Genomic DNA, 71,927 nt, shown 5'->3' on the forward strand with positions numbered 1-71,927 from the left:
CACCACACCGACTGGCTTACACTTATTTAATAAGGAATAGATATTATCTCCGGAAGCAAGAAGTCCCAAGGACTGCCTAATTTAGAGGCTCCGTGGTGTCCTCAAGCACACAGCCCTCCTGCCTTCCTGCCTCTCTTCCATCAGGCTCTGGGTTACAGTGGGGAAGGAAAACGAGTCTTTGCCTTCATGGCACTTACATTCTTGTGTGAAAGATAATAAATAGACACATAAACATACACTGTATATATATCGTGTATATTATATGCATGGCATATGTACAATGACATAGAGGTTGAGAATCCCTAACCTTAAAATCTAAATTGCTTCAAATTCTGAAACTTTCTGAGCACCAACATGACGCCACAAACAGTAAATTTCACATACAGCCTCACTTGATGGGTCGCAGTGAAAACGCAGGTGCAGAACACGGTTTATCCTGGGTCCCCAAAGGAAAAATGAAATTACATTGCATATGAGGTACACATAAATCATAAATAAATTTTGTCTTTAGACTTGTGTCCCATCCTTCAGGTACCTCATTATCTATTGTGAAAATTCCAAAATCCGAAAAAAATCGGAAACACCTCTGGTCTCAAGTATTTCAGATAGGGGCTCCTTGGCCTGTTTGAGATGTACTCATATATATGTGCTTATTATATATTATATAGACACAGTGTATGTATATATTACACACAATGTGTGTTTATACAATTTAAAAATATAACGTAATATCAATTAAAAGCTATGAATAACAAAGAAGAGAATAGAATGACAGAGGGAGAGAAGTCAGAGAAATCCATCTGAGGAGCTGATATTTGAGCAGAGACGTTAACAAAGTAGAGGGGTGAGCCAGGTGAGGGCCGAGGGAAAGCGTTCTTGGCAGAGGGAACTGCATATGCCAAGGCCCTGGGGTAGGGTGGTGCTTTCAGTGAAGCGTGTGAGTTGCGCATGCTCAGAGGGTCGGATTCTTCTTCAAATGAGTCCTCCTCATGGTGGCCAAGTGACCATAGCAATTCCAGGCACCCTAGGCAGACTTTATGCACCACAGGCCAGTGAATATGAGGGGTGCCTTTTCCCTGTATGTCATGCCTTTTGTCAATCAATGAAGAAACTCTTCCTGAGAGCCCCAGCAAGCTTCTCCTCAATCTTCTTGGCCAGAATTATGTCACAAACCCATGTCTAAATCAGTCCCAGACAGGGGAATGGGACCTACGGTGGTTGGCTTAGTAAGGGAGATGCCCTCGGAGCTGGCAATGTAACCATGCTTTGAGTTGTAGTGGGGAGGAGGTGGATATCCCCCCAATAAAATGGGTCCCTGCCAGGAAGGAGGAGGGGAGAAGGCTGCCAGGTAGGCAGCCACTGTCTCTGCTAGAGCAGGAGCTGAGTTCTGGCTGATGTGGCTAGGTCCCTGATTACTGTATCAAGCGGGTCTGCGGGACTGCTCCCCCCTTCTTCCTGGAGCACCTCTCTTCTTCGCCTTCGCCCCCATCTCCCAATCTACCTCCACATGTGGCTTTCAGAATAATTCCATGCAGGGGAGAAGGAGCAGCTGAACTAAAACAATGAACAAAAAAGCCCATCTTTTGACAATATTCCCAGTTGGAGAAGTAAAAAATTAAATGACATGTTGGTATTTTGAAAATGAAGATTTCACAAGTCTATTTAAAAGAAAATTTCCCTTAAAGCAGTTGGAGAAACATCTTGCCCCTGGCTTAGATTTTCTAAGGCCTAGGCTTCAGAAGCCCACACAGCCATTGCCCTGTTCATCTTGCCCCGTCATCGACACAACCAGGAGGTGAATGGGAAGGAGTCTAGAAGTCTGGGAGGCTGAGACTCTACAAGAGCTCTGCAGTCTGAGTCTGAGCAGAAGGGAGCCTGGAGGTTTGGAGGCAGTAGAGTGTTAATCGTTGGAGATTCTTCTGCAAGGGAGGAAGAGGTGGCAGCTGCTACAAAGGAAAGAACTTGGGCCATCCCAGAGTCCGGATCCCTTATTTGGCTGAGAGGGGAGACATATCCCCTCTTAGTTGCAAGTGGCAGAAACCTAATGAAAACTGGCTTAAGCAAAAAGGAAAATGTATTGGCTCTTGTAATGAGAATTCCAAGTGTCAATGCCTTCAGGCATGGCTGGATTCAGGGGTTCTGTGTCTTTGTCTCTCTCTACCTCTGACTCTGCTTTTCTCTGTGTGGCTTTCTTTCAGGCAGGCTTTCTTTTTCAACAGTGGGAAGATACCCACTGGAAGCCTAAGGCATACATGGTGCTGCCATCTTGGGATCTTAAGGAGGAGGTGCTCTATCTCTTCCAGCATCCATATAATAAATGCCATGAAGGGACACCGACTTCCCCTGCTTGGGCTACATGTCCAATTCATAGTCTATTAACTGTGGATGGGGGTGGGGTATGATTTGTAGGCATGGACCATATGCCTACCTCTGTCATCAGGGGACAAGCAGGGCACTGAGATTGTTCCCTAGGAGCTGTGGGATGGAGTGGTGGATGCCCTAGTAGACATGGATCCGGGAGACAAACCCCACCTGCCCACCTTAGGAAGTGACTGCTTCAGTATCACCCTAGTGCTAACAGGCAAAGTCTTATTCAGCCCAGTATCCTTACCCATGGGCCAGTGTGTTTTCCATCATGCCACGGGCCTGCAGAAGACACCGGGAGCCTCTCGTTGGGGCTGAGGTATCTATGATGATTATGACGGGTTAGGATAGGGTGGGCGTGGCCAAGGTCTTAGCCATGAACTCCGGCAGCTGTGATGTAATGGGCAGATCTGGGCTCAGTGTCACTGAAGGGATTCTGACCCTGCCTTTTACTTGGCAATCGGGGCAACTTAGTTAACTCTGTAGACTCTCAGTTTCCTCATCTATAAAAGGGGTGATATGGTCTGGCTCTGTGTCCCCACCCAAATCTCATCTTGAATTGTAATCTGAATTGTAATTGCCACATGTTGGGGGAGGGACCTGGTGGGAGGTGATTACATTATGGGGGTGGTCTCCCCAGGCTCTTCTTGTGAAACTGAGTTCTCTTGAGATCTGATGGTTTTGTAAGGGGCTTCCCCCTTTGCTCCGCACTCATTCTCTCTCCTGCTGCCCTGTGAAGAGGTGCCTTCTGCCATGACTTTAAGTTTCCTGAGGCCTCCCCAGCCATGCAGAACTGTGAGTCAGTGAAACCTCTTTTCTTTATAAATTACTCAGTCTTGGCTATTTCAAATAACAGCATGAGAACAGATCAATACAAGGGGGATGATAAATACCCATGTCCCTGGACTGAGTGAATTATTGATAATCTTCACATGGAGAGACAAAGAGGGAAGGGAGATGAGGTCCAGGAGCTTTGATCATCGAGGGCTGCCCCAGGGACAGAGGGCAGAGATGGTCCCTGGCCTCTGGAGTGGTATTGGCAGGAGATGGTCTGTGTGGGGCCTCTCAGACTTGACTGTTACCTATGGGGGTCAGGGTAGGGTTGTGAGATTTAGCAAATAAAAATACAGGATGCCCCGTTAAATTTGAATTTCAGATAATCGATAATTTTTTAGTACTGGATAACTATGTCTTGCACAATATGTGGGACATGCTGATAGTAAAAACCTGTTATTCAGCTGTAATTCAAACTTCCTGTACTTCATCTGGCCACACCAGGTCAGGGGAAGGAGAGTATGGGGATCCACCTGGTTCAGGCTGATAAGCCTGATCAGAAAGGTGCAGCCTACCAGTCTCCTGGCCCCCTTCACAGCTCCCAAGCTTCTCAGAGCTTGGCCTGCTCTTCTAAAAATATTTTTAAGGACTAGCCCCATCTGGTGTCCCAGGAGACTTTTTCAGGGCTGTTATGGGCCAAAGGACACACTGGAAAGTTGTTTCTTTGGTCAGAGGTTTCTTTGAGGAAACCTCTTCAGCCTGTTTCTCTTTAACAGCAGGAGACCTCAAGAAGAAAAGTGATGGGCACCAAAGGGGAGAAGAGCCATGGCCTCAGCACCCTGGGCCCCGAAGACCACAGAATTTGGTGTCCCTGCACTTCCTGGACCTACCAGGCCTGGGATAGGCTGGGTGACCAGAACAGGAATTATATTTGTGTTGGAGAGGAAAGGTCTTGGGGAAGGTTAAATGATAGCTCAAAGAGTAATCTCCATCCTTGCTGAGCCCCTGACTTCTAAAATCAACTCGAGTCCAGGCCTCAGCCTCCCTCATCTCTGAGATGCACTTACCTCTTTCAATTCTGCAGAGAGGAACAGGAAGAGGATCCCCAGAGTTAAGGGCTCTTGGTGCATTGGAAGAAAGAATGAGCTGTCTGAATCACAGGTTCTGCCTCCTGTGATGGACCCTGGCCAGCCCAAAGCTCTTCTCTCTGTAGACCTAAGGCTTTAACAGATGTGTAGAAGGCAGGCTAGTAGTCTCCCTCAGCTCAGATTAGTGCTTCCTTCCAGCCCAGCTCAGCTCAGGGTGTGGCAAGAACATAAGACTGAAGTGAGAGCCCCAGCTCTGCCCCTTCCTGGCTGCAGCTCCACCTCTCTGAGCCTCAGTTTCCCCATCTGGAAATGGGGCTAATCCAACTTGACCTTCCCCCCTCACAGGAAGACATGGTAGCTGAAAGTGCCTTACCCACGATAAGAACCAAACAACGAGAGGTGTTAAGATGCTCCTTGGAGGAGGGCATCCTGTCCCCTCCCAGAACATCCTGTCCCTTCTCCGCCTCCCCGCCTCAGGAACACACACTTGTGGGATATATTAGTGATGGTGTAGATTTTGTTACTAGTGACTCCAGCAGAAGAGTTGGGATGTAAAAAATCAGGACTTCAGTGGGAGCTCTGTGGGGCACCAGGCCCTTTCCATCTTGTTGCTCCATCCTCCTTGGGAGCTGGCCTTCCATGGTGTAGAGGGGCTCACCACCATGTCCACATTTCAGCCAGTGGGAAGAGGGAAGTGGAGGGGTTGTGTGTGTGCTCCTTTTCATTAAAGGTGTGGCCTGAGTGATGTACCTAGATCACCTCCACTCGCCTCCCATCGGTCAAATCATAGTCACATAGCCAAAGCCAGATGCAAATGAGGCTGGGAAATGTAGTCTTTCTTTTTTGGTGGCTCCTTGCTTAGCTAAAAACCAAGAGTTCTAATATGATTATAGAAAGGGAGAATGGATTTTAAGAGACTCTAGCAGTCCCTGCCACAGCTGTCAGCAGTTTTCTCACTTGGCACTTTAGTTTGCTGAATTGATGTTTACTGAGCATGGACTAAAAGCCAAACCTTATGCAAGAATCTGGGGAGGCAAAGAGGAAACAGTCCTTGATCCATCCTGGTGTAATGAAAAGGGTAGATGGGGAGCTGAGAGACTGACAGTCAGTCCCTTGAGGGCTGAGATCCGGAAATACTTAGCACCTTGTTCTGTGGTCTCTGAGTAGCTACCTGTGTCCTAAGTCACTGCTTCCTGAATGGAAAGCCACTGGCTGGGCCACTTCAGATGAGCTTGTTTGGAAGGAATAAAAGGGTCATGCTGAGGGAGATATTCCTGGAGCACTTCACGACCTGGCTGACCACAGACCAGATGGGCAACCGGAGTGACCCACTGAATGCACAGACTACTCAGGACTCTTCAGTTGCAAGTGACATAAATTAAACTAAAATCAAGGGAGGATGAAATAAAGGAGGAAAGTAAAGAAATTTATGTTTGAGGAGTTTGCATAGCAAAAAGTAGTAAACTCACTTCAGGCATGTTGGATCCAGAGGCTCAAACTTATCATCAGGAATCTCTCTCTCCGTCTCTTGGCTCTGCATTTTTCTGCTTTGCCTCCTTGCCAAATGGTGTAACAGTGGCCACCAGCAGCACCAGGGTGTCCTTCCTATCAGCTTAGCAAACCCAGCCGGAAGAGCATGCCTTTTTCTCAGGCAGTCAAGCAAAAGTTTCAGGCCAGACTTTCATTGGCCCAAACTGGGTCATTTTCCCTTTCCTGAACCATTGCGTCCCGACCTCTTTGAGGCTCAGTTTCCTCATGTGGAAGCTGACAATAGACAGCAACAGCATAGTGGAATGCCTGGCTCTGAGGCGGGCATGTGGCAGGCACCTGATACCTGCCAGCTCTTATCTTTTCGGATGCCATCGTTCCAAGTGATGTCCTCATAATGGAGAAGTGGCAAAATTTTTGTTCTTGGATTATATGTAGGAGGGCCCTGTCTTCGGGTGGGTAAAATATTTGATCAGTCCTGACCCACCAGACAATTCTTTAGACAATTAAGATTCTTGGATGAAGAATACAGCTGCTCTTGTCTGGGCTCTATGTGGGCCCAAGTTCCTTGACAGGCAAATAGTGGTGCTTGAAGGGTGGGGGAGCCTGGAGGTACAAGACACCTACCATTGAGGTGATTTATTAGGGACGGGGTGAGCAGATCTCTCAGAAGACTTGAGCCTGGGTGTGCCCTGCCCCAATGCTCAGTCACATGTCTCAGTCATGCCAAGAAGTACATGGACCAGAACGGTTCAGGAGATGTAATTTAGGCTGCTCTCTTTGGGATCTTCAACCCTCCTTGGCTCCCACTACTGGACTGACTTATATAGGAGAGCTATGGAGGTGGTTTTCTTTTTCCATGGTTACCAATATGCCTGAAATGCCTCCTCGTGGCTCTGTGCCCTCAGTTTTAGAGTTTCATCCTTTTCGATATATAAAAAGCTTTGGAATGGGTTCAGCTGTAAGTGGTTAATAACTGCTAATACCTCTCTGGGAGTGAAGCAGCTGAGACTAAGATTTACAAGGGAAACAAGAGGGAGAAAAGGGGGTCTTGGGTATGGAAAAGGGTGGGTTTAGGCTCTACTGGTAGAGACAGTTGTTGGGACAGGGAGGCCGTGGCTGCCTCCTCCATCTTAGCTCTGCCCCCAGAGAGCCAGTCATACTGCCTGGCTTCCTGTTGCCTGGGACCCTGCAGATGGAGGCGGAGAGTGTGATGGAAGCGGTCAGGCCTTGGAAACCAGATCCTGGGAGAATCTTGACTTTGCCACTTAAACACGGTGAGTGGCTCCAAGCAAGGGAATTCACCTCTCAGCACACTCAGTGTCCTCACCCGTTAAGTGGAGATCTTTCTGCCTACCTGATGGGGTTCATACCAGAATTTATGGATTGTATTTTAAGACCCCACACTTCGGCTGACCAACCTAAATTTCTCCAAAACAGTTCAGTCACTCTAGATCTTTCTGTTTCATGGCTGCCCCATCCCAGGGATTTCCCATCATTCCTGGGCTGCAGCTCTGACTATAGAGACAGAGCCAGGGAGCCCACCAGACCCCTAAAGAGGGACTGATGGGGTTAGGTCCTGGCCTGGGTCTCACCATCAGGTCCCCTAAATCGGGAGGTATCTTGTATGTCCAGAATCAAGCACCACTATTTGGCTGTCAAGGAACTTGGGCCCACATGGAGCCCAGACAATAGCCGCTTTGTTCTTTATTAAAGGACCCTAATTGCCTGAAGAAGATGAAAAAAATCCAGCTCTTCCCTTACGAAGCTCATAATTTAATCGGTGAAATGTCAGGGAAAATCAATGCCAGGCTGTTTCCTTGTGGCCTCATTTGCCGTCCATTAAACATCTTTTATGTTTTGTTTATAGTTGCTTGTTTTTTTCCTCCTCTTATTCCTCCCCTCCCCCACTCTTTGTAATAAAAGAGCATTTTAAAACTTATGATGTTAAAAAGGGACATGGGCTGAGAAATTGAGTTACGAGAAACCTATGAGTTCTCCCTGGCAGGGCTGGGAAATCCAGCCACCGCAAGGAGGAGATGTTCCCACCGCAGACTTGGTGCGCCCGGGGTCAGCACATTTGAGCAGTTTGCTGACGTGGAGGGTTTTCCTGGGGGTAAGAAGGTCCTTGTTTGTTGGGTGATGGTTAGAGAGGCCTTGGAGGCGCCCAAGGGGAGAGAAAAACAAGCGGGCCTTGGGACTCTCCTTTTGCCTCCAAGGAGAGAAACTGTGGGCTCTGTTGTCTAGCAGAACCCAGCGAATCAAGAGAGGGGCTTCCCCAGATGTGTCTTGCTTATGATCCTCTGAAGGCGTGACTCAATATGCAAAGCAGAATCTTAGGAAGTGAGCTCTCCGGTCCCATCATCTGGGTCCTGCTTGTTCCTGGCTGTGCTCTGGCTACCAATGTGACCACATGGGGGATGGCCCAACCTCAGGAACAACCCAGGCTCAAGATGAAGCTGTCCCCAGCCTGTGGGTCTACAGCCTTGGCCAAGCAGATGGGCAGAAGTAAATTTTTCTAGAGCCTTCCAGATGCTGTGCCTGTGGCCCCCTTCCCTGGGATTCTCCTGAATCAGCCTGGAGATCAGGGTCTGGACCAGCTCCTGCCAGGCCATCAGGAGAGAAAAAGTGTTCTTTCCAGAGGGGTCGGAGGGGTTCCATCACAGTATAGGTTTCTCCAGGATCAGATCCAGAGATGAGGAGTCTAGTGCAAGTCGCTTACCTAGGAGTCAATCTCAACACAACAGGGGAGTCGGGAAATGAGACAGGGATGGGTAAATTACTGAGTAGTTACCATTGTGGGCAACTGGGGCCTAACTCTTCTGGGAAACTCTGGGAGACAGTGTAGAGCAAACCCCAGGGGGAAGCACAGGCTCTGGGATCAATGCTTGCCCTCCTCCTACCCACCTCCCTCTACTCTGGGCCAGGCCTGTCAAGCACAGAGACTACCAAGATGGAGAGGTTGCAGCCCTGGTCCTCAAGAACTTGCCTGCACATGGAAAAATAGAAGCTGAGAGGCAGCTGGTAAGAAAGGGGAAGGGAAGTTACACACTGGAGGCTGGCATGGCCACTGGGAGTGCACAGGGCTAGAGGCCAGCCTAGCCTCCTTACAGCCACAGGCGTCCAGAGAACAACTCTCCAAGCCTGAGATTCCACCTCTTGTCAAATGGAGATAGTCATTGCTACTTGAAACCCCTACTGTGACTGTAAAGGTGGCTTGGCATAGAGGTTAACTCCTTTTTATAGACTGAATTTTGCTCTATCTCCCCAATTCATATGTTGAAGTCTTAGCCTCCAATATTTGGTGATGACGCCTTCAGGTTAAATAAAGTTATGTGGGTGGGGCCCTAATCCAGCAGAATTGGTGTCCTTATAAGAAGAAGAGACACCAGTGAGCTCTCACTTTCTTTCTTCTTGCATGTACCAAAGAAAGGCCATATAAGGGCATAGTAAGAAGGCGGCTGTCTACAAGCCAGGAGGAGAGGCCTCACTGAGAATCAGCCCTGAAGAAACCACAACCTTGGACTTCTGGCCTCCAGAACTGTGAGAATAAATGCCTGTTGTTTAAGCCACCGAGTCTGTGGTATTTTTTTCTGGCTGCCCGAGCAGACAAAGACACTTCTAAACCCTGAAACCAGACTTTGTGGGTTCGAATCCTACTTCTTTCTGTTCACACACAAGCCGTGGGATCTTGGGGAAGTTTTTACTTATTCTCAATTCCTCATCTGTAAAATGGGGAGAATAATGACACTGGCCTCTATCAGCAAGCTATTGCTGATATAGCAACCCACTTGCAACTCGGTGCCTGAGAAAGATAAGCAGTTAGTTTTATGCATGAGTCTACACTTCAGCCTGTGGTTCGGTCTCAGCTGCATGTGAGTGTAGTCAGCTGTGGGTTGGGTAGGAGCTCAGCTGATCTGGGCAGGGACCTCTCACAAATTTAGTGGCCAGCTGGCAATGAGCTGGTTTGCAGGGCCTCAGCTGGGGCTGCAGGCACAGACATATAAGGAGCTGTTCATTCCCTCAGCGCAATATACATGCAGAGCAAGGCCTCTCTTCCTCCAGCAGGCTGGCCTGGGCTCCTTTGCAGGGCAGCCGAGGTTCAAGGCAGCAAGCGGGAGCTACAAAGCCACTGGAGGTCTAGGCTTCAAACTGACACTACATCACTTCTGCTACATTCTATTGATCAAATCTAGAGTCATAGGCCAGCCCAGACTCAAGGGGAGGTGAAAGAGACCCCACTTCTGCATGGGAGTCGGTGCAAAGTCATATTGCAAAGGAAGTAGACTTCAGAGAGGCCATGAATTGAGGCCCTAATGCCATCACTCTCCTCATGGGGCATTTGGCAGATGAAATGGGATCCTAAAGTGCTGAGGCAACCTGTGAATTTGTGTGCTGCTTATTCGTCACTGTGCCTGACATGGAGTGAGTACTCACTAAGGTGGACTCCTTTTCCTCCCAGCAGGCTGCTAGGATCCTGCTGTCCCTTTTCTGCCAGTGGTTGAAACGCTGTCCCTGGGGTCTTTACCGATGATGAGTCAGGAAGTCCTCAGGCTACGATAGACTCATGAGTCATGAGTTGGAATCCGATCGTTTCAAAGCCATAGCTCCCGCTTGCTCAGACTTTCCCGTGACAGGGCCAACACAGGGGTGAACATCACACAGACACAGACGCACACAAGCCCAGGTGGGGCTTCCTCATACCCAGACGCAAACAGGAACGAGTGGCAGTTCCTCATACACAGACACACACAGACAGCAAGGTGTCCCTGCAAACCCAGACGCACACAGACACAGCCACGTATTCTTACACACTCAGACACACACAGACAGAGAGGTGTCTGTTGAGAACTGAATGCGAGCCGGGGAATCTTGTCCAGTGAGAGGGTCCCAAACCTGGAAGAGAGCGTGTGCCGGAAAAAAAGGTGATAGAAAAGAGCGAGGTCTGGAGGGCTACATGCGCTATGACCATGCAGCAACTTTATTTTTGCAATATGTTTCATTATATACTTTTCTGAAGTTAAAGTTGTTTACGCCAGATCAACGTACTTAAGTTACAGTAAACAAGTTACGCCCACTAAGTTACACCCAGTAAGTTAAGCCCAGTAAGTAGGTTACTTCCAGCAAGTAGGTTACGCCCAATAGGTCAAGGTAAGTAAGTTACAGTCACGCCCTGTAAGCTACGGTAAGTAAGTTAGAGTTATGCCCTGTAAGCTATGGTAAGTAAGTTAGAGTTATGCCCTGTAAGCTATGGTAAGTAAGTTACAGTTACACCCAGTAAGTTATGGTAAGTAAGTTACCAAGTGTAAATACTTAAGTTAATATTTTACAATGAAGGCAACAAGGGTCCAAAATGAACACAATCAAGCAATAAACCATAAGGAGCCAAAAGTGGACACATTGCCTCCCAAGTCCTCATATCCATAAAGTAATGTCTGTTAATTATTTAGAATAACATAGTCCCTCTATCAGTTCCTGCTTTCCCTCAGCTTGACTCCCCCAACCAGGGATCTGTGTCTGGGCTCTAGCTCACCGTATGGTGAGGCCCATTTCCTAGGGGCCTCACATGGGAGTGATCCCCACAGGTATCCCTTAGTTCTCCCTTTTGTTTTTAGATGCAACTCAAAAAGCTTGAGCCGCAATTGTTGAAGGGAGGAGAACACAAGGCGAAAGAGTACCGGGAGAAGGAAATTGTCTTGAGTCCAAATTCCTTGTAAATGACACTGCCATTCAGTGTCATTATATGTAGTAGTAGTCACCAAGAATAGTAACAGTTTGTTCCAAAGCATTAAGTTTTTCGTCAATTTTCTTATCGTTATCCATTTGAGTTCCCATCATCATACCAAGGTCCAGAAATGTTAAGGAACCCCAAAACCTTCAGGCGTTTGATCATCTCTTCTGTGGTGATCTTGTCAGTGATCTCTTTTACACCCGAAGGGTAAGCGATCTTTCCATCAGCACTCACGACACCACAGAGGGCAGTGGCAGGCTTGAGCTGCATGGTGAAGTCCATCCTGGGGGACAACTTTTCATTCACAGTCCTCTACCGGCCTCTCCACCTCATGCGGGCGGAAGGTGCATCAAGTGCCTGGGCCTCTGTCAGGTGGTTGCACCGCTGTCAAATTTGTCAGGTTGCACACAAAGCGGCTCCGCGGGTCCCACCGCCGCCAAGTTCTCGAGGGCCGCTGCCGCCGACTTCTCTCTGGCCAGGCTGGGGCCACTGTTGCCTTCGCTGACTTACTTCCTGCCGAGCTGGGGCGGCCGTCTCTGCTGACTTCTCTCTGGCCAGCCCGGGGAGCGGTGCTGGGGCTGGCAGTGCCGAGGAGCAGCCTCCATGGGAGGAGATGTGGGGCGAGTGAGCACTGGGCCCGCCTGTTCGCACCTCGCGCCAGCCTGGGTAGCTTACTTGGACCTGGAAGCCCCTCACAGTGGCGTGCGCTCGGCAGTCTGTGTCCCCGGAGCCGGCACCTCGCTCACACACACCAGTCACGCGAGTGGCGCAAGAGCACACGAGAGCAGTGTATGCCCCTCGCTCCCTCAGTTTTAAGTTTAATCTCAGAATCCACAACCCACGGACAAAGCTCGCACACTATGTGCACAAATTCCTCAACAGTTTTAAGTTTAGTGTCACGACCATGTGACTTAATATAAAGCTCGTGCACTATGTGCACAAACTCCTCAACAGTTTTAAGTTTAATGTCACGACCATGTGACTTAATACAAAGCTCGCGCACTATGTGCACAAATTCCTCAACAGTTTTAAGTTTAATGTCATGACGATGTGACTTAATCATATGTTGCAAAAGCTGTACAATTTATGCTCTTTAGACTCTATTTGCCTCATGTTTTACTCCAGATGAAAAGGTTATTCACTCACTTACACTGCAGCTTCACCTCTATAGTTTGTAGGCGTCACGATTGTCCCGCGTGTCCAGGCCCCATGTTGGGTGCCAGCTGTTGAGAACTGAATGCGAGCCGGGGAATCTTGTCCAGTGAGAAGGTCCCAAACCTGGAAGAGAGCATGCGCCAGAAAAAAAGGAGATAGAAAAGAGCGAGGTCTGGAGGGCTACATGTGCTATGCCCATGCAGCAATTTTATTTTTGCAATATGTTTCATTATATACTTTTCTGAAGTTAAAGTTGTTTACGCCAGATCAATGTACTTAAGTTACAGTAAGCAAGTTACGCCCACTAAGTTACACTCAGTAAGTTAAGCCCAGTAAGTAGGTTATGCCCAATAAGTAGGTTACTTCCAGTAAGTAGGTTATGTCCAATAGGTCAAGGTAAGTAAGTTACAGTCACGCCCCGTAAGCTATGGTAAGTTACAGTTACACCCAGTAAGTTACGGTAAGTTACCAAGTGTAAATACTTAAGTTAACATTTTACAACGAAGGTAACAAGGGTCCAAAATGAACACAATCAAGCAACAAACCATAAGGAGCCAAAAGTGGACACATTGCCTCCCAAATCCTCATATCCATAAAGTAATGTCTGTTGATTATTTAGAATAACATAGTCCCTCTCTCGGTTCCTGCTTTCCCTCAGCTCGACTCCCCCAACCAGGGATCTGTGTCCGGGCTCAAGCTCACCTTATGGTGAGGCCCAATTCCTAGGGGCCTCACACGAGAGTGATCCCCACAGGTATCCCTTAGGTGTCCCTCATACCCAGACACACACAGACACACCCAGGTATTCCTACACACTCAGACACACACAGACAGAGAGGTGTCCCTCATACTCAGACACACACAGGCACAGTCAGGTATTCCTACACACTCAGACACACACAGACAGAGAGGTGTCCCTCATACCCAGACACACACAGGCACAGTCAGGTATTCCTACACACCCAGACACAAACAGGCACAGTCAGGTGTCCCTCATACGCAGACACACACAGGCACATCCAGGTATTCCTACACACTCAGACACACACAGACAGAGAGGTGTCCCTCATACCCAGACACACACAGGCACAGTCAGGTGTCCCTCATACCAAGACACACAGGCACAGTCAGGTGTCCCTCATACCCAGACACACACAGGCACAGTCAGGTGTCCCTCATACCCAGACACACACAGGCACAGTCAGGTGTCCCTCATACCCAGACACACACAGGCACAGTCAGGTGTCCCTCATACCCAGACACACACAGGCACAGTCAGGTGTCCCTCATACCCAGACACACACAGGCACAGTCAGGTGTCCCTCATACCCAGACACACACAGGCACAGTCAGGTGTCCCTCATACCCAGACACACACAGGCACAGTCAGGTGTCCCTCATACCCAGACACACACAGGCACAGTCAGGTGTCCCTCATACCCAGACACACAGGCACAGTCAGGTGTCCCTCATACCCAGACACACACAGGCACAGTCAGGTGTCCCTCATATCCAGACACACACAGGCACAGTCAGGTGTCCCTCATACCCAGACACACAGGCACAGTCAGGTGTCCCTCATATCCAGACACACACAGGCACAGTCAGGTGTCCCTCATACCCAGACACACAGGCACAGTCAGGTGTCCCTCATACCCAGACACACACAGGCACAGTCAGGTGTCCCTCATATCCAGACACACACAGGCACAGTTAGGTGTCCCTCATACCCAGACACATAGGCACAGTCAGGTGTTCCTCATATCCAGACACACAGGCACAGTCAGGTGTTCCTGCATATCTAGACACACACAGGCACAGCAAGGTGTTCCTGTGTACCCAGTCACACACAGGCACAGGTGGGGGTTCCTCATAAGCAGACACACAGAGGGACATGCCCACACCGGTGCCGTGTGCCCTTCCCCAGGTGCACCTTTCCCCATTTGCAGCACACTACATGGGGTGTGTCCAGCCAAACTGTCAATCAAGCCTCAAGGTGGAATGATGACTTTTTTTGGTGTGCAAATTTTTTAAAACTATCTCTGAGGCGCCGTTTCTCAAGAAGCTACTGAAGGATGTGCTCTATCAAAACGAGGGTGTAAGCCAGTAGCAAACTATGGCCTGTGGGTCAAATGCAGCCCATCACTTGTTCTTGTAAATAAAGCATTACTGGAATGCAGCCATGCTCATTCATTTATGCTTGACTGCTCTCACACAACAATGGCAGAGTCTAGCAGTTGTGGGACTATGTGGCCAGCAAACCAGAGAATACTTATTGTTTGACCCCTTGCAAAAAATGTGTGCTAATCCAAGAGCAGCATAAACCAAGAAAATGGGATCTGGGATCCCACAAGATGAAAGTTTCTAAAACTACAGCTGTGCCCCCAAAAATGAAACAATCCTCATTGGAGTATGAGATGGTGGAGCTCCCGGAGCTCTGTCTCCAAGAAATTAAAATGTGGCTTTCTTGGCCTGACTCGTGTGCTAGCTCCTGTTAAGAGGCATTTTAAAATGCTGTCAGACAGTTTAGGGAAGAATTAATGATGGGCACATGAAAAGCTAGGAAAATGAGCACAAGAAGCAATTTAATAATTCCCAAATCACTGCAGAAAAAACACAAAACTATGCAAGAAAGAGAACAATTCCATTATTTCCCATGGCTTTTCCTCGAACAATATTTTCATAGTCATGTTTGTAAAGAGCTGAATAATGACTTTTATTAAAAATGGTGATAAATTATTCAGAGAGTATGTGTGCACACACGTATGTGTATGTATGTGTAGAAGTTAAACCTTCAGTAAAACAACTGTGGGTAATGTACAAAATGGAGATGTCAAGAACTTCTAATATAAGAAATATTGAGAAATCTAAAGGCAAATATTAATAGCAATCACAGCTAAAAGAACTAAAAATATTTGCTTTTGAAAAGCAAACAGGAGGGAGACAGGAGGCTGCTTTTTTAATATAAACATTATTGTATTATTTCACTTTTAAAGCCAAGTACATATATTACTTTAATAGAATAGAAGACACTATATCTCAAAACAGTAAATACATAATTTCCTATTCTCAAACACCATAAAGAGAAGAAAGCAGTGTTTTAGCTGTTTCTTGGATGGGGTGGCCACTGAGAGCCTTTTTGAGGAGGAGATCTTTAAACTTAGCCCTTCATGAAAAAGAGTCTCTTGAGGATCTGGGGAAAGATCTCTGGACAGTGGGTGCAGCACAGGCAAAGCCTTGGAGGTGAGATCAAGCTTGGTATGATTAAGGGACAGACAGGCAAGTGTGGGCTGGGGTCAAATCGAACCTGGAGAGAAGCAGGAAGACCATATTTGGTGATGTTGAGCAGCCTGGGATGGAGATGGAGCCCAGAGGGGGCATCCTAGCTGGACAGGCCACCTGGGAAACTCAGGCTTATAGACAGATGTGAAAAGCTCTGGGACTAGAGGAGATCTGAGCAAACATCAAGAATAACTTGCTTTCAAGAGTTCCTGTAAGAAGCCAAAAAAAATTCAGGCAACCAACACTGATAAATGCCAGAAGGATGAGCCTACAGCCCCTAATGAGGAATTTCATTAATCACTTTCTTCTGCAAGCCCACCCTACTTTCAAAGTGACTCCCCACCTACTCTCAATACCTCATTTCATTCACTAACCAAACAGATTGAGATCAGCAGTGTACTTAGAAACACAACTCGATTACTAATTTTCCAGCCTGACCAGGGGCCATTATTAGTTTATTTCCCAGTTCCCACAGGCTCAGCCTTCTGCATCCAGCTCTACTTCTTGGCCTCTTGACCCTCTCTTGATTTCACTAATTCTCTCTCTAGAACATTTTTCTTCTTCTGCCTCTTTGGTGTCCAGTTGCCTCTTGCTCCAACTCCTACTTGCTCCCTCCAGAGGCTCAGATCCTGGTTTCCTTTACTTCATATGCCCTCCCCAAACCCCCTGTCCCGACACCTGAGCCCCCAGCCCTGTTCAGGATCTGGACACCACTCCCTCAGTGGGGCAGATCAGTCACTTTGACAGAGAGAAGTGGGTAGAGAGCATAGGCAGGGGGCTGGGTGCTGATCCTGCTCCCTTACTCCATGGCTGGGGGACCCAGCCTCCTCACAGATCTCTCTCCTTCCTCCCCACATTTAAAGGCAGGCTCTATTCCAGAGGGCAAGCTGGCGCGCCTAATGTGGCTCAACATGTTGTCCTGAATAAATGAATCAGGAAGCTTTGCTCTCCTCCTACAACTGGAGATGGGCTACTCTATCAATTTCACGATATGGTGTAAATGACTGATATGTGGAAGATTTTCTTAGGTTGTGTATATTATCCTTCAAGGCCTAGCTCTTGGCCTGCTTCCTCTAAGAATTCTCCCTTATCCACCAGACCCATGGAAATTCCTCCTTTCTCTGAATTCAGATCTCCTGAGTGAGACAGTATCTATAATACTCTTTTTTTTTTTTTTTTTTTTTTTTTTTGAGACAGTCTCGCTCTGTCACCCAGGCTGGAATTCAGTGGCTTGGTCTCAGCTCACTGCAACTCCTGCCTCCTGGCTTCAAGCAATTCTCCTGCCTCAGCCTCTGGAGTAGCTGGGACTAAAGGCATGTGCCACCACACCCAGCTAATTTTTTTGTATTTTTAGTAGAGACAGGGTTTCACAGTATTAGACAAGATGGTCTAGACCTCCTGACCTCATGATCCACCTGCTTCGGCCTCCCAAAGTGCTGGGATTACAGATGTGAGCCACCACACCCGGCCTATAATACTCTTTACAGATTAATTTATTCATGAATACACACACACACACACACACACACAAATGACAATAAAAAGTAGAATGGAATAAGCCTATTTTTCTCAATGGAACAAAAAGCTCTTCAAAGGTAGGAACCATGTCTTTTGCTCTATGATAATGTCTAGTTAAAATCAAGGAACCTTTGGGAGGCCGAGGCGGGTGGATCACGAGGTCGAGATTGAGACCATCCTGGTCAACATGGTGAAACCCCGTCTCTACTAAAAATACAAAAAATTAGCTGGGCATGGTGGCGTGTGCCTGTGATCCCAGCTACTCAGGAGGCTGAGGCAGGAGAATTGCCTGAACCCAGGAGGCGGAGATTGCGGTGAGCCGAGATCGTGTCATTGCACTCCAGCCTGGGTAACAAGAGCAAAACTCCATCTCAGAAAAAAAAAAAAAAAGAAAAATCAAGGAACTTAGGCTTGAAACAGCTTTGCCACTCACTAGCTGTGTGCCACTCACAGAGAGGATAAGCAGCCTACTTATCCTCTCTGTGCCTCAGTTTCCTCACCGATGGAGGGGAGAAGCACTGTTAACTTCATGGGCTTATCTTAGGAATGATTACCTAACTGCCTTGTAAACTGTCAAATACTGAACAGATGTTAATTTGCTAATTGTGATTAATCTGGGATTCTGGCTGTTGATCATTTTAAATCTTTGAATCAAGAGCTTCCGGCCACCTTAGGGCTGAGATTTGCCATGAAGCCTGTCCTGGCCTCCCACTCACTCACACCACCCAGAAGGAAAAAAGAGTTGGGGAAACTGAGGCCCCCAGAGAATACACTGGTCTTGACCAGGGGGCAGAGCTGGGAGTGGTATCCAGACATCCCACTCTGCCCAGGAGGGTCGCAGCAGGCTCCTCTGATGTGGCTTAGGGTATTGTTCAGTCTGGGTTTTTGTTGTTGGGTGTTTTATATTTTTGTTGCCCTTGTTCTTTTTCTAATCCCAATAAGAGAGGAAAAAGGAGGCCAGAGCACTGTTTGGGAAACTGAAACTCCAACCACCCCACCCACCCCTTAGCTGACAGGTCACTCTGACTTCTCCATGCTGAAGATAAGGTTGAAGTAAGGGACAGATTTTGGTCAAAAGCCTCATGCAGAGCAACCAGTCTTTCTGCCCTTTCAGGAGATGGATGCCGACTGGCTCATGGGGTTTTCCAATTATCATTGTATATGGAAGGCACCAGTACTGACTTCTAGTCCAGCATTTTTCACAATGGGTTCTCAGTAGCCGATTCTGCTGGATATTCATACATGTTATAGGGAGAGAACCTCCCAGAGTCAAATGCGCTTGAGAAATGTTTCATTAAGTACATTCTTGATAAATGCAGGACTTCTCGGAACCTTACATTTGTTCATATAATAACGTTCAAGAAAGGGTGATGGGGTGTTACCGAACCAACATTTTATTTTCGCTTCGTTAATATTATTTGTGAGGGTGAGGATTGCCCAGTAGCATTACTGTTTTAGGTGGCTCCGGGTTGTCAAGTGATCTGTGTCCCCACCTAAGTCTCCTGCTCAATTGTAATCTCCAGGGTTGGAGGTGAGACCTGGTGGGAGGTGATTGGATCGTGGGGGTGGGCTCTTAATGAATGGTTTGGCACGATCTCATCATGGAATTATGTGTTCTGGTGCTGTTTTCATCATAGAATAATCATGAGATCTGATAGTTTTAAAGTGTGTGGCACCTCCTCCCTCCCTCTCGGTCCTGCTCCTGCCCTATGAGATGCTTCCTCCAGCTTTGCACTCCACCGTGAGTAAAAAGCTCCCTAAGGCCTTCCTGGAAGCAGATGCCGCCATGCTTCCTGCATAGCCTGCAGCACCACGAGCCAATGAAACGCCTTTTCTTTATGAATTACCCAATATCAGGTATTTTCCTATAGTAGTGCAAGGACTAATACACCAAGAATATGTTTCCTTTAAAATTGCCCTTAGGAACCTGCACCCAGTAGGCAGAAGGAACAAAGGAAGGAAAGAAGGAAAGGAAGAAAGGAGAGAGGAAGAGCAGCTAAGTAGTCTTCAGCCTGGTTCAAAACTCATTCCAATGCAGTCTTTGGACCACTTGACATTAACCCCTTCACTTCGCTTGCCCTCCCATTCCCCAGCATTCCCCTACTTCTCTTAAGGAGGAGAGGCTTATGCAACCTCAGCACAAAGGGGATAGGCAGTGGTCTAGGGCCAGCCCTTTGCGGCTGGGCTTCCCGGCACCCACTGAGTTCCTGGGGTCCTCCTGGTGGCCATTGCTGACCTTTACAGCCAACAACCTTGCAGTCAGGGCATCATTCAACATTCTCCTTAATCACCCCACAGTTTATTAACGTATTTATTAGAAATAGATGCTCGATGCTGCAAAGAACAATCAGCACTGAGACAAAGGATCTTTCAGCAACACAATTTTTACTTCCTGGACTGTAGGAAGGTTACCCTCGCTAGCCATCCTGCCATAAAGTACACTTCCTGCAGTCCAGGAATAGATGCCCCAAGCATCTATTTCCAACAATATTTATATTTATATTTATTTATCTCTTTGGACTTTGCCCTAAGCAATAATATCTACAAAATTGCAGGTTTGGTGAATAAGTTACTTCCTCCCAAGACCCATTTAAATACATGTATCACAATTTTCCTACGTTCACCTGTGTGCCACCCAAAATCATCTACCAAATTGCTGGTGATTCATCCCTAACCCTTCCCGTCAGCACTGGTCTGGACCAGTCCCAGCATTCTGGAGACACCAGTCAAATAGAAGTGGACCTTCTTGTCCTTTCCACTTCTGCATGGGCATTCACTCCAAATAACTACTAATCTGACTCCAGAACCCTGGCATGGCCAGTCACCCTTAACTGAAGCTTCCTCCAGGGGACTTGGTGGACGGGGAGAACACTGCACAACCCACAGCCAAGAGTGTTTAAAATCCTCCCTCTCCACCCCTCCCTCCCCATAGTCCCACATCCTAGCAGGTGTCAAATCTCCTCCCCAAGTTCACTCCCACGCCACCCTCAAATAAGCCTTAGCTTTTACAATTAAAATTTCTGAAATCTCTCAACCACACAGCTGCCCGGAAAGCCCGCAGCTCCCCTGTTCTCCCTTCACAACCTCTGTCAGCCCCTCACGTGCCAGGGAACCCACAGAGAAGGTACCCTCCTTGGAGGGCAAGAAAAGAATGAAAGATGAAAACTCTTCTTTTTAATTTTCAAATCCTCATTGTGCAGGAGACAGAGGCCCAGAGGAGGTCCAGGACCCCCAGGTGGCCTGTGAATTGATGGTACAACTGGGACCAGAGCTTTGGTGGCCAGACTCCAAGTCCAGAGCCCTTTCCTGCGACCTCTGTTTTCCCGGGTGGGGACAGTGAGCCCCATCCCAGGCGTTGCAGTGGGGTAGAGCCTGGCTTTCCTCTCCAGGAAATGAAATGACCTCCTTTCTTTCCCCCACTCTAGTCTCTTCCTGAGCCTTGCTCTAAGCCCCCCACCATAAGAAACAGGATTTACAAGCCAGCTGCTGTAATCCCTTTAAAATGAGGTTTGGGGACTATAGGGACTCTCTGGGCGTTTCATTTTTTCAAAACAATATTCCTGGCTCAAAAGCTAAGATTTCACCATTCTCAGGGGAAGTCAAGACAAAGGCTGGCCAGGGCGGCCCAGGGGCCCAGGGTCTCCCTCGGGGGTGAGAGGACAGCCCGAGTGTCCCACAGAGCTCCTGGAGCCGTCTTTGCAGGAATAGGTGTGACTGCTCAGGGGAGGTTCAGACATCTCTTTCCTGAACCTGTGACCTCATTGCATACAGATCACCCCCACTAAAAAAAGTTATTTCTTCCACTCTCAGGAAGAAAGTTTCAAATACAAAGACATCCAGGAATGAATTCTAAGGTGTTAATAACTGATAGGTCATCCTTTCCTGAGAGCCAGGCTTGATGGAGGCAAGGGAAGCATGAGACCCAAAAATGATGGAAATTTGGATAATAGAGTTGGGGGAGACCCACTGGGCTGGGGGCACGTCGGGGGAGGGAGGATCAGGACCACCGTGCAAATTCTGTGAAGTGCTCCCTCCAGAGTGGTGAGGACCCGGAGCGATGCTTCAGCTCAGCAGAGCACTGGCCAGCCCATACCACTGGACAGTTATTTGAAGGGGTCGCATTAGGGTGACCAACTCTTCCCAGTTTGATCAGGACCTTTCCCTTCATCCCAAGCAAACAGGGATGGGTGCTCACCCTAAGTCACATCTACCTCCATGCTGGCCTTACCCTCCTGTCCCCAGTAGCCTGATGAGGCCTCCTGGCTCACCCACATGCACTGCATACCTGATTCAGCAGCTTTGGCGGGAGCCTCAGGGGTCTGTGTTTCTATCAAATGCTCCCTTCCTCCACACCCCCTCCACCACCAACGGACATATATTCTTATAACCAGGCACCTGCAGAATCACTGATTTAGGCCAGGCACAGTGGCTCATGTCTGTAATCCCAGCACTTTGGGAGGCCAAGGCAGGAGGATTGCCCGAGCCCAGGAGTTTGAGACCAGCCTGGACAATATGGCAAGACCCTGCCTCAAAAAAAAATATCAATTTAAGGGAGCCTCAAGGAAAATGCTGAATAAACCCTGCCATTTACTAAGCATATGCCAGCTGCTGGACTGAGTATTATAAGTCTCTGTGCAACCCTATGAGGCAGGTGCAATTATCTCTATTTTATAGACAGGAAAACCGAGGCTCAGAGAGGTTAAGTGACCTGTCCAAGGTCACATAGCTAGGAAGTAGTGTTCGATCCCAGGTCTTTCTCATTCTAGAGCCCATGTTCTCAATTTTCAGAATATAAAGGAAAGTAGGAATCAGCAAACATTTTCCGTAAAAGGCCAGAGCATAAAGAAATTCGGCTTTGTGATTCCTCAGGTCTCTTGTGGCAGCTACTCCACTCTGCAGCAGGAAAGCAGCCATAGGCAATATATGGTCAAGTGGGCCTGGCTGTATTTCAATAAAACTTTATTTACAGGAGTGGACAGTGGGTGGGAGTGGCTGGCCCCTGGAGTAAAACACACTCACACGCTTGCTCAGACACTGTTGCCTCTGCCTATACTCCCAAGGACACAGATAACTCTAGGCTCTCTGGCAGACCTGCTCACAGGCCACAGCTGCTGGCTCCCACTCCACAAGCCCCTCACCCTTCCTAGCCCCTGTGCCATGCACTGAAGATTCCCCTCTCCCTTTACCTTGCTCAGGTACGTGGGTATGTGGGTCTCCAAAGTGCTCAGACTCAGCCCCTGGAGCAGACCACAGATCTGCCTGTGTTTCTGCTGGGGCCACTTCACCAAACAACTAGGCTGTCCTCAGGCCACAGATAGGTCTCTCAGCCTCCTGGGAGCACCCAACGCTCTGTCCCAAGCACACATCCCAAACACAGAGGGCCCAGAGGGGCTGGATTCTGGGACAAGTCACCCCAAAGAGGCAGAAACCCAAGAAAATAGTAAACCCCTCCAAAGGCGTAGTCACTGTCTGCAGGAGAGTCCGTGGCTGCTTGCTGGGCTGTAATCACCTCAGAGTTAGAAGGCTGAGCTGCAAAAGCTGGCTGCCTCCCCAATCTGTGCTCTGGGTGGCACCTGCTGGGGATTGATGGCCAAAAAGTTGCTGTGTGCTTTGGGAAGCCTGGGGCCTTTCCCCATCACTGTTACTTGAAACTGAGCACCAGGTGGGAGGTGGCCGGGTCTGGGGGGCATCAACGGCCCTGCTTTGTTTGAGGCTGTGCCTCCCTCCCAGAGTGCAGAGTAGGCATGGGAGCTGGCATCCGGGGCATCTGGACTTCAGGTGCTGAATCTCAAGCTAGGGAGGACCACAGCTCCTCCTACCTTGCATCAATGGAGCACCCTGTGACCTGCCCATGGCACTAATGCCAACCCAGTTCTGCTGTTTCCCAGACCCCATCAGCACAGGAGCCAGACAGAAACACCTGCCTACCTGCCAGCCTCTGTCCCCAACTCCTCTCCTCAACTCCTCTCCTCAACCCTTTGAAAAGGCCTTGAAAAAGGTCACAGAGCACACATGACATACGCAGAGCTTGGGTGGTGAAGTGGCCAGGACTGCTGGGCCCCAGCAGGCAGACTCCAACCTGAGTCTGTCTGGGAGTGAAGGGCCTGTCTGCTGCCCATTTGTGTGTACAGGTGTGTGTGAGCACCTGTGCCTGTGCATGGGGTGTGTACACTGGTACATTACGAGTGGGCATCAGCTGGGTGTGTCAACTGCTATGTGAAAACACAGCACATTATGTCTGTGTGAGGACACCTGTCACATCTAGGGGACATGAAGGGTGATGCCCAGTATCTGTGTGGTGGGGTACATGTGGGCTGGGGTGCGCAGCATCTGTGTGCTGTGAGGTCAGGTTGGTTGAGGTGCTGGTTTCTGTGTGTTGCGGGATGCACATGGGGTGATTGAGTTCCCTAAATCAATATCTCTTGGTCTCTTCCTTTGGGTTGAAGATTTCTACAGAGGTGGATGCCCAATCTTTTACCTCTTATACCTGGTTGGGGAGGGGGTTGGGGGTAAAAGTTGGGCTTCCTGGGTTCTGCGAATCAAGTCGGGAGAGGGGAGTAGAAGTTCCTCCCATTTCACCCTTCTGTTTGCTTCCCAAGTCCAGGGTCTGTCCACTGCGGTTTTTTTCTCAGTGTCGCCCCCATCTCCAGGCATCACTGGTGCATTGAACTTCAATCTTTTCCTAAATTTTGTGTCTCCAATTGGCTTGTTTCTTTTGGGCACTCCCCTCTCTGGCTGCTGGGTTTCAGCTTTTCCCATCTGCAAAGTTATTTCCCTTCTACTTTCCATCTTTCAAAAGTTCTTTGACCCCATTCCCTGGCATCATCCCCTTTTCCTTCCTCACTGTTTTTTCTTTTGAGTGGAATTTTAGGAAGGAATGGAGATAAACTCCTGTATTGAAGTGGCAGTTCTCTTTATCTGCTCTTATCTGCCTCCCTGCTGGGCACAAAGGGGGCAGGGAGCTAGTCAGTTTTATTCGTGGCTTTGTCATCATCCAAAGGGGCTGGGCAAGCGGTAGACAAAAGCTGGCCCAGGAGAGGGCACCTGGGACTATGTGTGGGTTTCAGGAGTTTCAGTGGGCAAGAGAAGCCCCCCCTTATCAACTCCCACTTAAAGCAGCATTTCTTTCGTCAACTTCTACCCACTCATTCATATACCTGATCTTTACTGAGCCTCTAATATGTGCTTGGCAGTGTGCAAAACCCTGGAGAGACAGCAATGGACAAGACATACATATAACCACTGCCATCATGGAGTTTGCGGTCTGAAGGATGAATTGTTACAGTCAGGTGGAGCAAGCACTTAGGAAGAAAAGACACTATGGTCTAGGAGACTGAAAAAGTGAGAGTTAAGACCATCTAGATGGTCAGTGGAGATTAAACCAACCTGTTGAGGAAAAGCCCGACTGGACAGTTAAGTGTTCTGGGCAGAGGGCACAGCAGGTGCCAAGTCTGGTGTATCAGTTAGCTATAGCTGCATAACAAATTATTCCCCAATTAGTGACAGAACAGCAACATTGATGATCTCACAGTTTCTGTGGGTCAGGAATCTGGATGTGGTTTTGCTGGGTCATTTGGGTCACTAGACAGCCATTAAGGTGTCAGCCAGAGCCAAAGTCATTTTAAGGCTCAATCAGGGGTGGATCTGTTTCTAAACTCACTTAGTTGGACATTTGCAGGATTTGGTTCCTCCCAGGCCGTTGGACTGAAGGTCTCAGTTCCTCTCAAGCTGGTGGTTCAACTCGTTCCTTGACATGGTCACCCGTCCACAGAGTGGCTAACAGCACAGCAGTTTGCTTCGTCAGAGCTAGAGGCAGGAAAGCAAGAGTGTGCGCAGGACAGAAGTCACAGTTTCCTGTAGCCCCATCTTGGAAGGTCACTCTTGTAGCTTCATTCCATCACTTTGCTAGTTAGAAGTGATTAGAAGGGAGTCACTAGGTCCAGCCCACATTCAAGGGGAGGGGATTTCACAAGGACATGAGCACCAGGAGGTGGTGATCACTGAGAGCTTATTTATTTATATTTTATTTTTTGAGACAGGGTCTCATTCTTTTGACCCAGGCTGGAGTACAGTGGTGCAATTATGGCTCACTGTAGCCTTGAACTCCTGGGCTCAAGCAATCCTCCCACCTGAGCCTCCTTAGTATCTGGGACTATAGGCACGTACCACCATGCCCAGCTGATTAAAAAAAAATTTTTTTTTTTGTAGAGATGAAGGTCTTGCTATGTTGCTCAGGTTGGTCCCCAACTCCTGAGCCCCTTGAACTCCTGGGCTCAAGCAATCCTCCCACCTTGGTCTCCCAAACTGTTGGGATTACAGGCATGAGCCACAACTCTGGCAGAGAGGTATTTTCTATTCTATTCTATTCTATTCTATTCTATTCTATTCTATTCTATTCTATTCTTTCTATTCCATTCCATTCCATTCCATTCCATTCCATTCTAATTTTATGGAGACAGTCTTGCTCTGTCACTCAGGTTAGAGTACAGTGGCATGATTTCAGCTCACTGTGGCCTCTGCCTCCCAAATTCAAGGGATTCTTGTGCCTCAGTCTCCCAAGTAGCTGGGACTACAGGCATGCACCATCACGCCTAGTTATTTATTTATTTATTTATTTATTTATTTATTTTTAGTAGAGATGGGGTTTTGCCATGTTGCCCAGGCTGGTCTGGAACTCCTGAGCTCAGGCAGTCCACTGGCCTTGCTCTCCCAAAGTGCTGGGATTACAGGTGCGAGCCATGGCTCCTGGCAGAGAGCCATTTTAGAAGCACCCACCACACCTGGGCTGTGGCACTGCAGTGTTTGACTAAAGTGTATATATTACTATCTGGCAGAGCTGGGGCCAAGAATGTGAGGAGAGAGTTGGGGGTGAATTAGCCAGTGCCACTGAAGCTCTTTTGGCAGATATCTGAGTTCTCGCAGGCTGCCATAACAAAAGACTACAGACTGGATGGCTCAGATAGTGGAGTGACAGGCAGCGAGCCTCCTGGAACATGGCAGGAACACAGGAGACCTTCTTCTGGTGCATGAAGGGAAATCGAAGCCTGAAAGGCAGTGAACTTTGGCAATATTGATTGTTCTCCTTCTGGGGCTCCTGGCCCAAGTCCCTGTGTGCCCGCCCTGGATTAAAGCCCCGTGTTGCTGCAATCCTGACCTCCAGTGAAGAGACTTCCAACAATGCAAAACCACTAATGAGGCAATCTTGATGGAAGGCACGGCCCCCACCCTCACACGTCCCCTCTGCTTTGAAATCCCATCCAGCAGCGGGACCACTGGGCCCTGATTGGCCGGAAGCCCTCTCCCGTCTATGCAGGGGCCCCAAGACCAACCCAGAGTGGGAGCGCTCCTTGGATGGGGCCGCCCCCACCCACCGACAGACTTTCTGCTCTTGGCCTTGCTGCGAAGCTCACTTCTTGGCGGGGGTTCATCTGTCCCACCACAGGAACCTCACTGGTGGGGGCTGCCTTGCCAAGTTGCTCAAGCGTTTACCACACGCAGGCAAGCTGGCTTGGAGCAGTAGGGGAACTGGGGTCCCTTCTCCACAGAAAGAGCAGGAGAAGGAGCCGCTGTCTTTCTGTGGTGCCTGGGTCTGGTAGGGGGGCGAGGTGACACCTCAGGGACCCTTTCCCGCACACAGCCACCCAGCCTTGCTGGGGAGCTTCCTGGGTTTTAGGTTGAGTGGCAGGAAGCAGAGCCCTGCAGGAAGGCTCCTCTGAGCTGCTGAAGAGTAGCAGAGGGTGTCTCCCCAGGGCATCTCAGCAGAACCAGCCACTGAAATGGGGTGTGCCCTGACTCAGCTTTCCAGGCTAGCTGCCCTCTTACTGCCTGGGGAAACTGGGGCATGACAGGCGCAGAAAGCAAGCAGTGTGGAGAGAGCCCTTGTGTGGCTGGGCATCCCTGCTGACCCCTTCCCTCCTTACCTTTTTGGCCAATATTGACTAGCAGGACACTGAGGTGTGGCCCATGACAAGGGCCTCATTGCAAACCTCTGGGAACTTATGTGTGAAGCCACAGATGAGGTCTGTTCTTTCTGCCCACCTGGCCCATAGGGCAGGAGGCTTTTGGGTCAAGAGACCCACTGGGGAAGCTGTCCCAAAGTAGTTTTCCTGGCTAACAGGAAAACAGAACCTTCCATGGAAGGTTCTAGGGTTTCTGAAAGATGCTCCATTTATTCTCAGGTGTTTTGGAGGCAAATGAAAATATGAACCAGGTGTGGTGGCTCATGCCTGTAATCCCAAAGCTTTGGGAGGCTGAGGTGGGAGGATGGCTTGAGCTCAGGATTTCGAGACCAGTCTGGGCAGCAACATAGAAAGACTCTCTCTCTCTTAAAAAAAAATAATTAAGGCCAGGCGTAGTGGCTCACACCTGTAATCCCAGCACTTTGGGAGGCTGAGGCAGGTGGATCATGAGGTCAGGAGTTTGAGACCCAGCCTGGGCAACACAATGAAACCCCGTCTTCACTAAAATACAAAAAATTAGCTGGGTGTGGTGGTGGACACCTGCAATCCCAGCTACTCAGGAGGCTGAGGTGGGAGAATCACTTGAACCCAGGAGGCGGAGGTTGCAGTGAGTGGAGATTGCACCACTGCACTCCAGCCTGGGTGACAGAGCGAGACTCCGTCTTTGAAAAAAAAAAAATTAAAAATTAGCTGGGCGTGGTGGCACATGTCTGTAGTTGGATCTCTTGGGCCCAGGAATTTGAGGCACAAGTGAACTAGGATTGTGCCACTATACTCTAGCCTGGGCAACACAGGGAGACCCCATCTCTCAAAATAAGCTATTTTTATTTATTTATTTTTTATTGCATTTTAGGTTCGGGGGTACATGTGAAGAACATGAAAGATTGTTGCATAGGTACACACATGGCACTGTGACTTGCTGCCTTCCTCCCCATCACCTATATCTGGCATTTCTCCCCATGTTATCTCTCCCCAACTCCCTACCCCCCGCTGTCCCTCCCCTATTTTTCCCCCGACAGACCACAGTGTGTGATGCTCCCCTCCCTGTGTCCATGAGTTCTCATTGTTCAACACCTGCCTATGAGTGAAAACATGCAGTGTTTGATTTTCTGTTCTTGTGTCAGTTTGCTGAGAATGATGGTTTCCAGGTTATCCACGTCCCTACAAAGGACACGAACTTTTTAAAATGTATGAAGCACATTACATTCAGAAGTCCTTCAAAAACTCTATAAAATATGTACTGTTATTCTTTTCATTTTAGAAATGAGGAAACTCAGGTATGGAGATACTGAGGAAAATTCTCAAGGCCACATTGTAAGTGCAGAGCTGGGACTCAAACCCCGAGCTGTCTACATGGTCAGCGCTCATCTCCCCTGTCCTGTCTATCCTTGGTCATGTGCCCTGAAGAGCCCCTGGTCCTTTTTGTTTCTGTTGCGCTCCATCCCATGCAGTGCAGAGGAAGGATTTCTTGGTGAGAAAGATGCTGAGGTCCCGCTTCCTTGTTCTGCTGGTTCTGATGGTGGTTGCTTGAGTCACAAATCATTGCAGTGATACTGTGGAGTGAATTGGGGTCTCTTGAAACCCAGGGCAGTCCTCTGGCTCCGGTCGAGCCTCTCTTAACCTTCCTTTCTTCTCCCTGGAGTAGCTCTTGGGACAGTTCAGCAAGGGCTTTGGGTTTCAGAAGGTGCAGATCCCAAGGAGCAGCCTCTAAAAGGAAAGCTTTTCTTTGCTCCAAAACACATGCCCCACCCATCCTTGTATGCTCCTTGCTAGTCTTGTCATCTTGAGAAAGTGACTTCATCTCTCTTAACCTCAGCTTCCTCATCTGTACTGGAACAGCAGTACTCAATTCTCAGGGCTGACATGAGGGTTAAGTGAGATGATGTGTCACTTTCATTCTTCCTTCCTCTTTGCTCCAGATCAATCCTGTCATCCTTATTCTCCATACATGGTCCTTCTTTCGGGGAGGAGGGAGGATTAGGGCTAGGAGACTTTAGCTGTCACCCCAGACTTTTAAACTCAGGCCAAATGGACCATATGTTGTATAGCCATCACCCAATATAGAAGTTTAGAGACCTTCCTCGTTTCCTGTCATGCATGATTTCTGTTCCCTGCTTTCTTTTGGATGACATGTTTGAGATTTTTCTTTAGGGTGCCATTGGCCCTTGAAGTTCAGTTGGACCAGACTTTGTCTGGGTTTCAAGACAGGGCATGTGATCAGGCTTGCCCAATCAGAAGATGACAGTCTCTAGTCAGGTGATTGGCTCAGGTATGGTCATGTGATACAGGCTGGGCCAATGAGAGCCTTGGTTGGGACTTTTACGGGGTTGATGCAGTCCTCTCTCCTCTGGGATTGCTAATTTGGTAGACTGTAAGCCCAAAGAGAATGGTCAATATTTTGGGCATCACCTGGGGAGAAACGGAAGCCACAGACTCATGTGGTTTGCTTCTTTCTTTCAAGAGGGACTCAATTGAAGATGAAGAGGGAAACATCGATGGCTAGGTTTGACAACCATGACTCTGGAGTGTAGAACCCACATTCCACAAGAGTCTCTGTAATAAGGAGTCCATAGCCCAATGAATCTGGAAAACCCCGTATGCCCTACTCTCCTCTTGAAGTGTCAGAGTACACATTGGCATATTGAAGGTTGCCAGAAGACCTGAATGAAAGAAACCTGTTTATCTTGCTTTGTCACATTTCCCAGACTTTCTGGACTATGGAATCCTTATTTCAGCCATTCAGCAAATAATGGTTTATTAGAGCCTACCATGTGCCAAGATACAAGGGTAAAGAAGATGGACAAAGTTCTGGCCTGCAGGAGCTGACATGCTCTTATGAATACCCTTCCATTAGTGGACAGATTGGGAAACTGTTTTAGGCCAAGTTTAACGGGCTGAACCTGAGCCTGGTCCCTAAGGATGCACATAGCCAAGACTTCTTCAGGCCTTCATTACCTTGCGTGTCCCTTCTTGGTGCAGCATGGGATTTCCCAGGAACACTGCTGATCCCACTTGACCAAGCCATACAGCCAAAAAGGGCCCAGAACTTCCCTGCAGGGGTTACTTCCACCAGTCTGGACTTGTGCTGGGAGTGCCATGATTGGCTCAGACCAGCTGGGTAGCTCTGAACTGTGCTAGTGACATAGCAGCCCGGAAGTAGCGGTGGGACGGGGGATGCAGGCAAGATTGGGTGAGTCTCTCTTAGTACTTATGAGGTTCAAGTCCTGGTCCTCACAACTCAGCCTTGCCAGAGCCAAGGATTTCCCAGAAAACAGTCACCTTAAAGCTTTTGGTGATTTGCAGGGCATATACATGAACGGAAATATTAATTTTCAGTGGATTTCGACTCTTTTTCTCCCATACAAAAAGACATTGACACACACAGGGATCCTTGGTTGTGACCTCAGGTGATCTGCCTGCCTAAGCCTCCCAAAGTGCTGTGATTACAGGCGTAAGTCACCGTGCCCAGCCCTCTGCAGCATCCTGACTGGGCCATCTTTGCTACCAAGTTTTTAGGTGGCTTCTTTCTTTTTCTTCTTCTTTTTTTTTTTTTTTTTGCTTTCTCGTTTTTGACTCTTGAATGAACTATCTTGTGTTTTTTTTTTTTTTCCTTTCCTCCTGCAAAATAATTCCCTGAAGAGACTTAAGCAGCAGAGAGGCAAGGGGGTCCCAGAAGATGACAGAGTCAGGGAAGAGGCATTCCGGGGATGCACATCTCCCCTCATTTCCTTCCAGATTTTTCCATGGGTCCTAAGTCAGTCTAACCAGATCTTTTGGAGACTTTCAAAGAATCCAAGATTTTGGGAGGCACCTTAAATATCAAGTACTGTGGCCAGCAGTCCCTACAGCGGCTCCCAGCCATCCCCACTCCTGATATTCACACCCATGTGTAAATCTCTCTCCTTGAGTGTGAACTTGATCTAGTGACTTCGCATCTGATGAATAGAATATGCGCAAGTGAGGGGATGTCACTTCCAAGATGAGGTTACCAAAGACTGGGACTTCTGTCTTTCAGGTGCTCTCTTGTTCTCTCTCCTCTGCTCACAGTAAGGAAGTCAGCTGCCATATTGGGAGCTGCCCTATGAAGCGGCCCATGTCTATGGTGTGGTCTCTGGCCATTAGACCAGCCAGGGAGGAAACTGAATCCTGCATATAGCCATCTGGGATATAGCACTCTCCCCAGTCAAGCCCTAAGATGGCTGCAGCCTTGGATGGTACCTTGACCACAGCATGTGAAAACCCACCAAAGCTGCGACCAGATTCCTGTTCCACAGAATGGTGAGATAAATGTTGCTGTCTCAAGTTGCTATGCTCTGGGGTAATTGGTTAGAGAGCAGTAGATAGGTACAAGTAGAATCCTTCCATTTTCATGGAAAACAATGAAGGCCAGAGAGGGAACGTAAGCTGCCTAAGGTCACACAGCAATTGAGGAGCAGAGAAAGAACTATAATACAGGTATCTTGTTCCCTAGTGCTGAGCTCTGTCCACTACACTTTGGGATTTAGAAGAAACACATCTCCACCACTAAGCTTTAATTCATTCGTCTATAAAATGGGATGAATAGTAACTAAGTGGAAGAATTGTAAACATCGAATATAAAAGAACTAGTGTCTGATGCACAGAAGGGGCTTAGTATATAGGAGTCTTTCTAGAAAGAAGCCTTAGCCAATATAATCTGTCTAGCATCTCTTAGGAAACAGAAGCAACTGGTCAAAGAGGGGGAATCCTAAAAGCATACACATTTTATCTTACCTAAAAACATAAAGGGGTACCCATGTGGATGGGGGGCAAGAGCTTTTCTTGGCATATATGTTTGTTTATTGGTGTCCTCTCCATCTTTCTTGCATAAAGCATTCCCATGGTGCAGTGTTTCCATTTCTTTAAAGTGTCAGGAGAATTTACAGACACTTAGAAGGAATCTGAAGGCAGAATCCTGGATTTTTACGACCCCTACCCCCATTCTTTTCTATAAAGTCTTTCCAAAAGATTCAATTAAGCATTCATAGAGACATTAACTTTCTTTCATTTCATCCTTGCATTTCCAATTTTCTTAAGACTGAGTTCAAGTTCATGATGACCAAGTATAATGGATATAAACAGGTGTGGTAACCACCCCAGTGCCTCCGTAAGGCTGTAACTCAATGACGGGGCGGAAGTTCACAGGCGAGTCAGTCACAGCTGTTCACCTCCAGCATGCCACCCACATCACCCGATGTTTTGCAGGACAGAGAGAACCCTGGCTCATCCCATGGACTGAGTGAATGGAGAATGGAACTTTTTTTTTTTGAGATGGAGTTTCGCTGTTGTTACCCAGACTGGAGTGCAATGGCACGATCTCGGCTCACCGCAACCTCCGCCTCCTGGGTTCAAGCAATTCTCCTGCCTCAGCCTCCCGAGTAGCTGGGACTACAGGTGTGCACCACCATGCCCAGCTAATTTTTGTGTTTTTAGTAGAGATGGGGTTTCACCTTGTTGACCAGGATGGTCTTAATCTCTTGACCTCGTGATCCACCCGCCTCGGCCTCCCAAAGTGCTGGGATTATAGGAGTGAGCCACCGCGCCCGGCCAGAATGGAGCTCTTTTAAGGAAAATCGAATGTGTTAGATTACTGGCAACAAGGCAGAGCTGGACTGATTATCTTTATTTCCCAGTGAGAAACTGAGGGCCATTCCCCTGTTCACACAGTTTTGGCATCACAGAATTAGCCCTATATATTTTTAATCTTTGTGAAACATGATTAGAATAGTACAATGCAATCTTTGGGAACTTACGTTTTTCACTCACTATTTTAGTGTTAAGATTGTCCACATCGATGCATGTTGCTGTGGTTTGCTCAGTTTGATAACTGTGTAATATCCCACTCTTAAAAGAATGGGGGTAGGGGTTGTAAAAATCCAGGATTCTGCCCTCAGATTCCTTCTAAGTGTCTGTAATTTCTCCTTGCACTTTAAATAAATGGAAACCTTAATTGACCATGTTGATTCATCCATTGATGAGCATTTCAGTTGCTTGTGGGTTTTTGCTCTCATGACCAGTGCTGGTCTGCATCCACATGCCTGTCGTATAGTTTCAAGAGTTTTTCTTGGGAATCTTGCCAGGATTTGAATATTCTAGGTCGTTCTAGGTCATAGGTTTAAATGTTCAGCTTTAGGAGATAATGCCACAGCCTTTTAGAGCGGTTCTACCCACTTCCAAGTCTACTGGCAGTGCGAGAGTCTACGTCCTCTCCGCTATTGGGTATAGTCAGACTTCTGAATGCTTGCCAGTTGAAAGGTCTAAGAGGGCTTCATTTCTTTCCGTTCTTTGAGCACATCAGTGTCTCTTCTCCCTCAGGCCCTTGGGCAAAGCTGTCTCCTGGTGGGGATACTGCTCCCTTCCAGCTCCCCACTCTGCCATGTCCCTCTGCTTTCGGATCCCAGGGAAGCCTTCCTCGACCACCCTTTCCCCAAATTCTGTCTAGTACCTTGTTTTTACTCTCTGGCCACAGTGTCAGCTCCACGAGGGCTGCAACCACGTCACTCTTGCCCATCCCCATTTCCAAGCCAGGCACGATTCCTGGGACCCAGTAGATGTTCAACATGTGCCTCTTAAATGAATGAATGAGTTGCTGGGGCTTGTCCTTACAGGATGATTCTCATTGGAAGTCACCCTGGCCCCACAGCCAGTAAAAGTAAAAGCTTCATCTGGTTTTCAAAACCCCAGCCTTTTGTTTTCACCAGCAATAATTCTCTGCAAACCCTGTCAGTGAAATGCATGCCATTTGGGATGCATAAAACAAAATGGAATCATGTGCAAGACCTTTAGGGTGGGCCGTGCTCTTTGTCCCAAGTCTGGGAGGCCACAGAGGCATGAGACAAGGCTGGAGGAGGAGTTGGTGAGAGACAGGAGGTGAGCAGGAAGAGCAGCTAACTCCTTGCCTGCCTCCTCTCTCTCCATTTAAGAAACATGGGGAGTGGGGTCGGGAGGGTTTAGCATGTATGTCCTGCAGGTGGTCCAGGGATCCCTCCTTTCCAGTGGGGACTTTGCTGATGGTGGGTTGTCTCTTGGGCAGCCCTGCTGATGGGGTGAGTTTGGCCACTGGCTTCTTACAACTGGGGGACTGGTGGGTTTCTGGGAGAATTCGTGGGGCTCCGTCAGGGCTGTTTGTTGATCTTGCACAAAACATACTTACTATTGTACTGTTTGCTTCCTCTGACTGCTAACAAAGTACACATGCATTGTAGAAAAACTGGAAAAGCTGAAGAAAGGAATAAAATCAGTAAGCCTCCTCCCATCACCCAGATTCTACTGGTTCCGTGCCACAATATTTTCTTCAGATTTTTCCTCCTCGCTTCTTCATTTAGGAGAGGCTGGACAATACAGAGGTTAAGAATATGGGCTTTATAGCCTGACAACCACGAGTTCAAATCCTGACTCTGCCTCTTGCTAGCTGACTGACCTAATGTGATTTTAACTCCTCTGTTTTCCAACCTGTAAAATGGGGCATTAGCCCATCAGTAGTGCCCGCCTCTTAGAATGGTCTTGAGGATTGTGGTCTTGAGTTTATGCATATAAAGTGTTCAGCACTGAATAAATATCAGCCACTGCAGTGCCCAATTCATTTAATCCTTCAACAAGCACTTACAGAGTACTTACTGTGTGTGAAGCAGTGGGTGAGGAGCTGGGTATGCAGAGGTGAATAAAACAAGCATGTTACCTTCCCCGGGGAGCTTACAGCCTCTTGGCGTGAGGGTAAGGGTGAGGCAAACACTGTCCAAATACTATGCTAATGAGTGTATAACCACGAGCCATGTTTCGTTATAAACAAAAAGAACAGGGCACTCCGCGAAAGCTGCAGATGAGGTTAAGGTATGTTCAAGGTCCTGACAGCCAGCCTCGGGGGCTGGAGGGAGCCGAGTAAGGAGAGCAGCAGTGTGAGGTGGGGCTGGAGGGCTGACCCGGCAGTGAAGGCAGGGCCTTGTCAGTTTCCTTGAGGATTTAAAAAAATACACTTCACATGCAAACTGAGTATTTATTTTAGGCAAATGCGTCTCAAATGCGATCACACATGTCCACCCCCTGGGGTCTGCTCTTCTTTCACTTAGCATTGGAACATAGCTTCTCTAAAAAGGGCTTGTAAACATCATTGTAAATGACCTCACCTCGCAGTACTCTAGTGTATGGATGAATGTCGCATCCTTCACCCTGCCCTCCCTCCGTCGCTAGAGGTTTGGCTTGTTTGCCCCATTTGGGGGGCAGCCAGTGGCTGCTCCTTGTACTCCTGACAACTTTCCATGAGGACATGGCCCCTGGACCATCCCACCCTAGCACAGGGGTTCCCACTGGACTGGGGAAGGTGGGGGTGTCAAGCTATTTCCCTGCCTTGCAGGCTCAGCCCAGGCTGGGCTCTGACGTCATGGAAAGTTAGCTGGCAGCTGCTGGCTCTCACCAGAGCTGGCTGAACCAGGCTGGCATCTGTCCCTTGACCACAGCTTGTAGCCCAACCCTCCCCTAGGACATCAAGGGCTCTGTCAGGGCCTTCTGGGGCCTCATTACTCCAGCCTCTGCCTTCTTATTTCATCTCTTTGTTTTGGCCCCACAGTGCCCTCCCCCACTGCCCAGTCGTACCCACCCCCCTTCCCCTGGGATGGGTTCCTCATGGGAACAGGGGTCTTTGGCCTGTTACTAATTATTTCCAAAGACAGTTTGTGACCAGACAGGTCAGGGACAGACACCAGCTTCTTTCTCTCTGCCCTGTGGCTCTCCTGCAGAAAGCACATTGCAGAAGCAGGAATGAGGGGGCAGAGCAGGGAGCTGATGAGAGGCTTTCCCTGCAGAGACAGACCTTTAGGGGAAGGCCCTGGAAGAAGTGATTGACATGGGACTTGGAGTGGGTCTCATGATGGGGAAATTCCTCACCAGAAGAAGCCTACAGGGTCTCACCTTCCTATTCTCTTTCTATTCTTAGGTCCATCCTGGGAATTTGGGAACTAGAAGGGCCTCTATGGGCCTGATACAAAGTAGGGGTTTGATAACTGTTTGAGTGAATAATGAATGAAAAGACCACTAGGCTCAGGATCATGGAACCCCCGAATGGGAAGGGCACGTGGAGACCATCAGTTCCATGTTCTTAGCCTCTCTTGGGCAGGCACTTTTAGAAGAACCTGATAGAGGTTTAGTCTTTTTCTCCAGAAACTCACTCTTATCAACACATACTCAAAGCTTCTACTGTGATCTGGAGGGATCCCAAACCCCTGGAGTCTTTCCACAGACCCCTGATTGTTTAATGATCTTACTTTATAGATGATGAAATGGATACCCAGAGAGGTCCAGGGACCTGCCCATAGGCAGAGGTAGCCAGGCCCTTCTCATCCTCCTCCCTCTGGAGCTCTGAGCCCTGCACAGCTGTATCCTGGGTCTGCCATTCACCAGCTGTGAGATCTTGTCAAGATACCTGAACTCTCTGAACTTCAGTTTCCTCATCTATAAATAGGCGTGAACAATCCTCATGCCCTGAGTCTATGTTCGTGCTGAGCAAGCATGACTGTTGTGTCCCCCACGCGATGGCACCTGCCACTTCCTCACACCTGTCCCCTCCCCACAGTGTAGGTGGACATTGGAGGGAGACACATGTTCCATGTGACGCTGTGTCTATGCCCTCGGTGCTGAGAACCTCCATGACACCAGAAGAGTTTCCACTGTTGGGCTCTGTGTAATTTTGGGCTTCCATCTTCTGAGTTTTGATGTTGAATGAATGCTAGTTCAAAGCTCCCTTCCAGGTTCAGAACTCATCAAGTAATTTCTTTTCCAAAACAATATTCTTTGACCATGTGGAGGAATAATTTCTCCAGATAGGTGGCTGAAGAGATGGCAGAGAGGCAGTGATTTGACCACATCTTTAGTTGGAGGTGGGATGGAGTGGGCAGAGGGAATGTGGCCAAAGGTCTACCTTAGTCACAAGAAGAAATGAAGAAGAGTGGCCGGGAAAAGTTGTGGAGCTTTCTGGGGGACTGCAAGGTGTAGGATAAATGTCTAGAACTTGGGAATTCATACCCCTCAAAGCCTTGGCTCTTGCCCTCTGGTAAAGGATCTCTTCTGTTCTGACTGCAAGTTTTGCAAGGGCAGAAATTGTGTCTGATTTGCCCCTTAGACCCATGCACAGCCTGGTACATGGTAGGTGCTCAAGAAGTGTTTGTTGAGTAAATGAAACTGGCTGGACTGCAGCAGCACAGATGCTGCTGGTCCCAGCCTTGGCCTGAGAGGACAGAAGCAGCCCCAAATACTCTGGGTACCCATGGGTGTTCATGTGGACATGACCCCGCTCCCAAACCCCTTTTTGGCTCCTATAGGCACTTGGTGTGTGGAGACATCCGCTGGCGGCCGGATGCTTTCCCATGCACGAGGCCCCGCGGAGGCCACCAGGGAGTTGGGTATTGTCCTGCCCAGAAAGCTTCCACTTGGGTCATTAATAACACTGCATTTTATAAAAGGAAAGCCAGCTTCAAAGAGCTGTGGGTTTATGGGAAGAGCCTTGGCTGGAAGTCATTATTGCTGCCCCATCTCGCCCCCCATGCTGTCTCCTCTGTCTTCCATTCAGCCCATGTTTGATCTCTTGCCTGGGCTTTCTTCTGTTGGCTTAGGGTCCAGGGGGAATGGACTATTGTGTCCATGCTGGGAAGGATGGGGAAACCCTTTGAACTGGCCTCGGGTCCATGAGAGGCGACAGGAACAGTGGGGCGGGGTAGGGAGATCTGGGGGTGTGAATTGAAGGCAGAGGGTGGTGATGAGCACTCACTGGAAAGTTCTTTGCCAGGTCAGGTGAAGAAGGGGGCTCTGGTTTGCAAAAAGCCTGCCTCAGGACAGAATCTTTTTTTGCTTCACTATCCCTAACATACACAAAATCACATTCACAATGATAATGATAGCTCACCCTCAGCGAATGCTTTCTCTGTACCATGGTCTGTGCTGGGCAAGGGCATATTTCATTTCATCTTCCCAACAGCTATTTACTTTTTTTTTTTTAATTGAGATGGAGTTTAGCTCTTGTTACCCAGGCTGGAGTGCAATGGCGCGATCTCGGCTCACCGCAACCTCTGCCTCCTGGGTTCAGCCAATTCTCCTGCCTCAGCCTCCTGAGTAGCTGGGAATACAGGCACGTGCCACCATGCCCAGCTAATTTTTTGTATTTTTAGTAGAGACGGGGTTTCACCATGTTGACCAAGATGGTCTTGATCTCTTGACCTTGTGATCCACCCACGTCGGCCTTCCAAAATGCTGGGATTGTAGGTGTGAGCCACGGCGCCCGGGCAGCTATTCACTTTTACAGATGAGGGAACAGAGGTTCTACTACACTGTCACTTCTTCGAGTCACACAGCTGACAACATTCTGCTGTGTGACCTGCGTAACGATGGGTCACCTCTCTGAATTCTGTTTTCTCATCTGTAAAGTGGAAAGATTGAACTCACTGTATCTAATTTTTGGTGCAAGGCACATGAACCTTGATGTAGGTTTTCTCTGATTATGGCAGGGAGAACCTGGTGGATGGACTCAGCATCACTGTCTGGCAGCACAGCCCTTGGGCTTCAGGGAAAATACATGGAAGGAGGTTCTTCAGAAGGTGCCTCTCCACTGCAGGTGAGAACACAGGATGACAGCCCTGTGGCTTGAGGGTGAGTTATTGTGAGAGATGGGAAAGTTCTTCATTAAGGTTTATGTCTCAGACTACATTATAAGGAGAAGGAGTTACAATCTCTTGTTCTGTGGCCATTATTCTTTGTGAGCATAAACATATACCCATGTACACATATTCTCTAAATCAGCTACTTCTTAGCTCAGCTACCTTGACTTGCTCCGGCATGTCTGAACAGAACTGGGCAAACCCTAAAACGTGGTGGATGCCATTCCTTATTTGGAAACCCTCCTGACTTTCTCCTTACTAGCTTCCTCTCCTTGTCTTCTTCCTCATCTTCTTTCCCCTTATCTATTCAGGAAATTTCCAAGTTTTTAGCCAATTGGGTCAAGCATAGAATGTGAGGTCCTGTTCTGGCCAATGGAAACTGGACACAGCAATAAGGCGATTGTGTCAAGTTACGAAAGTTATAATTGTCCCTGTCTCCTTGTTCAGGTGTGCTCTCGTGGCAGGACTGCCAGTGGGTTGCACCCTTCCTGCAGGAAGTAGACTAGCCTTGCTGAGTAATCCCAACATTATAAACCTGTTCCCAACAGTTATACTCCTTACTTATCATCAGTTGAACGTGGCTATTGGGGAAGAATATGCCTGCAAAAGTGATGGAGTATAGCCTCCCAAAGGAAGACAGAGCTCCTGCACAAACCGGACACTGTGGACCCAGGCTTGGGAGAGAGCAAAGGAGGGAGACAGAGACATATAAGAGAGTACTGGAGAGACAAAAATAGAAGGATGGATACAGGTAGCCATACAGAGAGGTAGTGAGGTAGGCAAGAAGGGAGAAAGGTAAACAGAGTCAGAGGGTGAGGGGGGGCAGAGAGAGAGAGAGAGAGAGAGAGAGAAAGAAATGAAACAACAGAAAATCAGGCCAAGAGACAAAAGTAGCCAGAGAAAGACAAGCAAAGAGACACGGAGAGACAGTAATTAATCAACTTAGAGAAAAGGAGAGAGATATATGAGGGACAGGCAGAGGCAGAATAAGAGAGAAAAAGAGAGGAAGAGCTAGAGGGATGGAGAAAAAGAGGAAGGGATTGGGCTGCATTCTTTCGTAACTGCAGCTCTGACTGCCCAAAGAGAGTAGCCAAGAAGCTAAGCCCAGCACACCCCAGGGAGCTGCCCTGGAGTGGGGCCTGGAAGTCCATCCATAAATGTGATGCCTCTGAAGGTGTTGGTTGATGGGGAGAGATAAACCTTGTTTTTCTGGTGAAACCAAAATTATGATTGTCCGGCTTAATTTCAGGAATGGGCAAGATCTCCCAGGGAAGTCTTCATGCTCTTTCTGTGTCTTATGGGAAGTGGAACATTGTGGGTGTTAAGCAAACACATACTCTCTCAAGTTCAATCATAGAGGAAGGCTGGATAGGAGCTATTAATCAGAGCAGCTCTCACAGCTGGAAAAATACATCATGGACCAAAACATCACCCAGCCACCTGAGTTGGGCTGCCAGTTCAAGATGGCAGAGAGAGCCCTTCTGCTCCTTTATAAAGGAGAGCCTCAAGATGGCCATGGAGCTCACTCAGGTCTCCACTTAAAATCTCTAAAAGTCATTGATGGTCAGAACCAGATAAACTCTTGGAAATGAATAATAAGAGCAGCTGTCCTTTACAGAGCATTGATTAGTGGCCAGCCCAATCTAGTGCTTTATAAATATTTGATTTAATCCTCAAAATGACCCTATGAGGTAGGTCCTATTATTTATTTACTACTTATAACCTACTTATTTACTACTACTTAGCCTGTCATTTAATGGGGGTAGCTCCATTTTATAGATGGAAAAATTGAGCCCTCCTGGCTTGCCCAGGATCACAGCCAGGAAACATCAAAGCCAAGACTTGAATCCCAGGTCTCCCACTTTCCCAGTCATTGGTGTTCAGGAGATCATGGCAGACACTGCAGGTGCTTCCAACAGGGAAGGCCCCAGCTGGGGTCACAGTGGTACCCATGGGTTGGAGGTAAGGGACAAGTGGCCAGCTGGAGGGATGGTGTCTTCTTTCTATACTATACCCTGAGAATGCAGCTGTACCCTTCTTTTCAGGTACTCTCTTCCACTGTAGGTCATCTGTACCCCAAGAAGGTTCTTTGGGGAAGAGAAGGTGAAATAGGCAGGTGCTGCTTTGGAGGTTGAGAACTGGTGTCAAGAGTGGGACAGCTTCTGACTTGTTGGCCCATCATCTCCTTATTTTCCCTTTCACTGGTGACGTGTTTTCCCTTTCCTCTGAAGGACATCATCCTCTATATTCCATGTGATTTTGGTGGAGACATCCATCCATTGGAGAGCCTTCCCATGTCCTTCTACTGTGGCTCACATATGATGTATCTCAGAATGCTTTCACTTCCAAGTTATGGAATGCACAGCTAACTTAAACAATAAAGACATTTAATTATATCCCATAAGAACAAACTCTGGAAGTAGAAATCTCTGAAGTTTGGTGAAGCAACTAAATAACACCATCAAAGACTTAGATTTTTATTATTCTACTGATTTGATTGTGTTGGATTTTTGTCTTTAGGTTTGCTGTTGCTTATGGTGGCAACAGGGCTGCAATGGCTTTTGCATAATGAATACGTTCAGAAGCAGGGATGGAAGCATCTTTTTTCTTACTGACCTGGCTCTTACCAGACAGAGACTTTCCCAGAGCGTATACCAGCATGCTTCCCCTTACAACCCACTGGCCAGAATGGAGCCGTCTGGCTACCCTCAACTACAAGCAAAGCTGGGAAAGTGAGTTTCTGACCTTTTTAGCCTTCTAAGTAGGATATGGGTAAAGAAGAGCAGAAATGGATACTTGGTAGATAACAAAACTTGTTTGCCTCATAAAGACACAGCCAATTATATTGGTCCAAAGAATAAGCATATGGTAGAAGCAGAGCCTATCAGAGTCCTCTCTGGGATTTTACACAGGGATGCTCAAAAGGGATGCTCTATGTCTTCTCAAGTGGAAGGAATGAGCTCATGTAAGCTTGGGATTCTCTGTGGCTGTGGTCTGTCCCTTTCTCCTGCTGAGAGGAGGGATCTGGTCTTCAGAGGGAGAAAATGAGACCAACACAGAGTAAGCCATCCAAAGGATGAAGAAAGAGAGGTGGGGCTGGGGGAGAATGAACACATTTGAATTCCTGACTTCTCATTACTGAGAACTGCCTTTGGACTTCCTGAATTTTGCTTAAATGAATTCAAATTGGGCTTTAATTATTTACAGTCAAATTCTTCTGATTGTTTCCAGGCCCACTGACAAATTTTGGCATTCTAAGGACAGGTATCTTCTTGCTCCTGGTGGGTGATGGGACAGAAATAGGTGTCTTGAACCCTTCCCAGCACTTCTGATGCCTGGAAAAGGGACTTGGCCAGAGGCTTGATTCTAAAGTCAACCAAATCCAAGCCTAGAAACCACAGACTGATTGCCATAGGCTAGATGAGGGCCCCAGTGTATGTCTTCTTGGGGGAGAATGGGATATCAGTTGCCACAATCTCGGTGACCAGGGCAGTTTCAGAGTCCAGCCTAATCCACGTTACAAATGATAATAAAGCCAACACTTACAGAATGTCACTAAGTGCCAGTTTACATGTATTATCTTATTTAATTCTTAAAACAGCCCTCCCAGACCACTTTAGCAATGAAATATGCCATTTTAGCAATAATAAATAAATTAAGGCACAGAGAGGTTTAAGAGAAATGCAGCAGTCATGCAGAAACCTTTCTTCAAGTCTTCATTATTTCAAGAACTATCTTTTTCCCCAACTCTTAAAATGCGTATGTGAATTGGGTGTGTGTATATAAGTTATACATAGATTTATATGTATACAGTTGGCCCTCTGTATCCACAGGTTCTGCATCTGCAGATTCAACTGACAGTGGATGGAAAATATTTGGGAAAAAAGCAATAAAAATACAATAAAAATCATACCAATGAAAAACAATACAGTGTAACAACTATTTACATAGCATTTACATGGTATTATGTGTAATCTAGAGACGATTTAAAATATACAGAATGATATGCCTAAGGTAAATACAAATAGTATGCCATTTTATATAAGGAATATGACTGTCTCTGGATTTTGGCATCTGCAGGGATTCTGAACCAATCCCCTACAGATCCAGAATAATTATATATGCACACTTTCCAGGTTTTATAGTTGGGTCACTTCAATCAATACCTAGTTGTCTTAAACTAAATTTGCCTTAATGTAAAACCTCAATTTTTAATTTTCACGGGTAGTTATAGGTAAAAATCCAGAGGTATCTTGCTTCATGGTGGAAATGAAGCAGGCAGAATTGTGTATGGAGTGGAATATTGTGAAGCTATGGGGATGAAAAAGTATTGGGTGGGGTTACCTTTCTTAGAGATCTTTTAAAGTAGGATTGCATTGGTTTTCTATTGCTGCAGAACAAGTTACCACAAATGTAGTGGCTTAAACCAACACACACAAAAAAAACCTATCTCCCAGTTTCTGTGTCTCAGTAGTCTGAGCACAGTTTAGCTAAATCCTCTGCTTGGGCTTCAATCCAGAAGTTGCTGGAGCTGTAGTCTCATCAGAAGCTGGGCTGAGGAAGGATCCATTCCAAACTCACTCAGGTTATCCACAGAATTCATATTCTTATGCCTGTAGGACTGATGTCTTCGTTACCTTGCTGTCAGCTGTCAGCTGCTGGCAGCTTCTAGAGGCCACTTCAGTTCCTTACCATGTGTGTACCCACCACAACAACATGGCACTTTATTTCTTCAAATCCTGCAAGGGAGTCTCCTTCTCTAATCTGTCATGATGGAGTCTTTTATAATGGAATATAATCATGAAAGTGACATCACCTTACCTTTGTGACATCCTATTGGTTGAAAGCAAGTCCCGTGACAGGTTTGTCTGTCACTCAAAGGGAAGGGATTTGAAAAGGGCATGTCTCATGGGTGATGGGCAGCAGTCACTTTGGGTATGTGCCATTGTATCATTCCTCAGTTGCTTCTTGGTGGGGTTTTGGCTAAGGGTAAAAGGGTAGCTTTGATGAACTTCAAGGCACTTGTGATGGTTAATACTGAGAGCCAACTTGATCGGATTGAAGGATATAGTATTAATCCTGGGTGTGTCTGTGTGGGTGTTGCCAAAAGAGATTAACATTTGAATCTGGGGAAGGCAGACCCACCCTTAATCTGGTGGGCACAATCTAATCAGCTTCCAGATAATATAAAGCAGGCAGAAAAACATGAAAATGAAGGATGGCCTAGGATCCCAGCCTACATCTTTTCTGCTGTGTTGGATGCTTCCTGACCTTGAACATCAGACTCCAAGTTCTTCAGTTTTGGGACTTTCTTGCTCCTGACTCTCCTTGCTCCTCAGCTTGCAGACATCCTATTGTGGGACCTTGCAATCATGTAAGTTAACATTTAATAAACTCTACTTTACACACACACACACACACACACACACACACACACACACACACACAGTGTAAGTTAATACTTAGAAAACTCCCTATAGGTAAGCTAATACTTAATAAATTCATATATATATAAACTATTAGTTCTGTTTCTCTAAGAGAACCCTGACAAATACAGACTTTGGTACCAGGAGTGGTTCTAAAGGAAAAGAATATTAAGACTGGAGTTCTTTCATTGGTTTTGGAGTTTCTGGAGTTGGCTGCTTAATATGCTTAGTCCCCAAATGCTAAGGACTCTACTTCTAACAGTATGGAGAACACTCATAGTCCTTGGCATGAACTGTTTAGAGAGCTATGCAAAATGAATGCATTAACACTCCTGATTCACTGCTCATGAGAGGCAGGGAGTTTAGTGACTCTATACATAATACCTTTGACCTTATATGGGGAACCAAGGAACATAATGAAGCCAGTTGGTTGCTCCTAAATTCACTGGACAAAGTGATGAAAGAAAATGATGAGCTCAGGGATTCTGTCTCCCGGCTTCAGAAGCAGGTTTGAGCCTCAAATCTGCTAGGATTGCCCTGCATGACAGTCTTAACTCTTGCAGAGAAAGAGCCAAAATTGTGGAAAAAAATATATAAGCTCTTATCCTGTGAGTGGCTGACCTGCAGTGAAAGGTGCATGCACAGCCTCGAGAGGTGTCTACTGTTAAAGTGAGGGCATTGACTAGAAAAGATGGGACCCTGCAACTTGGAATGGGGACATGTGGGAGGAACCTCATGAAGCCAGGAACACTGAGTTTGTAAACTCTGATGAACTTTTTTGCCAGAAGGAACAGCCTCTGCATCCCCAGTATAGTGGCAACATCCCCTCCTGGACCCATGCTGCCATCAGCCTTTCCACCTTTGTCTGAGGAGATAAACCCTGCACTACCTGCAACAGTGATGGCCTCCCCTGAGGCAGTTGCCAGGCAAGTAATGTTTTGATTTTCCTCAGGAGCCACCCATAACACCTCTGTTTGCTTCTAGACCTATAAGTAAAGTCCTGGCAGGCCCCTAGAGGTGAGGCTGAGAGTGTGACCCATGAGGTGGTGTGCTACACTCAAAAAGAACTGTTTGAGTTCTCTAATTTATGTAAACAGCAGTCTGAAGAACAGTCATGGGAGTGGATATTAAGGGTGTGAGATAATGGTGGAAGGAACATAGAGTTGGATCAGGCTGAATTTATTGATTTGGGCCCTAAGTAGGAACTCTGCATTTAATATTGCAGCTTGGGAAGTTCAAAAAGGTTCTCAGAGTCTATTTGCTTGGTTGGCTGAACTATGGATTAAAAGATGGCCCACTATGAGTGAGCTGGAAATGCCTGATCTCCCTTGGTTTAATGTAGAGGAAGGGATCCAAAAGCTTAGGGAGATGGAGATGGTGGAGTTGATTAGTCATTTTAGATCTACTTATCTCAGCTGGGAGGGTCCAGAAAATATACTCCTGATCAATGCTTTGTGAAATAGATTTGTGAGGGCAGCACCTGCATCTTTGGAGAGCTGAAGAGTTCTGACTAAAACAGCACTCATGCATGTCAGTAGTCCAGCTGGCATGCCATTCAGCATTTTGGTGAGCTGGGTGGATAATAACCAACTGAATAAGAAACTATAGCTCTCTGCTTGAATTCTTTGATACTGAGGCTGGTTTGCAAACCCCAGACTGGCTGACATATTCTGCTCCTGCTGGGAGACTGTCTCTTATAGTTCTAGAGATTGGCTGAGACTGAGAGAATGATGACAAATGTCTGGGCCTGGCCGGGCAGCCCTAAAGCCTAGACATTCCTCATAACTGGATACCCCAGTGGTTTTCCTGCATCTCTGGCTTTTTAAGTTCCCCCCAACCTTCTCAACAAGGAGTTGCTCATCAGGTGTATTCGCCTGTTCTTGCATTGCTATAAAGAAATACCTCACACTGGGTCATTTATAAGAAAAGAGGTTTTATTGGCTTATGGGTCCGCAGTCTGTGCCGGAAGCATGGCGGCATCTCTTTCTGGAGAGACCTCAGGGAGCTTTTACTCAAGGTGCGAGGCAAGGTGGAAGCAGTTGTCTTACATGGTAGGAATCAGGACCAAGGGAGTGGGTAGGGGTGCCACACGCTTTTAAAGAACCAGATCTCATGATAACTCACTCACTATCACAAAGACAGTACCAAGAGTGGATGGCGCTAAACCATTCATGAGAAACCACCCCTGATCCAGTCAGCTCCCCCCAGGCCCCACCTCCAACATGAGGGATAACCATTTGACACGAGATTTGGGCAGGGACACAGATCCAAACCATATCATCAGGCAACTGCCAGGCACAGGAGGAAGAAAGCCTGGAAGGATCTGGCAGATTCTGACTTACAGGCTGCAATTCTGCAGTGTGCTCTTTCTCTGTGTCCACTGGCTTCTATATCCTTGCCCTCTGGTTCTGCACAGCGGCACAGCCCCACCTCTTTGCATTTTCCTGCATCATCCAACAGCCTGGTCTTGTCTGGTTGCTTGTTCCTACGTCTTGACTGGTTGCTTGTTCCTGAGTGTACTCATTCATTCGTTGATTGATTCAGTGCATATTTACTAAGCACTTAGGATGAGCCAGGCACAGGCTAAGAACAGGCATACAAGTCCTGTGAACAAAATGAAAGAGGGGACAAAGTCCATGCATCCTTGGAGCTTGGAGCAATTGATATATGAGCTAATATGAGCAAATAAATGATTAAAAAAGTCAGGTGGTGGGAAGTGCAATAGCACAATGAGGAAAATCACACAAGATAAGAGTTTCAAGAACAAGACTGCTGCATTATACAGGCAGTCTGGGGAGGCCTTTGGCAAAAAGCAGCTGATTACAGACCTCTGGGTCTCTGGCATGAGCATTCCAGGGTGAGGAACTCCAAGACAGAAGTGTGCTTGGTGCATTTGAAGAAAAGCAAGAAGCACCGTGGCTGGAAAGAGTATGGCCAGGGCATCTCTGAGATGGAGCTATTTAAGAAGCCAAGACTCAGCAAGAAAAAAAGTCAGGTTTTCAAAGTCAAGGAAAGAAGTGTTTACATGAGACAGATTTGTAAAGCATGCTGCCTGGTGCATAGAAAGTGCTTCTTTAGTGAGGGCTGTGACTTCTATTGGATTCCCAATCAGAGAGATGGTGAGGAAGGAGGCCTCAAGGTTAAAGGCTGCTGATCACCACAGCCCTTACTAAGTGGCTTAAGGAAACTGCCTGAGCCTGAGAGCAGGGCAAGTCTGTATTAATTTCTGTTACTGACTCATTGCCCTTGTTGCTATGTGGAGAGGGCTAGAATGTTGTAAGCTGGGAGCCACAGGGGAAAGAGTGATGATTTCTGTGGCTGGTGGTTGGATGTTCCCTGATCACCTTTATGTCTCCCTTCTTCTATCTCAGTCCTTTTCTTCACCCCACAAAAGGCTTCAGAATCCAGGAGGGGATGGACTGACAGCGATTATATTGACACCAGGTGTGGGTAGTTTGTAGAGAGCTTTCACGTCTCATCTCCTACTTCATCATCAGAACAGCTCTCTAAGGGAGAGGAGGGGGAATCTATCATCCTGTGAATTTCACAGCTGAGAAGCTGAGTCCCAGAGAAGCTGTTGAAACATTTACTAAGTTCTGGGATGTTGAGAGGATTTGCTTTTCTAGTCAAAGAGCCCAGGAAGACCTCATCTTTTTGCTGTTTCCGTGTGTTGCGGGGAGGGGGTGGTGTATGAGTGAGGGTAGACAGCTCTGAAGGGGAGATGCTGGAAAGGTCAGCTCAGTGGTTAACCAGGCCATGCCGAGCACATCCTGGGGCCAACCCACTTGCCTGCCAGAAGACGAGGCCACATGTCCCCACAGTATGATAAGGACATTTCTCCCCACTGGTCATGCCAACCTCAAGACAGAGAAGAAACCAAGTGGGTTTATGAGCTGATGCAGTGAGACACAAGCTTATAAACCACTCCTCATGGTCCCCTGGACAGCCACATTCATCAGAGTCTCTCTTCTCTAAAGTTTTTCTCCACTAGTCCCCTGGATGTTCATCAACTTGGCTTTGCCAAGCTTCTCAGGCTCCTCTGTGACCACTTGCCCTTCCTAATCATCCCTTCTACTCTTCCCAGGGGCTTCACAGGGACAGGAAGCTCGTCCACTTGCTCATTTCTTTCTTCCTTTTTGCTTCCATCCATCCATTTGTCTGTGCATCCATACATCCCTCCATCTGTCATCCATCCATCCATCCATCCATCCATCCATCCATCCATCCATCCAGTCTTAGAGTCATTACTGTGTGCTATGGATTATGAGGATGGATGACGGGTGGGCTCTGCCTTGCCAGATCCTGGTTTCTGTGATCTGTCAGGGTGCATGGACAGAGGGGAAAGCATGAGGGAAGGGTTAGCAGCCATTGTGATAGTGATGCTGTGGGGTCGGGGGAATGGCGCTTGGGATGCTCTACCTGAGGCTCAGTCTTTCCAGGAACAACTAGAATCGGAAACGCAGGAACCTGCTGTCTCCCTCGTGGTCATGGGGAGATAGATGCTCAAGAACCTTCTGGATCTGATGTGATGCCATGGGCTTTCCCAAAGGCTGACAACCTTTTCTCTCAGAAAGAGGAGTTGGACTACTTATAGAAGCCCCAATGCCTTATGAAAGGTAGAAGCTGATCTTCAGATATACCTTCTAACCAGACTTTTCTCTCAGCAGCTCTCCCCCTCTATCCATCCTCAGAGTGGCCCTTGTGAAGCACAAATCTGATCATATCCCTCCCCTGCTCAGCAGCTGTCTATGGCTCTCCAGTGCCTTTGAGAAAAAGTCCAAGCTTCTTTGCTTTGTCCCATGGTATCTTTTCAGCTTCACCTTTCGCTGCATTCTTCCCAGAACTCAGTGTGCCAGTTGATGACCACGGTCTCTCAGGCCCCCAGGCCTTCTCTCAACTCTGTTTCCTCTGCAAGTCGTGTGCTGGTAAACTGGTGATTCAGAAAAAATCAAAACTAGAGAACTCATGTGTCAATTTCTGTGGTGTGGGCCAATTTTAAGCTACTGACATGACACCGTTGAAAGCAAAGCTGAGTGGGAAGAAACCCAAAGCATCTGTCCTCGCGAGCCCTTCCCCGGACTCCAGCAGAGGCAGTACAAGCTAAGAGTGCTGTACTCCCAGTTCCCTGCTGTCAGTGTGTGACCTCGGGTAAGCTACTTAAATTCTCCGTGCCTCAGTTTTCCCTTCTTTAAAATGGGGAGAGGGATCCCATGTTGTTCCTAGGATCGTTATCAGAAGGAGATGAGAGGATGCATTATGGTGCTTAGCACCGTGCCTGACTCATGACGAATGCTTAATAAATGTCAACCATCACCGTCAGGCAGTGACACACGTCCACTTCTTGTGTCCTCAGCTCAAACCACCTCCTCCCCAGAGCCTCCTGTGATTTCTTCATTGAGCTAAATTATTCAGTTTACACTCCAAATCACATTGCTCATTCATTTCTTTACTACTGAAGTCATTCTACCTTGAAACGTGAGTGGCTCTAAAGCCCCATGGCTGGCCTGGTCTGATTCCTTGCTGTTTCCTCAGTGTTTTGTAAAGAACACAGTGGGTGCTCAAATCCGTCTTTAGGGGAGATCAGTGAGCTTGTGCATGAGACATGGATGTGTGAGGGATTGGGGAAGGAAAGGAGGCGGAGATATGGGTGGGTGTGCAGAGGGCAGATAGTGGCATCAGTTGGATGATCCAGTGTGTGTATATGACAAGCAAGGACCTCTGGCCAGATGCGCCTACCTAGAGAGCCAGGTGGTCATCATCCCTCAGAGCTGAGGAGACCACAGCCTTCCAGCTTAGGGAAGGCCTCAGCAGCTGGCTCCCGGGGAGGGCCTCCTGTGTGATGGCAAAGCCCGCAGCCTGGCCATTAGAGAGCAGCCAGCATGGGGTTGCAACCCAACGGAAAAATAAATCCCCATCATGCCAGATGTGCTTGCTTCCAGACTGGGGGAGTCAATAAAGTGACTCTGAGGTGGTTTGGAGCCACTGTGAAGGGCTGGGGAGGAATTTTCTCATTTCTCGTAAAGCTTTAATTAGTGTTAGTCACTTCGAGTGATTATGGGGACTTAAAATAGCCACCGGCAGAGAGCTTTAATGACATATCTGAGGCCATTTTGTTTGTTTCCACAGGGAACTGAGTTGGGCTTGTAATAGACACACATTCGTCTCCACCAGGCCACGAGCGACTGGCAGCTCTGTAAAGGCAGGGACAAGTAGGGCTTGTCTGTGCGACTCCATGATTGGCACAGAGGCTGGGACATCGGAGAGGCACCACAAGCCTAAATGGACTGCCACTTGCTGGCTGAGGGGCCTGTCAGCTCCTGCCCGGTCCCTGGTTTGTTGCATTCTCTGGCACTTCTTTTCCAAGTGTTTACTTTTCATCTGTTTTTCTCCACTAGAATATTAGTGTTCTGCTCACTGCCGTATTCCCAGTGCCCAGATGGAGTAGGAGCTGAACGGAAGGATGGATGAGGTGGGACACCATCTTCCAGAAGTGCCCCTGGGATTCTCAGGAGGCCACCTGTGTCACTACCATCCTGTGGACCTGCCTTCTAGACAGCTGAGATCTGCTTCCAACCAACTTGGTTCTGTTTGTTCCACGAATTCCTCTGCAGGCACAGCAGTGCTTCCCTCCTCCCCTTGCCCATAACACCCTGAGAAACATCCCCTGAGGAAAGAATCCCAGAGTAGTCACTGAGGCTGTAGTGTGATTTTCAGGCAGTGTCTCTGTATGTCTCCACTCTTGTCATGAGAGGACAGGATTTGCTGTTTTTGTGAATTCATCTTGGATGCCAAAAAGAGTAGAGGAGGGTTTAGTCCCAGCTCTCCCTGAGGGGAGTTTAGTGTGTAACAGTGAAGATCGTTAAGTTTGGAGTCAGGCTGTGTGGGTTCAAATCCTGGCTCTGCTGTCTCCTAGCTTTCTCTCTTGACAGTTGTCCATGCTGGAGCGTGGTGGCATGATCTTGGCTTACTGCAGCCTTGACCTCCCCAGACTCAGGTGATCCTCCTGCCTCAGCCTCTTGAGTATCTGGGACCACAGGTGTGTGTCGCCCCACCCAGCAAATTTTTTTGTCCTTTTTATAGAAACAGGGTTTCATCATGTTGCTCAGGCTGGTCTCAAACTCCTGGGCTCAAGCGATTCGCTCACCACGGCCTCCCAAAGTGCTAGGATTATAGGAGTGAGCCACCGTGCCTGTTCCCTAGCTTTCTCTCTTTCTTTTTTTTTTTCTCTTTTGAGATAAGGTCTTGTACTGTTGCCCGGGCTGGAGTGCAGTGGTATGATCAAGGCTCACTGTAGCCTTGACCTCCTGGGCTCAAGGGATCTTCCCGCCTCAGCCTCTTGAGTAGCTGGGGCTATAGGCACACACAACCACACTTGCTAATGTTTTATTTTTTATTTGTAGAGGCTGGGTCTTGCTATGTTGCCCAGGCTGGTCTTGAACTCCTGGGCTCAAGTGATCCTCCTGCCTCAGCTTTCCAAAACGTTGGGATTACAGGTGTGAACCACTATGCCAAGCTCTGCTTCCTAGCTGTCTAATCTCAGTTTTCTCATTGAAGAAGGGGCACGTTGGTAGGACGTGTATTTCACTGAAGTGTTGTGAATAGCAAAGCATAAGACACAGAGGTACGCAGTGGACACTCAGTCAATGCCAGCCACTGCAATTTGTGGCTGGGCATGTCCTTGGAAACTTGGGTGTGTCTGTCTCCTTCTCTGAGCCTCAGTGTCACCCCAGGAGGCACACACTATGAACTCTCACTAGCCCAAGTTCATTTCCCATGCCTGCCACTTTCAACTGCGTGACCTTGGGCAAAATGCTTATCTTCTCTGATCTCTGTTTCTTCATCCACACAATGAGGACTATAAATCTCTGTCATTCATGACACAACGCAGGGAAAGTCTCAGCACCTGCCATGGATGTCAGGTCCATGCTGGTCATATTGATTGCTTCCCTATCTCTGAGTGAAGACTGTGGCCTGACCTGTCTCTCAGGCCCGTCCTTCCCTTCCTATTTGCTTGGGCACTGGACTCTGAATCCCCTGCTCCCCACGGGCATGACATCCTCTGTCCTTCTTCCAGACCCCGAGCAATGAGCACCATCACAGTCACTTCAGGCAAAGTCCAAGCAAGAAGCCAGCCCTGTGCTGACCAAGTACCCATCCCTGCTTTCTCACCTGCTCAGTTTCCTCATGCCTCTACAAATCTTCCCTTTTCCCAAGGCAGGCCACATCATAGAGGATCAGCTCTGTGTGTGTGTGTGGGTGGAGTGGGGAAGATTCAGGGGAGTCTCTTCCTAGGGAAATGGGGATGGGGCTGCTGGGAGAACCCACCAAAAGCACATCCAGTAGCTGGGGAAACAGACTGAGAAGGTGTAGCAACCCTTCATGGCTCTCCCACTTGCACTAGAATCATGTCCAGATGCCTTACCAGCAAGGTCGTTCCCCCACCCCGCCCCGCCCCACTCACCACGCTTCTGCCATGCCAGACTTCCGGTTCATCGCTTGATCTTGCTCGTTCTTACTTCACGGCCTTTGCGTGCTCAGTTCCATCTGTCTGGGACCCCTTCTTCTCTCCATCTGGTCCATATCTACTAACCTTTTAGTTTTCTTCTTAAATGTAACTTTCTTGGGAAGGGTATCCCTGACCACCCTTGGATACTTTAGGGTCCCTCTGTTAGACACAGCCACCATGTCTTCTAAAATATTTTCATATCCTTCATCAGAAATACCTGAAATCAGTCAGTTCATCAATTGTAATGGCTGCCTGCACTAGACTCTAAACTCTATAATGGCAAGAGTGGAGTCTGTCTTATTCACCTGGTAGGTGTCTGCTTTTGTTACGAGGTAATATTGTCTGAAAGGAAGATAATACGTGTATTCATTCAAAAAACATTTGTTGAGCACCTACTATGTATCAGGTACATGGAATTCTTACTCCCTGCTCTCGGGGCTGGAGTCCAGGGATCAAGACTGACATGGAGAGACAACAATGGAAAAGTACTGCACTGGGGGAATGTTCTAGGTGTTATAGGATGATAGTGCAAGGGATCACAACCTTGCACTATCATCCTATAATGAGTGTGGATAAAGTGAAGGCTTGCAGGGCTTCACAGGGGCAGGCAAATCAGAGTTGTGTCTTTACAGATGCATAGGAGTTGAAAGGGCATTCCAGGCCTGTGTACAGTATGTGCAAAGGCCCTGAGGCACCCTGGAGCAAGGTGTGTTTGGGCATAGAAAGCATTTGGTTTGGTTGGAACTTAGGACCTGTCGTGTGGGTTGCTAGGAGAGGCGGCAGGAGACGGAGCAGCAGCTGGAGTTTGGGTTTCATCCCCTAGGCGAGTGGTTCTCAAGCCGGGACAATCTGCCTTTCCTTACCCATCCTAGGCACATTTGGCCATGCCTGGAGACATTTTTGGTTTTCATACCTGGGATGGAAGAGAAGGGAATGGCACTACTGGCATCTAGTAGGTAGAGGGCGAGAGAGGCGACTAAACATCCTGCGATGTCCAAGAAGTCCCCCCACAACAAAGTCACATCCAGCCCAAATGCCAGTAGAGCGGAGGTTGAGAAACCCTGCCCCAGGCCATCCGGTTCTGTTAGTGTGATATAAGAAATCTTAAAAATGGTTACTTCCGAACGGAGTGGCCGACGGCCTGCAGAGCAACATGCCCAGGTTTTATTGTGACCGCTGCATACACATCTCACCCATGACTCTCCATCTGTGGGAAAGACACACTGCGTGATAAGAAACACAAAGAGAATGTGACAGACGACTATTAAAAATGGATGGAAGAGCAGGCTCAGAGCCTGACTGACAAAATAGCGGCTGCATCTCAACAAGGGAAGATACCTCCTACTCCATTCTCTGCTACACCTGTGGGAGGTGATGGTACCACCTCCCCCCCAGTCTTCCGGGTCCTCCTCCCCTGATGTGATGCCAGAGTCCCACATGGGGGACCTCCCTTGATGCCAATGGTGGGCCCTCCTCTTCCTGGGATGATGCCAGTGGGACCTGCTCCTGGAATGAGGCTGCCTGTGGGAGGCCACATGCCAATGATGCTCCAATGATGAGACCTCCAGCCTGTCCCATGACAGTGCCCACTTGGCCCGGAATGACTCAGTTAGACAGATAAGGATAGAGAGGAGGCCTCATTGCATCAGTTTTATGTTACCTGTTCTGCTGAACCAGGAGATCATGCTGCTGTGATGCTGGGTTTTCTTTCTTTTTTTTGAGATGGAGTTTTGCTCTTGTTGCCCAGGCTGGAGTGTGCCTCCCAGGTTCGAGCGATTCTCCTGCCTCAGCCTCCCAAGAAGCTGGGATTATAGGCATGCACCACCATGCCTGGCTAATTTTTTGTATTTTTAGTAGAGATGGGGTTTCTCCATGTTGGTCAGGCTGGTCTGGAACTCTCAACCTCAGGTGATCCGCCTGTCGCAGCCTCGCAAAGTGCTATGATTACAGTTGTGACCCATGGCGCCCGGCTGATGCTGGGTTTTCTAAACAGCATAAGGAAGATTGCTCTCCTGTCCTGTCAAAGAGAACAGTTTTGGAGGGGAGAAGTGGGACAAAAAGATGCGGTTTTCATTTGTATTGGGAAATGGGAAAATCAAATTGTCAACTCTTTTAGCTAAAAAATTTGTTATTTTCAGAGAACATAATAATGACATGAGTTATTCTTTACAAGATACATTTCTGGCTGTAGGCCTTGGGGGTAGACGAGATGAAGGAAGAAATATAAAAATGTATCTATTAACATTGAACCGTATACTAAACACGATAAAAATGGTAAATTATATTTAAAAGTTAAAAAAAAAATACGAACCTCAACTCCACCTGGGTGCCAAGGTGCTAGCTGCTGGCTTGGTGGGTGGGGCTTGGAGGATGGGAGAGAATTTAAGGGCATTCAAGGCAGCAATGACACCCTAGGGTGCACCCCAGAGTCCTATTTAACCCCTTCTTCTCCTGCCAACAGGTGGCTTTGGGCCACTTTCTTTAAACTGCTTGCTCTCTGGCTGAGCAGGAGCTAGACTGGGACAGGCAGACACTCCACCCGACCCCAGCAGGTTGGATGGAGAGTTCTTGGGCTCTGGAGCCAGACTGCACAGGACCAAATCCCAGCTCAGCCTTTTACACTCTGTGAGAACATCGGCAAATTATTGAGTCTGCCCTTGCCTCAGTTTCCCCATCTGGGAACCATGCCTACTTGGCAAGACTGTTATAAAAGTGAAGTAAGTTGATGAAGAGAGGGGTGGTTAAGGCCAGGCATGGTGGCTCATGCCCGTAATCCCAACACTTTAAAAGGCTGAGGCAGGAGGATGCCTACAGCCCAGGAGCTCGAGGCTGCAGTGAGCTATGATGGTTCCACTGCGCTCCAGCCTGGGCAATAGAGGAAGACTGTCTTTTAAAAGGATAGAGAGTGAGAGTGGTGGTGAAGATCCCAGCCATGATGGTGCGATGTGGTGTGAGTCCTGGCTCTGCCATTCACTCGCTGTGATTTTAGACAAATCACTCTCTATCCTTTTAAAAGACAGTCTTCCTCTGTTGCCCAGGCTGGAGCGCAGTGGAACCATCATAGCTCACTGCAGCCTCGAGCTCCTGGGCTGTAGGCATCCTCCTGCCGCAGCCTTCTAAAGTGTTGGGATTACGGGCATGAGCCACCATGCCTGGCCTTAACCACCCCTCTCTTCATCAACTCACTTCACTTTTATAATGTTCCTCATTTGTAAAGTAGGGATTATTGTGGTACCTGTCTCAGTGTGTTGTTCTGAGGATCTGCTCAGTCAACGCACCTCAAAGAGCCCAGCTGGTGCCGGCACACAGTGAGCACTCAGCACATGCTGCTGTCACCACCAACACCCCATGGGTAAATGATCCCAGATCCTTGCTTGGAGCCAGGAACACAGTAGGTGCTGGGAAGCAGTGTGAATTCCTTCCATCCTTGCCCGCTTGGCCCTGCCGGGACCTTTCTGTTTGTGCAGCCTGCTTTGTACCCCTATCCGCCCGGGGCTCTGGGAAGAGGGCAGCCACCCTCGGTCAGGGCAGGGCCTGGAGCAAGACGGGTCTCCAGCTTTCAATTTCTGCAGCTCCCCTTTCCCTTCCCCATTCCATTTCATCTCTATTCGCTTCCTGACTGCCCCAGCTCTTCCTCTTCCCTTTTGAAATCCCTGCTGCTGTCCCAGTTCCTCCCGATACACAAAGGCCTCTTGGATTCCAGACTTAGCCCCAGAGGGCAGCTCAGTAATTCAATTACTCCTCTTTTCCTCCCCCTCTTCCTCTCTCCTCCTTTTTACCTTTCTTTTCTTTTTTTCTTTTTTAGATCAAAAAAGAAAAGAGAGACATATGACCCCCAGAAGACTCAGTGACTGAAAATTCCCTTTTCCACTGCCGGTCTGGCTAATGAAATACCAAGAATTTTGTCTCCTCAGAACACGTGTGTGAGGCATTGGATATGTGTTCTTTGTCTGGGGCTTCTTTCTTCTGCCTCCCATCTGATGCTCTGGACCCGGATAAGTTTCCTACTGGAGACACGATGGCTGTCCCCTCCATCTGTCCAGCCTTGGGCAGCCTTCGCTTGAACCCAGAAAGAGAGTCTGTCTTCAATAAGGCCTTTTTCCCTTTCTGGGCGTCACATTTATTCTTTACAGATTTCACACATGTGAAATCTGTGGATGGGTTGCTGCCTGGAAGAGAGCAGAACACAAGGCTGGGGACAGGGCAGTAGTTGGGGGCTGGAGCCTGGGCTTCATCCTTGGGCTGAGCCCTCTGTCTATTCGAGGGTGGCAAGTCACTCTCCCTAGCTGGGTCCTGCTTGCCTGTAGACCACGGTTCAGCTTTCATATGTGGACTTAGGTGTATCCACTAGGTGTCTGACTCCACGCTAGATCCTGTGGACAGAAATAGCAAAACTGTGCCCTGGACCTTCAGGAGCTTGGAGAAGGTGGTCTTGGAAGGGCTTGCTGGCCTTGATTTGTTAAAAGCAGCCGAGGAAGGTTCAAGAAAAGACACCCAAACTGATTTAACCAAGCACTAATGGGAAACCAGGTAGCAGTGGTAGATTTTCTATTGCTTTTTTAGTGACTTTTTTCCCATACCAAATAGAATATTTGAGGTAAAAAGACTTCCAGTGTTCAGCTGTCCCAGTGCCTTTCCAATGCATGAAGTTCTTCAAAAACGTGGAGGCCAGAGGCTCTCCCAGACTTGCCCTGGAGAGGAGACTTCCCTAGGGGGCAGCATAGAGCACCATGAGGGAGCTCTGCCTCTTCCTAATCCCACTTCCCTCTTCCTCCTTCAGTCCCCCAATGGCCGCACACAAGAGTCTAATCTCTGGCCCCAAGACAGGTATGGAAACATGGGGACCACGTTTCCTTTCACCCTCCTTTTCCAGCCTAAATTTCCCTGTCTCCTCCCAAGTTTGACTGCTGCACTCAGGACCCCCAGGGGGTCAAGTATGAGGGAAAGAGAAAAACGACAGGCCAATGCGGGTAGAGTGACATTGGGAAGCAGAAATAGATTCACAGGTAATTTATGGATTAATGAGAATGACGGCACAGACTGGGAAAACTACTGGAAGCTCTTCCCCAATATGGCGGATGGCAAAGAAGATAGGCTTCTGCTGCCAGTTGGGAGGGAGGTCCAGAGGATGAGGGCGCTCTGCCTTTCCCTACCTCTCTGTTTTTGCTCAAGCTTTTTCTTTCTTCCTGGAATGCTCTGCCTCCCCACAGCTCTGTACACTCAGACCCTTCCCATCTTCCTCGGCTTACCTCAAATGGCACCTTCTCCAGGAAGCCCCACCCCCGGCCCCGATCTCCCAGCTGGGATTTGCTTTTCCTTCCTTCAAACTCTCATTGTATTTTGCCTGGACTGCTCATGAGACATGTAGAACTTTCCTTGTCCTGTGTTTTAGGTAGGTTTGTGCAGAAACACTGGGTTGCAAATTACTTGGGATGTTGCTGTTTATGTCTTATTCACTTGTAAATCATCCATAGCACTGAGCACAGGGCTCAACTGCTGTTTATGGAATGAGTAAGCGAGAGACATACAACAGGAACCAGGCTGTGTGACGTGTGCTTTATGTGTATTGTTGCATTTCATCCTCACACAACCTTAAAAGGTGTGGACTGTTTAATCACTTTGCAGATGAGGAAACCAAATCCCAGAGAAATTCTACTGTTTTCCCAAGATTGCAAAACTGATTTCTTTATTTCTTTTTTTTTTTTTTTTTTTAGATGGAGTTCCGCTCTTGTTGCCCAGACTGGAGTGCAATGGCACCATCTCAGCTCACTGCAATCTTCGCCTCCCAGGGTCAAGAGATTCTCTTGCCTCAGCCTCCTGAGTAGTTGGGATGACAGGCATGTGCCACCACACCTGGCTAATTTTGTATTTTTATTAGAAACAGGGTTTCACCACGTTGGTCATGCTGGTCTCAAACTCCTGACCTCAGGTGATCCACCTGCCTCATGCTCCCAAGTGCTGGGATTACAGCCATGAGCTACCGTGCCCTGCCTGCAAAACGGATTTCTTATAGAGCTCTTGCTGCTGGTTTCTCCCAGGGCAGCATGTGTCTCACACATGGCCACAACAGTGGCTTGGTACTCACGTCGTTGCGGGGGATGATTTTTAAAATTTTAATCCTTATATACGTGCTTTAATGTATGGTATAAAAAAATATAATGAGGACAGCGAACCTGTCATTTTATAGATGTTATTGTGTAACATGAAGCTAAAGAGGTATTTGAGTTTTTTAAAAAATCAGAGAGTTAGCCGGAGATGAAATCTGAAAACCAATACTAATTAAATCATAATTCTCAATAAAAGTTCCAAATGTGGTTTAGAGATGCTGGAAATTTGTGAAACACTGATATGAAAGAATCCACGGCCTACAGAGGAGTTTAAAAAAAACTTCAAAAAGTTATTAAGAATAGTAATTCCATATAAACTGGAGAAAAACTGGACAGTTGAGAGCATTGAGAAAAATTGAAATCGTCCTCCACCCTGCAGGGAGGTGCTGTGGACAGCCGGCAATGTTAGCTTGGCTGGGTGTGGACCCCAAGCTAAATTTGGACCCCAAGATGGCACTTCCCCAGTGTCCTTGAAGAGCACACCCAGAACCTGGCCTCCGGCTGGCTTCAGCTGAGGGTCAAAGCCATTGCAGCTGACACTGAGACCTTTGGCTTCACGACACCTGCCCGTGACGAGGGGATGCCAGATCCGGCACTGCAGGCAATGGGTTTGTAATCCTGTTCCCACCGCCCAACCAGGTGTTCAAGGCCCACCCCAGAGACTTGTGCGAGCTTCCTACTTCAGCCCCCACTTAGCGCAGCAGCCGTCATTCCTTGGTCAGCTGTTTTGCTGGAGTTTATTTACATGTCTAACTTCCTCTCTCAAAACCCCGTAGCTCTTAGGGGGTCTGATCTATTCGGTGCTTTGCATAGAGCTTGGCACACATTAGGTACTGAATAAGTGAAAAATATGCAGGCCTGCAACCCTGTCTGGAGACCATGACATACCAAATAGGTCCGGAAACCCAGTGAGACCTAGAGAGAGGAAAAGAACCTGGAGAGTCTTTACTCTCTATCCCTGAGACAAATTGTCTCAGTTTCTTATCATATTCTTTCTGACTTTTCCAAAAAAGTAATTACTGGCTCTCTAGGATTGATCAGTCTTCTAGGTCTCTGCCTATCTGTTTAGTTCCACCAGGAGGCCAGTGTTGCTTCCTTGGGATACCCAAGATTTGAGGACAAAGAGTGTCATTTACTATAATGAGTAACTGTGATGCTTCTGACCCAGATGACTCCGTGCATCTTCCAGTTTATCTCGTTAAATCATTAGAGCCGTGTTGAAATATAAAGTGTTATTCTTCCTCCTTCTGCAGAGAGGAAACTGACGCTCAGAGAGGATAAAGATTTGTGCAAGAGGATTGCGTTAGTTATTAGTGTGGTTCACCAAATATTTCTGGTTGAACTTCATAGCGCAGAGTGTGATTGTACTTCCTTTGGGACCAACTTATGGCCAGGTACTGCTCTGATCAATAACACATGAACACCTCATCCCCTTCTACTGCCCAGGCATTTCCCACAGTAGAGCCCCCAGCAGCCTTGATTCTGGAAGGAGAGTATCCTGGGGCAGAGCCTTCCCCACCAGCTTGCAATGACTATGTAGCGTGAGCAGGAGTTGGACCTCGTTTTCAGCCCCTGAGTCTTGGGAGGTTTGTTATTGCGACATAACCCAGACCTTCCTGAATTAAACAGCTACAAAGTGAGGGAGCTGGCAGGGCTGGAATTTGAACCTCTTTCTGGCTCTGAAGCTATTGCTGTTCCTGCTATTGGCCTAGTACCTGGGACTGTGTTTTGAAGGGACTTGGAGTGTGCTATGGGGAGAATTCAGAATGTTTGATGTGCTGATAATTTACATATGAAAAAAACTCCTCCCTTGCAAGTCTAAGTTTTCCTGATTTCCGGTGAGTCTATCCCAAGGTCATTTTAGTGAAAAGGGTTGGATGAGAAATGGGTAATAGAATAACAACAAGAATAACAACAACGAGAAAAGAAGACAACTAAAAAGGGGTGCTGGCAGGCGCGGTGGCTCACCCCTGTAATCCCAGCACTTTGGGAGGCGGAGGCAGGCAGACCGCTTGAGCTCAAGAGTTTGAGACCAGCCTGGCAACATGGAGGTACCTCATCTCTACTAAAAATACAAAAAATTAGAAGGTCATGGTGGCACGTGCCTATAGTCTCAGCTACTGGGAAGGCTGAGGCGGGAGGATCACTTGAGCCCAGGAGGCTGAGGTTGCAGTGAGCCGAGATCGTGCCACTGCACTCCAGTCTGAGCAATGGATTAAGACCCTGTCTCAGAAAGGGGTTCTCGCTCTACATTGTCTACTGTGCTAACTAAGCACTTTATATTTTATAACCACTTTCAGCAGGAGGAAGCTTTATTTTACCCACTTAGCCAATGAAGAAAAGTGATTTTTAGAGTGGTCAAGTGATCTGTCCAGGTTAATGATACATCTTTGGATCGTAGAATGGCTTCCGAAAACGCAAAGCACGAATGGAAAGCGAAGAGTTAGATGCTTGTGGTTATGTGTTGAAAGGCGGCATGTGGGCACTGAGTGACTCTCAAGAAAATTCAAGTTGTTCCATGGATCATTTAATAAGAAATACTGTGGGGTGAAGAGCTTTTCTAAAACCTTTCATTTGAAATAATTTCCAAGTTATAGAAGAGTTGTAAGAACAGAACAGAGAACTCCCACTGCCCTCCACACAGATTCGCCCCTTGTTGACATTTGCTGATCCACTCTCGGGCTCTCTGTACCCATATGGCGATTAGTTTTCCAAACTGCTCATGAGTAAGTTGTACATAGCGTTCCCTGTCCAGGTTCCAATCAAGACTCACTCATTACGTTTGCTTGTAACGTCTCTCTGGCTTCTAATCTGGAACAGTTTCTTAGCCTTTGATATTTTTCTGAAGTCGACCTCTTATTTGCAGAATGTCCCTCAGTTTAGATTTGCCTGACGTTTCTTCTTACACTGTTTTGGGTTATTTATGTTTGGAGTAGTATCACCAAACTGCTGTGATGTCCTCAATACACCATATCGGGTGGGTAGGAACATATCTGTGTATGATGTTACACCCGATGCCTGGTATCCCATTATTGTGGATGTTAATTTCAGCCTCTTGAGTAAGGGGGTGTCTGCTTGGTTTCTCCAATGTAAAGTCACTGTTATTCCTCTTGTCATTGGTAAGTTATTGTGGGAGATGCTTTGAGACTATGGGAATATTTAATTACTCCTCAAAATTTTATATAATAGTTTAAACATCTATTGATACTTCCTGCAAATTTTTAAACAATGGTTTTAATGTTACAGAAAAAAACTCCCCAAGACAATTTCTCATACAGACCCATTATGAACATCTGGGTTATTACCTCTGTTTGGAAAGACCATTTTCAATTCACTGGACTAGCTTGGGGATTTGTGTCTTCCTTGACTGCTTGCTTGACCCAAGAGCGGACAGAGAAATACTGTGGAAATCCTGGAGTCATTCTGAGTATTTGGGGATGAGCAAATTCCTATTTTCTGTAGGAATAGGAGGGAGAGGTTCATACTTGAAGTGCCAGCCTTGGTGTATTCGTCTGTTTGAGTTGTCATAATAAAATACTATAGATAGGGTGGCTTAGACTACAAGACATTTATTTTCCCACACTTCTGGAGGCTGGCAGTCCAAGATCAAGGTGTCAGCAGGGTTGATTTCCTTGGAGACCTTTCTCCGGGGCTTGCAGATGGCTACCTTCTCTCACATGGCTTTTTCTCTGCACATATACACCCATCCTCTTCTTGTAAGGACACTTGTTCTGTTGTAGTGGGAATTCACCCTATGGCCTCATTTAATCCCAATGACCTCTCTAAAGACCTTATTTCTGAATGCAGTCACATCAGAGATGAGGGCTTCAACATAAGAACTTTGGGGGAATGTAATTCAGTCCATCACATCTGGGTAAGGGAAGGAATCAGGAGAACAAAGGAGTGACTTAGAGATGTGTAAGTTCTTGTCTAACACCCTTCTGCCCCATGCACTCAGTGGGACTGTTTATACCCATCACACCAGGGAAGACTTTCTCATCCATTCTCCAGGTGGTGCGTCCAGCCCACTAGCAACCTCAGAGTTGTACAAACCCATCCCGTCTCCTAATGAAGATTCTTCCCTATTATTCAAGATTCAGAAATAGAACAATGAAACCGCCAGTTATTATCGAGGTGTTTCCTGAAGAAGTGATGCATTAATCTAGGATCTGTGCAACATATCACCCCAAACCAATTTGCACAGATATGTCTAGGAAAGGCAACTTATAACTATAGCAGTATTAAATCTATAGGGACCAATATCTTCAAATGGTTATCTGAACACTCTGTTCACACCTTCCTGGCAATAATGGGTCCACCTCCATAGAGAAAAAGCCTCAGATCCATATACAAAGTCTTTTTTTCCATGTTTGCCAAGAAGATTCCCCTTTTCCAAGTTCCGTTCTCAGAGACTCATCAATGAACTGTGTTGGGGGTGGTCCTCCCCTATTCTTAGCTCCTTGAGCCCAAAGACTCCTTAGCCCCTCAATTCTGTCATCTTGGGGTTTTGCTTTCTCCCCCCATGGCATCAGCTATGGCTACCTCTGGCCGTTTTACCTGCTTTCAAATTCTGCTGTTCCTCCCTCTAGTCTTCACTGAATCTGAGGCATGAAGCCCAAAACTCACTTGGGAGCAGTCCCAAGAGTTTTCTCTCTTTCCAGACCCTCCAGGGTGGTGCAAAGTGGGAGGAGATGAGACGCAATTCTCTGCCTTCCTGCAACTCAGCAAATTGCAATTTATGAGTTTCAATCCACATGAAAGGGCCCCCAATTAAATCTCTCCGGATTTATTTGGAATTTGGAATTAATTTTGAAAACAAGGGGGAAAATTCAACTTGGTTTCAGTCCAGCAAAGGGATCATAACATTCTACCAAATCCTGTCACCTCTTTGCAATTTTTTCATCTCCTACTTGAGTACCTCCTTGGGACAGGGTGACGGGATTGGCCACAGGTAAAGTGGGGATGGTGAGGAAATTTTGTTCTGTTAGGTGGAGAAAGCTCTGGACTGGGTACAGGAGACCTGGGTTCTAATTCTCCTGCCCAGTGCCCGCTTTCCCTGACTTCTCAGATGTTCTTGAGCTCTGCGTGATGTCTGAAGCCCTATGAATGGGTTTACTCAGGAAGACAGCAGCTACTGACAATTCCCTTTCTCCAAGAGCCCCCCTTCATGTAGTCTTGTATCCTAGATTCATTCACTGCCTGGATGCCAGAATGTTATTCTGGAAACAAAAATTTGACCATCCCACCCACTGCGTTTAAACCCCTCCACAACTCCTTGTTGCTCTGATGATAAGACCTGCAATCATTGTATGTTTCAGGAGCTCCTGCACGGCTTGGCCTCTCCTGCCTCTCCAGCTTCTTCCTGAACACACTCACCTCCTCCACCCATCCAGGTCTGCCCATTCTGGCATACCTCCCACCACTCCGCAACTCAGTCTCACTGCTTGTGCATATGCCGAACTGTAGCACTCCATCACTCCTTCTTTTTTGGGCCTAATCGGCACCCTTCAGTTCTCAGCTAGGTCTTTGCTTCCCTAGGAATGCCTTCTGTGACTAAGCCAAATGTTTTCTTTATTCACCCCCCGCCACTAAATTTCTGTTTTTTGAAACAGTTATCACGAGAGTCATTCTACATTTGTGTGTGTGATTATTTCATTAACTTCTGTCTCTTCAATTAGACTATGAGTTTTAGACGGCAAAGACCACATCTGTTTGCTGTCACTATTGAATTCTCAATGCCTAATACAGTGGCGGAAACAAAGTATGCGCTTGGGAATAGCTGGCGAATGAATGACTGAGTGAATAAGCACGGAGGTTAGTTTCTCTTGTTCAAGTCATTGGTTGTGAATGACCCTACATAGTTCTTTATGAAAGACCAGATGGATCCTGCCCAAGTAAACAGGTGTTCCAAAGGCAGGTGGCTATTTGTACTTCTGGATGGCAGCCAGATCCATGACATCGCCTGGGAATAAGGGACAAAGCCAAGATGAGGACCAGCTCCTGCTCATCTGTCAGGTGGGATAATCGTGGTGTCCACTCACAGGGCTGCGGAGATTAAATGGGAGGCAACGTGTACGATGTTTTGTGCAGTGCCTGGCAGGGAACAAGCAGTCAGTGTGTATGTACATCTGTTCTTTCAGTATCTTCTTCTTTGTGTTGACGGCCACTACTCCCCTTTCCCCTTCTGCTAGGGAAATCTGGAGGTCACGCTTGTAGACCTGAATTTGTAGGTCTACAAATTCTTTTCCTTAGTTTTTCTACAAAAACTTTTCCTTAAAGAAAGTATACTCCTTTCTTCTTCTTCTTCTTTTCTTTTGAGATGGTCTCTGTCACTCTGGCTGGAGTGCAGTGACATGATCTCGGCTCACTGCAACCTCTGCCTCCCAGGTTTGAGTGATTCTCCAGCCTCAGCCTCCCCAGTCCCTGGGACTAAGTGTGTACCACTATGCCCAGCTAATTTTTGTATTTCTGGTAGAGATGTGGTTTTACCATGTTATCCAGGTCTCGAACTCCTGACCTCAAGTGATCCACCCTCCTGGGCCTCCCAAAGTGCTGGGATTACAGGCATGAGCCACTGTACCCAACCTCTTCTTTCTTATATATTTTGTGAGCCAGGGTTCTTGTTGGCTCCTCTCCATGGTAGCATAGTGAGAGTACAGTCTAGCTGCTATGGCAAAGAGACCCCTAAGTACAGTGGCTTAAACTACCTGGAACTTCATTACTCTTTCACGTTAACAGTCCTGGGCTGGTGAGACAGCTTTGCCATCCTTAACACGTGACTCCTAGTAGTGGTCCTGTGGTGGCTGTTCTGATTCTAGCTACCTCCCAGACACAGCGTTGGAGGGAGCACAGAAGTGGGGACACACAGGCCCAGCCCTTTGAAGGGGAAGACTCAGAAGGGAACTGTCCACCTTTGCTTGCATCCTATTGGCCAGAACTTTGTCACATGGTCAAATTTAGTTGAAAGGAGACCAGGAACAACATAGTTGTGTGTCTGGTTACAACTATATCCCTACAGGAAAAGGGAGGAATGGAGAAGAGGAGAAAACACATGGTCTGCCACTAGCACCAGAAATGTGCTGGAGGGCTGGGTTACCTCTTGGTCTCCTGTTGAACCCCAGCGTCACACACAGGGCATGGCACACAGTAGCCTCCCATGAATGTTGCGGGAATGAATGAATGAGTGAATAAATGACTGAGGGAATGGAGTCCAGAGAAAGCCCTCATCAAGGTGATTGAGAAGTAAATATGCAAATTACCTAATTCTTCCTTAAATTCCACTTGTGTGACCTTGGGCAAGTTGCTTAAACTCTCTGACATGGGGATAACAATAGCAGCTTGCTCATAAGGTTGTTTGATGAATACATTAGTTCATAAGTGTAAAGTGCGTAGAACAGTGCCCAGCACATGATGAACACTCAAGAAATGATAGCTACCAATACCGTTATTTTAATATTATTACAAATATTGCCACAGATGTACTAACTCTCTCTCTGAGGATTTCACATCCCATGGGGTGCCCCATTATCCAGAGGTGTTTTCCTGACCAAGGGATGACTTGAGAACCCCCATGGTGACAGGAGGCTCCAGTTTCATCCCCTGCCAAGTACAAGTCCCGACTCTGCCATTTAATTACTGTGATTTTTAAATTATATATTACATATATGTGTGTGTGTGTACATATATATATGCATGTATATGTAAATATATATTACTTTAAGTTCTGGGATACATATGCAGAATGTGCAGGTTTGTTACACAGGTATACATGTGCCATGGTGGTTTGTTGCACCCATCAATCTGTAATCTACATTAGGAATTTCTCCTAATGCTATCCCTCCCCTACACCCCCACCCCCTGTTATCCCTCCCCGAGCCCCCCATCCCCAAACAGGCCCTGGTGTGTGATGTTCCCTTCCCTGTGTCCATGTGTTCTCATTGTTCAACTCCCACTTATGAGTGAGAACGTGTGGTTTTGGTTTTCTGTTCTTGTGTTAGTTTGCTGAGAATGATGGTTTCCAGCTTCATCCATGTCCCTGCAAAGAACATGAACTCATCCCTTTTCATGGCTGTATAGTATTCCATGGTGTATATGTGCCACATTTGCTTTATCCAGTCTATTGTTGATTGTCATTTGGATTGGTTCCAAGTCTTTGCTATTTCGAACAGTGCTGCAATAAACATACGTGTGCACATGTCTTTATAGTAGGATGATTTATAATCCTTTGGATATATACCCAGTCATGGGATTGCTGGGTCAAATGGTATTTCTATTTCCAGATCTTTGAAGAATCGCACACTGTCTTCCACAATGGTTGAACTAATTTACACTCCCACCAACAGTGTAAAAGCATTCCTATTTCTCCACATCCTCTCCAGCATCTGTTGTTTCCTGACGTTTTAATGATCACCATTCTAACTGGTATGAGAGGGTATCTCATACCAGTTAGAATGGTTTGGATTTGCATTTCTCTAATGACCAGTGATGATGAGCTTTTTTTCATAGGTTTGTTGGCCTCCATGAATGCCTTCTTTTGAGAAGTGTCTGTTCATATCCTTTGCCCATTTCTTTGATGGTGTTATTTGTTTTTTTTTCTGATAAATTTTTTTAAGTTCTTTGTGGATTTTGGATATTAGCCCTTTGTCAGATGGATAGATTGCAAAAATTTTCTCCCATTCTGTAGGTTGCTTGCTCACTCTAATGGTAGTTTCTTTTGCTATGTAGAAGCTCTTTAGTTTAATTAGATCCCATTTGTTAATTTTGGCTTTTGTTGCCATTGCTTTTGGTGTTTTAGTCATGAAGTATTTGCCCATGCCTATGTCCTGAATGGTATTGACTAGCTTTTCTTCTAGGGTTTTTATGGTTTTAGGTCTTATGTTTAAGTCTTTACTCTATCTTGAGTTAACTTTTGTATAAGGTGTAAGGAAGGGGTCCAGTTTCAGTTTTCTGCATATGACTAGCCAGTTTTCCCAACATCATTTATGAAATAGGGAACCCTTTCCCCATTGCTTGTTTTTGTCAGGTTTGTCAAAAACCAGATGTATGACATTATTTCTGAGGCCTCTGTTCAGTTTCATTGGTCTATATCTCTGTTTAACCAATACCATGCTGTTCTGATTACTGTATCCTTATAGTATAGTTTGAAGTCAGGTAGAATGATGCCTCCAGCTTTATTCTTTTTGCTTAGGATTGTCTTGGCTATATGGGCTCCTTTTTGGTTCCATACAAAACTTAAAGTAGTTTTTTCTAATTCTGTGAAGAAAGTCAACGGTAGCTTGATGGGGATAGCATTGAATCTATAAACTACTTCGGGCAGTATGGCCATTTCTAGGATATCAGTTCTTCCTGTCCATGGGAATAGAATGTTTTTCCATTTGTTTGTGTCCTCTCTTATTTCCTTGAGCAGTGGTTTGTAGTTCTCCTTGAAGTGGTCCTTCACATCCCTTGTAAATTGTATTCCTAGGTATTTTATTCTGTTTGTAGCAATTGTGAATGGGTGTTCACTCATTATTTGGCTCTCTATTTGTCTGTTATTGGTGTTTAGGAATGCTTGTGATTTTTGCACATTGATTTTGTATCCTGAGACTTTGCTCAAGTTGCTTATCAGCTTAAGGAGATTTTGGGCCGAGACTACTGGGTTTTCTAAATAGACAACCATATCAACTAACTGCAAACAGAGACAATTTGATGTCCTCTCTTTTTATTTGAATACCCTTTATTTCTTTCTCTTGCCTGAATACCCTGGCCAGAACTTCCAATATGATGTTGAATAAGAGTGGTGAGAGAGGGCATCCTTGTCTTGTGCCGATTTTCAAAAAGAATGCTTCAAGCTTTTGATTACTGTGATTTTTAAGCAGCAAACAAGACCTCTCTGAGCACTGGTCTCTTCGAAATGAAAATGCTAATCGTTCTCCATTGCTAGAAGGTTTCATGACACACAGCGGCTCCTCAGCTAAGGGCTTCTCCCCAGACAGTCCACCTCTGCCCTGCTGAAGAAGGAGTCAGTGAGGGGATTCTGGCCCTGGAATTGCAGGACACCTGGCCTCACCTCCTCTCTGTGCTCAGCTGCCAAGACCTTGCCATTTCTGAAGAAAATCGAACATTTCAGGAAAAGTGACGGTGGCTAGGTTACTAATGTCCAGCAGCAATCAGAATCTGGAAGGGTCTCCCCACCTCCTGAATGAAGATGGCTTCCTTCCTGCCATTGCTAATGTTCTCTGCTCTGGGTGTGGGTAGGAGGATCAGGAACCACATAATAAGGACTTGAAAATAGCTACCAACCTGCAGCAAGAAGTGATTTCCACTCCACAGTGGACCAACTGCCTGATAGCAGGGGAGGGTAGTTGTTAGTTTCGGGGTCTGAGTCAGATATCTGGGTTTAAATCTAACACTATGGCCCAGTGCAGTGGCTCATGCCTGTAATCCCAGCACTTTGGGAGGCTGAGACAGGTGGATCACCTGAGGCCAGGAGTTTGAGACTAGCTTGACCAGTGTGGTGATACGTCATCTCTACTAAAAATACAAAATTAGCTGGATGTGGTGGTGCAAATTGTCTCTGTTTGCAGTTGACATGATTGTCTATTTAGAAAACCCCATAGTATCAGCCCAAAATCTCCTTAAGCTGATAAGCAACTTCAGCAAAGCAACCGTGATCCCAGTTACTTGGGAGGCTGAGGCATGAGAATCGCTTGAACCCAGGGTGTGGGGTAGGGCAGAGGCTGCAGCGAGCCAAGATTGTACCACTGCACTTCAGCCTGGGCGACAGAATGAGACTCTGTCTCAAAAATAAAATAAAATAAATCCACAAATAATAAATAAGTAAATCCTAACAGTACCATTCAGTTGTGCACTTGCAGGGGTCTCCAGCCATCTTGAATTTCTTGTGAATGGAACCCCAGAAGCAGAGTGCGCTTGGAAGTAACACCCCCTGGGCTTGAGCAGCCAAACTTCAGTTTCCTCATCTGTCAAATTGTTGTGGAACTGATTAAACAAGGTGAGGAATACCAAGAGCTGAGCAGAGTAAGTGCCCGATAAATGGCAACTGTTGCTGTTATTTCTGCCTCTTTCACCCTCTGACTATCCCTGGGACATTTACCTTGTGTAAAAGCCCTGAGATCTCACTTGTGTCTGCTCAGCACAATTTAACTTTGGAGCATTGTTCTTGAGGTCATAATGAATGAAAAAGCTTTTCCGTGTGTCTTCCCGGTATAGCATACCCAGGGTGGTGGCTGACTTTCTCTGCAGCTTCGGTCTGTCAGTTCTTCTGACTGTATTGGGAAGAAAGTCTCCGTTGGGTGCTGGAAGTCCTTAGCACCTGGCGATATTAACTGTACAGGGCGTCTTAGGCAGCAGGATTCCATTAGGAGCAGCTGCAGTTGAGGGAGAGGATGGTGTGGATGGCATGGGACTGAGAAGCTAGGCACAGTCACTGTTCCCAGCCCTGGATCCTCACTGGTTGCTCCTTCCAGCCTGTGTGAAAGATGAGGACAGCGGAGGCTCCCTATCACTTTCCCAGTGCCAGGGTGTCTCAGAGGCAGCTGTGGGAGGCGGGGAGGTGAGGCCTCTGTCTGCTGGAAATGAACCCATGGAAAATCTTGGAATGGCGCTCCGCCTCCCGAGCCACTGGGAGGCCGCAGACTGCAGCCCATGAGGCGGGAGGCAGGCACCAGCTGTGGGAATGCAGAGCAGACAAGATTCAACTGACTTTCTGACACATTTCTGTGGGAAGGGTGTCACTGGGTGTGAAGCTGTTTCCCAGAGTAGGGTGGGACCTTTCATGTGGCACCAGGACTGACACTGGTCCCCTTCACAGGATGCTGGGCAGAGAGGCAGAGGTGGAATGGGAAGAGTCCCTCGGGGTCACAGCCAGGAGGCTCCAGACCTTGGCCCCAAGGACAAAGTGACAGCCTCAGCTTCTTTCTACTTCCATGGAGGAAGGCCTCCAGCTAACTGCCTCCAGTCCTCCAGCATTTCCTCATCTGAAGCAGGAAAGCCCGGGCCCTGGGTTCTAATCCTGACTCTGCCGTTCACCAGCTGTGTGACCTGGGACAAACCATTGGATTTTCTTCATCTTTGAAACAAATGGTCAGAGATAAACTAAGAGCTGAAGAAAGGCAGCGCTAGCTCCTAATGGAGGCCGTGTTCCAGGCACCTTCCTTATTGACGCTATTTCACTGGAATGCATTATTCCGTTTAAAAATATTACATATATTTTTATATGTGTTTAACATATATGTTACATATATTTTATTATTTCATTGAATCTGAACAATCCTGCAAGGGAGAGATTATTAAGCCCATTTTACAGATGAGGAAACTGAAGCTAGAGCTAAGAGACTCCCAGACAGTGAGGGGCATGGCTTGGATGCAAAACAGTGTTGCTGACCTCCAAAGCCTGTGTTCTTTTCCCTCCATGGAGAAACCTCTCTATTTAACATTATTAATGGAAATATTGTTTATTACAGGCGTGATGGCTCATGTCTGTAATCCCAGTGCTTGGGAGGCTGAGGTGGCAGGATTGCTTGAGCCCCGGAGTTTGAGACCAACCTGGGCAACATAGCGGGACCCTGTCTCTATAAAAAGCAAAAAAAAAAATTAGCCAGGCATGGTGGAGTGCACCTGTAGTCCCAGCTACTCAAGACGTTAATGTGGGAGGATCGCTTGAGCCCAGGAGGTCAAGACTGCAGTGAGCTGTGATCGCACCACTGCACTGCAGCCTGGGCGACAGAGTAAGAGACTGTCTCAAAAAAAGAAAAAGTAAAGAAAGAAAGAAAGAAAAGAAAGAAGAAAGAGAAAAGAAAAGAAAGAAGAAAGAGAAAAGAAAAGAAGAAAGAGAGAAAGAAAAGAAAGAAGAAAGAAAGAAAGTTTGCATT

The 71,927-nt window shown here is 47.3% G+C and overlaps 1 long non-coding RNA gene and 1 pseudogene across 1 annotated transcript; both read left to right on the forward strand.

Annotated features, from left to right (window-relative positions):
• The first annotated feature begins 3,073 nt into the window (after positions 1-3,073).
• LOC128929056 (uncharacterized) lies at positions 3,074-9,268 on the forward strand. Its single transcript, XR_008474944.2, has 3 exons — positions 3,074-3,159; positions 8,642-8,738; positions 9,144-9,268. It is a non-coding gene; the product is annotated as an uncharacterized LOC128929056 (long non-coding RNA).
• A 44,833-nt stretch (positions 9,269-54,101) lies between these two features.
• LOC100401287 (U1 small nuclear ribonucleoprotein C pseudogene) lies at positions 54,102-54,569 on the forward strand (annotated as a pseudogene).
• Positions 54,570-71,927: the final 17,358 nt, after the last annotated feature.

The sequence above is a fragment of the Callithrix jacchus genome, chromosome 10, assembly GCF_049354715.1.
Source record: "Callithrix jacchus isolate 240 chromosome 10, calJac240_pri, whole genome shotgun sequence".
NCBI classification, from domain to species: Eukaryota; Metazoa; Chordata; class Mammalia; order Primates; family Cebidae; genus Callithrix; species Callithrix jacchus.